Here is a 72089-nt window from a genome sequence, read left to right as displayed (position 1 = left end):
CTTTCTATCCAGTTCCCCACCACGCCACAGGAATGGCAGACTGTGGCAGCGGACTTCTCCCAGCGTTGGAACTTTCCGAACTGTGGAGGAGCCATTGATGGCAAGCACATCCGCATTGTGCCCCCACCCCATAGTGGATCCCATTTCTTCAATTATAAGGGATTCCACAGCGTTGTTTTGATGGCGGTGGTCTCAGCAAATTACGAGTTTTTGTACGTGGATGTTGGGAAAAATGGCCGGATGTCGGACGGCGGTGTCTTTGCGGAGACGGAGTTCGCACAACGGCTTCGGTTGGAGGACCTAGGATTGCCACCTGCGGAGGAGAACGAAGAGGGTCTGCCCTTCGTGTTTGTAGCAGATGAGGCTTTTGGTTTGGGTCCCCACCTCATGAGGCCATTTCCCGTACGCACCCTCACCCATGAGAGGAGGGTTTTTAATTATCGGCTGGCCAGGGCAAGACGTGTGGTAGAGAATGCCTTTGGAATCATGGCCAGCCGATTCAGATTGTTTTTAACAGCAATAAACATGGCGGAATACAAGTGGAATTATATTATACTATCTTGTTGCATTTTGCACAATTTTTTGAAAAGAAATTCTCAAACGTACCTGACGGTATTGCCTGATGAGGCTGATCTTGTGGCTCCGGAGCCGGGACATCAGGCTAGCCATAGAGGCTTGGCCCCCCAAACCGCACGTGCAGTGCGTCAATCCTATGTGGACTATTTTATGGGGAGGGGGGCCATTGCAATGCCTGATCTTGTTTAAAAAAATAAATTTACTTTTTGTTTGATGAAACAGTGTTTATTTGTTTGATTTTAGTTATTTGTAAGTTTTGGGGGGTAATGTTTCTTTTTCGTAGGTTCTCATCCAGCCATGTGTTTGGGATGTAATAAATTCCCATGAGTGTTAAATCTTAATAACTCTACAAATATGCCTGAGTAATTGAATGAGTCTGCATTGATACCAATAACTACACACAAATTGTTTGGAGTCCAAAATGTTATTTATTTGTTACTTTTTTAGTTTTGATTAGTACAACAAATCATTTTATTTTTTTTTTGGTCTTTTTTGATGATTTCAAAATATAAATTTTTTTTTTTTTTTTTGGTCTTTTTTGATTATTACAAAATATAATATATTTTCTTTATTTTTTTGGTCTTTTTTGATTATTACAAAATATAATTTTTTTTTTATTTTTTTTGGTCTTTTTTGATTATTACAAAATATAATTTTTTTTTTATTTTTTTTGGTCTTTTTTGATTATTAGAAAATATAATTTTTTTTTTATTTTTATTTTTTAAAAAAATTCAAGGAAAAAAGAAAATACACCAAAAATTAAACCCTCCCCAAAACATTAATAAAATTTTTTAGCTGCCGTTCCAGCGTCTTGGCTTTGTGGCGTATTTCACGGCAGGCCAGACGTATGTCCTCAACTTGGGCCCTGCAGGTGAGAACCTCGCCGATGAGGAGCTGGGCACTATACGTGTCCAGTCCCTGACCAGCCCGATTTCCTCCTGAAATGTGGAACCAAAACATGTGTTAAAAGATTGTATGCCTATATCTATATTCACAGAAAATGTGGTAGATGTTACTTTACCGGATGTTGAGGCAGGTTCCTCTTCCTCTACATCCCTCGGGGGTGTGGCTTGATTGGCTTGTGCCTCCTGCCTTTGTGCTTCATTGTGCCCTACAAGATTGAAGAAAGGGAAAACATGAGGTTCAACCATTACGAGCGGCCTGAAATGACACCCAAAAATTAAAAAATGCTAAACAAAAGGTCACTATTGTTGATTTTTAAAAAATTATCAATAAAATAGACCAATATTTAATCCATTCACAAAGTAATCTCAAATCAGTTAACACAATTTTTACGTTTAGATATGTAAGCTAAACAAGTCTCCCCTGGATCTGCTCACCCCTGTGTGTGACCCAACATAGGTTGTGATTGTGACAAACAATTGTGCTACTGAGTACACATGTTCAATAAAAAAAGGAGTAGCAAACGCTCCTTTTTGTGAATCTCAAGGTATTTACGTTTCTTCTAAAATAAGCTGAAACACATTTCCATATATTCCAGAATTGAATACACCTTTTTTTTAAGCCCCAAAAATGTCACAACTTTCATATTTGTGTCGACTAATTGGTCATAGGAGTCGTCGTTCATTCGCCCACAATTCCTCAATTTACGATTTTTGATCAGATACAGTGCTTCAACTCCCCTTTGCACATGCCAACTAGGCATGATGCCATTTCTCGTTAATATGGTCTTGGATTATTGAAAGTCACCGAATGAACGACGACTACGACGACTGCATCATGCGTCCACATTCATAATATTCATTTTATGGTCAACCTGGCACAAAAAAAAAAAGGGCACAAAGAACACACAAAAATAATTAAATACACATGGAAAAAACTTACTTCTTCTTCGAATCACCTTATTAATTCGGTAAAGTTGGTGGGGTTCCCTTTTTTTCAAATCCGACCACCTTTTGCGCAGGTGCTCTCTGCTCCTGGTTTTACCAAACTTCCGCTGGAGCCTACGGATGACCTTCTCCATAATTTGTGCTTTTACTTTATTGGGATGCATGTAGGGGCCATGCTTGGCATCATAGTCCTCCCTCCTCAATATGGTGACCATCTCCACCATTTCATTAAATGACATGTTGGAGGCTCTGCAGCGGAATCTGCGGCGTGGTTGGGCCTGGCCTGCCTCCTGGCTTGAGCTGGAATACACCTCCATGTTGTCCATCTTTTCTCCCTCACCAAACGACAGAGAAGGGGCGTGGAAAGGACGATACCGAACGTCAGGGGCGGGGTGTCGTGCGGAGCGTCACGCGTGCGTAGTGTAAAAGGGATGGGACGTGTTTGGAAACGGCCTGCATAGTCTGTGGAAGAAGTCGTAATTCCCGATCTTTCCTAATAACGACGAGACGTAAGTTTTTAATTCCGACTTTATTATAGTGAATAGGGAATGAGTTTGTGGGCTAGTTAGGGGAAGTAAGCTAGTGCCTTTAATTACATTATGTTTTGGCTTCTGTTTCATGTGCAGAAAGAATGGATGCCTTCAAGGATGCGGACTTCCTCACAGACTTCATCCAAAAATGGAAAGAACATCCAGTTCTGTGGCAAACCAAAAGCACACTAAATAAAAACAAAGATGCCAGGGAGAAAGCTAGACAGAGCATGCTTGTTTTTGTGAAAACAAGGGTCCCCAACGCCACAACAGCCACTGTGAAAAATAAAATCAATTCCATCAGGGGCACCTACAGGGCCCAACGGGTCCAAGTCCTGGCCTCAATGAGGTCTGGGGCTGCAGCTGACTCCATCTACAAACCAACCCTGTGGTACTACAGTCAGCTGCAGTTCCTGGACGACCACATAGAGACCAGGCCATCCCTGTCTACCCTTCCCCCAAGAGGTAGCTCCCAGCTTCCCAGCAGCCAATCCTCCAGTCTTCCCTGCAGACAAGAGCAGACAAGCTCGGAGGAAGAGGAAGAGTTCCTGGAGGACCCCAATTGTGAGCCGTGGAGAATGGTATGTGTTTTTTGTTTGAATTTAGTTAGTATATGACAAGTATAGTAATAATGGTAAATGTATGTTACTATTGTTCTAAATTCTATGTGAATCTCGTAAAGTTTAGGGATAGGATCAATAGTCAGTAGTGGGAAAACATGATGGGGTCAAAATGGGCAAATTAATAATGTTGATGAAGGAGTGGGTGGCATTTTCAGATAGGCCAGTAGGGGGGGAGTAACGCAATACACCTGCAAGGGGTCCCAGATGGAAGACACCCTTTTTGAGTACTATCTAGTTGACACTAAATTGATTAACCTAATTTTTGGGGAAAAGGCCACTTATTTACTAAATTAGGCATGCAACAACCCACATAATTCCAGGGGGACCATGTCTGAAGGTGTTTAAGGGGCCACATAATTAAGGATGGCGACCCTGTGTGTAATATATATTGACATTCAATTTGCATCACTCATGATTGTAAAAATGTGTGTGATTAATGACAAACACAAATAACATATGTTCCTTTTTTTCATACACAGGCAGACCCAAGCCAGGAACAGCCAGGGCACACAGGGAGCCAGGAACAGCCAGGGCCCACAGTGAGCCAGGAAGAGACAGGGCCCACAGGGAGCCAGGAGGAGCCAGGGCCAACTGCAAGGCAGGAGGTGGCAGAGCCCACTGGGAGCCAGGAGGTGGCAGGCCCCAGTGGGACCCAGGAGGCACGCCGGCGGGATACCATCTCCCGGATCCCTCCATTCCGCAATCCCAATAAACGGCTCAGGAGTATGCGACAGATGGAGGAGGAGACCCAGGGCCTGCTTCGCCAAGCTACTGCAGCCATCCGAGAGCCACCCAGTGAAGTTGAGGGGTTCGCAGCGCTCATTGCAGCCAAGCTGTACAATCTGGAGCAGAGCCAGCGTGTGCGCTGCGAACTCCTCATGTTCGAAGCCATAACCATGGCATCCCTGGGGCAGCTCGATGACGACACCCACATTGTGCGGATTGCTCCTCCTGTCCTTGCTGCTCCTCCTGCTCCTGCTCCTGCTCCTGCTCCTCCACCTGCTCCTGCTTCTCCACCTCATGAGGCTGCTATGGCTCCTGCCACCTCATCTCCTCCAGGAACCCAGCCCCCAAGGACTCGGGCTTCCGGGAAGGCTGCAGGGAAGACTGCAGGGAAGGCTGCTGGGAAGAAAAGGGCGAAGAAATAATACGGTGCCCCTGATGGAATTTTTATGTGGACTCACAGGCTGTATTTGTGGCTTCGGGGACCCTTGTTTTCAGAAAAAAACAAGCATGCTCTAAAGTGCTGCCTACCCTGGCATCTTTGTTTTTATTATGTTGTGTTTTTGGTTTGCCACTTTTTTTTTTTCTAAATTTTTATGAAGACTAAAATAAAAATTTAATTTTCAGCCAAATTTAAACATGTTTCTTTATTGTAGATTTGAGAGATCAGTATTGAGTGGGCAGACCCATGACAAAAAAAATAATGAAAACATTAACAAGGTAAAAAAACATGCTTGTGGGTGAGTAAACTAAAAAATTAGGTTGTTGCAGACACTTCACACACTCCTAAATAAAAAAATAATAGAGATTACTAATCAAATTGGTGAGAAAAATTTTAAAAATAAATAAAAGGTGGACCAATATATATATTTAAAATGTTTAAGATGGAAGATACAACTAAATAACAGAACACAAACATAAACATTATCAAACAAGAAAGAAACTAATTAAAAGCTTGTCATAACTATGCAACAAGATCAGCCGCAACAAACGTCCATTTCTGGGTAGCAGTTAAAAGCAGGGGTTAAAGATGCGGTTTATTTTCTTGTCTATAAGCTGAAAAACACCTTAACGAATGTGCTGATTCCATTCTGAACAGTCGTTTTACATGAATGAGCGCTGCCGTCTCCTAACTTGCTTCTGAGCATGCGCGGGCTTAAATCGACGTTTTTACGTACACACGGTCAATGTTTAGAACACAGAAAACGACGTCGGCCAAAAACGACACATAAAATTGAAGCATGCTTCAATTTTTTTCTGTCGTTTTTTAGAAGACATAAAACGACGTTTTTGCCCACACACGGTCAATTAAATTGACGTTTTTGAAAATGACGTTTTTTTCCATCGCAGAAAACGATGGTGTGTACGCGGCATTAGACTGGGGGGAATATTGGCATTGATGAACACATGACAGAAATGGGAATACTTCAAAAAGACTGTATGCAAACTCACCGCAAATATATTCCCATGGGAAATAAGTTTAAAAGGCTTAAAATAAAACCTTTGTGGATAACAGCCAAAGTTAAAAAAGTTATAAATAATTAGAAAAGAGCTTTTAACAATATATAAAAATTAAGGAACACTATCATCGTTTAAATGTTACAAAGAATATAACAGAATAGGTAAAAAGGAAATCAGGGATGCAAAAATTCTAAACGAAGGACAGATTGCAAAACATAGTAGGACAAACCCCCAAAAAGTCTTCAAACATATTAATAGTAAAAAGGTCAGGTCTGAGCATGTAGGCCCTTAACAAAAAAAATCTAGAGTGGGTGACTGAGGACAAGGAGAAGGCAAGTGTATGAAAGACTTTCTTTAGATCTGTGTATACAAAGGAGTATGGGGAGACCTTGGAAGTGGCAGGGTTTTGCTTCCTTATGTCAAGGAGATTTCCTTCATGACTGGTGATTTGATGACTTGTAGAGTAAGGAAAATGATCCAGCAGGAGTAGTGGAGGAAGCACAGATCCACAGAGTGAATGAAGCGAAAGCAGGGAGATCCTTGTATTGCAAGTCCTCAGGTACAGCTTCCTCTCCAGCAAGAACAGTAGGCACCACAGTAGTAGCCTCACCAAATCTCACTCCATATGTAAGCCTTAGGCCCCGTACACACGACCAAACATGTCTGCTGGAACTGGTCTGCGGGTCAGTTTCAGCAGACATGTTCGGTCGTGTGTAGGCCCGAGCGTGCAGGATTCCAGCAAACATTTGCCCGCCGGGCCTTTTCCCAGCGGACAAATATTCCTGGACTTGTTTTAAAATCCTGCCCGCTCGGACATGTTCGGTCGTCTGTACAGACCTACCGTACATGTCCGAGCGCCCGCCATCCCTCGCATGCGTCGAATGACTTCGACGCATGCGTGGAAGCATTTAACTGGCAGGCCCGCCCACGTTGCCGCGTCATTGTCGCAGCGACACCGGTCATCGTCGCGGCGACACCGCGGACACGCCCCGCGTATTGTTTACGCGCGGATTTCTGTACGATGGTTAGTACAGCCATCGTACAGAAATCCCCGGGCAGACATGTACGGTGAAAACGGTCCGGCGGACCGGTTTCATCGTACATGTTTGCCCGTGTGTACACGTCCTTAGTTGATCCAACACAGTTATGCAGATATCTGGCTGGAGTGCTTAGGTACTGAAAGTGCACCATTTTTCAAGAGGAACTCAAAACAACACTTTTCAGGGTGTTGCTTAGACACAGTTTTCATCTATAGATGTTCCCAATAAGGTAGCATTTTTCCCCCTTTTGAGTTCAGGTCCATTTTATTTGCCTCAAGGGTGAATAATGTACATCCTTCTGGCTGCACACATACCTCCCTCCCCCACCTACCCCTAACTAATCTCTGGCATTAAAAAATAAATAAAAATGTTTTTCTTAAAATCTAAATCAATGTTCCTGTGACACTCCAGTCTCAGTCCTTCCCTCTTCTTCTGCCTGCGTATGGGGGCATGGCCCTTCTTCATGTGTCCACATAGCTCCCTGCATGTTGTAGACACTTCCTATCACTTGCCATGTGGCAGAATCTCAGCAGTGACAGCAGCATAAAGGGGACCAGCCATTGTGGGCACATCTGAAGTACTGGATTACCAGTCACCCCGCACCTGAACATGGCGCCCACGCGGGAAGATGTTGAACTTAGGTTAGCAAAACGTTTCTTTTAGAGGTATTTGGTGGTGGGGGTGTCACATTTTGCCCAGAGATGGGCTTTAAATACAGTTCCCAGAAATCCTGAGTCCTGCAGGACCTATACACTGTGTGTGTGTGTGTGTGTGTATATATATATATATATATATATATATATATTCAAACACACATGATGGATTGCACCTGCCATTGTTATAATGGAAAAAAAGAATGATTGCCATTGTATAACAAACTTTGAATCTCTGCCATCTAGTTGACAAGATGTCAATGTCTGTGCAACCCTAAGATACAATTAGACTGATATAGTGACACATCCACTTCAGCTATATGATGAATGCATCTTGCAAAATAAATTGTGTGGCTCTGAGCTTTGCTTACCCCATTTTATCACAGTGGAATGGTTATTGCTGAGAAACAGGAACTACTATTACTCATACAGCTGGTGAATATCATTATTGATGATGGCATAATAATTTTATTCATCATGAGGGACTGAGAAGGTCCTGGATTACAGACTATATAGCATTACATTACAGCAGGGTCCCATCAGTAAACTCTATTTTTTTTCACTCTAATAATTTTATTATTTAAAATACTATTAAAGTAAACACGTGCACTACTTTTAATGAATTGGTTTTGCCATACTTGGCATTTTTTATACAGAACCTCATAAATAATCATCTACATTGTTGACCTACCTAAAGTGAGTTTTTCTGTTAGGAATATTAGCAATTAAAGCGGGACTAAACCCTCCTTCCCATTACCACCAAGGAAGCTGCCATCTTGGTCTCTGTTTGATCTGCATTTGCCATAGTTGCATGTGATCAGTTATGACACCTGCCATTTGTTGGCTTGAAAGTAGGGTTGTTCCGATACCACTTTTTTAGGACCGAGTACAAGTACCGATACTTTTTTTCATGTACTCGCCAATACCAATTACCGATACTTTTTTTTAAATGTGTCAAGCCCTCCCCCCGCCGCCTAGTTGATCAGCGCGGGGAACATTACAGCTTTCATTTGAATATCTGTGTGTTCCCCGCCGCGCCACATCATATATAGCCCCTCCCCTTGTCCGGGCACTTTGATAGACAGATCACCCATCCAATCCTGGGATGGGTGATCTGTCTATCAAACTGCCCGGACAAGGGGGAGGGGCTATATATGACGTGGTGCGGCGGGGAACACACAGCTATTCAAATGAAAGCTGTAATGTTCCCTGCGCTGATCAACTAGGTGGAGGCGGCGGGGGGGGGGAGGGCTTGGCTTTCTCTTTGAGGACTGATCGGCTCCGCTCTCCGCCCTTCCCACCCCCTCACTGCCCGCTCTCCAGAAAAAAAAAAGTATCTGGTCTGGCATCGGGAGCGTTTGCGTGAGTACAAGTACTCGCGCAAATGCTCAGTATCGGTACCGATACTAGTATCGGGACAACCCTACTTTAAAGTTTTGCTAAGACCTAACATAAGCCACTGTGACAGTTATCATTCAAGGCATTCTTCGAATGTAACTGTGTTTATTCAGTAGGTTTAGTTCCACTTTAAAAAAGTCATATTAGGGAAAATTTTAAATCAAGAACAAGAAGCCCGCAAAATCCTTTAATGTTCACCTTGTCTACATCGGTAACATTTCAAAGCTTCCCTTTTTTTCAAAGGTGCTTTGACAGTGGAAATGTTTGTCAGATATGGCTTTTGTATAGGAGGACCTTCTAACACTGCAACCCTTCCTCTAAAATACTTCTGTGCTTTTACCATCGGTTTTGCTCTTTTTATACAGTTCACAACCTCTTCCTTTGTACTGGATGAATTTACAGTTCCGTCTGTTATTCTGCAGATCTTGGAGATGAAGATGGATAGTTTCATGAGTGTCTCTTAAAATAATTTTCTTTTCTATCTACTTCTGTTTTTTGTAATGTACAAGAAGAAAGAGCACAGTGGTGACATGAAAATGGCCCCCTTGTATATCGGTGTGCAAAGTAGATTGCGCATAAAGTTTTAAAGAATTGAACTAGAGCAAAACACAAATTTTCATTTGCAATATATCAATTAATCTAACAAAAAATGATATAATGCCCCTTGTTGCACCAAAACACCACTATACCTTCTACTAACACGCAGCAATCCAAGCTAATCAAGATGGCACACTTTCATGAGAAGCTAAAACCTACAATTGAGCCCATCATTGAGGGCCTTGCTAGCGAGTCAGCTTAAATGGTGCAGACTTCCGAGACCCACGTAGGCTTACCATAAGAACTCACAGACTCCTGTATCTCCAAAATAACTTCACTCTTATGCTACAGAGGACCCTCCAGCTACTGTAGAAAGCACTGTTCTGATTGCTACTGTAGCGATACCCCCGAAGGAGCTGCTGATTAGTTTTGGGCCTACTCTCTGACCTATCCACCCCTCTAATAGGCTCGAACCCTCCCTTGGCACACCAGGCAGATGCAAATGTATTGCGAGTCCCCTGCTTGGCTGAGACCACAATAACACATGTGAAATATACAATAACATGCAATAATGTCGTTACCTTCTTCTGAATGCAGTCCTCAGGAGCAAACACACTCCACACAATCAACATAGTAAACCAAGAGTAACTTTACTTGGCATGTAATAAGAAAGACAAAAGATCAAACAATAGATTAACTATATATATAGCTGACTCTGCAAGAGCCCTTGCAAGAGTCAATAAGAACAAAACTAAAATGTTAATGTTATCAAGTCTGCAAGTCGCTATGGATAGTCTATGCTCGCGAGCTCCCCCTAGTGGGCAATTCTTTTAAATGTTGTTGCTGGAAATCTTGGTTGGGCCTGGCCCAGATAACTCCAGAATGTTCCTCAGTGGTAAAGTCTATTGTAAATACGTTGGTGCACTTTAACTTATTTGTAATCCAAAGGTATTCAGGCTCAGTCAAAGGGGTATGATCAATACAGTGGCTTGTGGACCGATCCTCAAGTCAGCATCAGTCAACTGGGCCAGCGTGACTTTCAGATGTTAGGTCTCTGGGTTAGATCAGTAGATAGCACGCTGCTCTGATATGTGGAGCACTACGAGTCACAAAGTTGAGGTAGTATTGAAAGCTTGGGCAAGTGCCCTCTCACCCGAGCAGGCCTAGTCCGCCTGAGTTCCTCACGAAAAATACGCTGATCAGTGGCCACACTGCAACGCACAGTCTCCGGTATTTTGCTTTCTGCTGTTACAATCATCAGCTGGTGAGTCTCTCCGGTCTCTTGGAAGCACTTGATCTTGTCCCTCTCCGGATGGCTGGTCTTCCGGTGGATCCCGGCTCAGGCTTCAGGTACCGTAGTCTATTTCTACTAATGTCAATGGAGTCCTTTTCTCCTAATACTGCAAATCCCACAATGCATTGCTTTAGGAAAAATAAACACATATATACAACGTGACCGGAACTCCCGGGGGATTTAGGTATGCATAACTATCAAATAGTCCATGATAGTATGACCCCGCTACACTACAAGAGTACTGCGCTTGAAGTGGGGTGGCCCTGCTTGTCTAGCTGCCCATTTGTGGTACCATCTCTGGGACTTCTCCAGCTGATCACTTGTGCTGCCAGCCCTAAGATCCCTCCAGCTGTTTGCCTTGACTCTGGATTTTACAGTGAGAAATACTGTTGCAGAGGTTAAGAGGAAGTAGTTATTTGTGTGCTATACTGTTAATTGTCTAGAGAGACTGATAGAAACTGTACTGTATTACCACCTAGAATCCCTATTGACTTGCAGAGACATTGGGCCAGATTCACAGAACAGATACGACGGCGTATCTCCTGATACACCGTCGTATCTCTTGTCCTATCTATGCGGCTGATTCATAGAATCAGTTCCGCATAGATAGCCCTAAGATCCGACAGGTGTAATTGACTTACACCGTCGGATCTTAGGATGCAATACTTTGGCCGCCGCTGGGGGTAGTTTGCGTCGTATTCCAGCGTCGATTACGCAAATGAGGATTTACGGCGATCCACAAAGGTTTTTCCCGTCGTTACGTCGGCGCAAGTCTTTTTTTCCCGTCGCAAAGTAAGGTGTGCTATTAACATGGTGTAAAATTACTCCACCATGTTAAAGTATGGCCGTCCTTCCCGCGTCGCTTTTGATTTTTTTTTTCTGTCGTAAGTACGGTACGCACGACGCGATTCCCAAACACGTCGGGCCACCGTAAGTTCGCGCAAAGCACGTCTGGAAAATTGCGAGCGGAGCATGCGCAGAACGTCCGGCGCGGGAGCGCGCCTAATTTAAATGGTGCCCGCCCCATTTGAATTGGGCGGGCTTGCGCCGGACGACTTTACGTTACACCGCCGCAAGTTTCCAGGTAAGTGCTTTGAGGATCAGGCACTTACACTGAAAACTTGCGGCGGTGTAACGTAAACGGGTTACGTTACACGACTGCAATTATTCGTGAATCTGGCCCAATATACTGACTTTTTGCCCACCTCAACCTACCTACATTGTCGGATTCTTGAAGAGAACTATTTAGGAAGCCAAAGCCCTAAAAATACAACTGACCATTAAGACACATAAGCCAAACAAAAAAGCGGGACCGAATGATTTCAGTTTCAATCATTTTTATTGAGGTTTTATAACAGAAAATGTAGTTATACAATGAACAAAGAGGCAGAACAATTCACAAGCATTACAATGCAGAAAGTGTACAAATTTTTGCATCAGACGTCAGTAAAGGGACCAGGTGATTTCTTAGCCTCTTACTATACACACGGTCATTTTTCGGCATGAAATAAAATTACATTTTTTAAAAACGTAATTTAAAATGATCGTGTGTGGGCTTCACATCGTTTTCCGTCTTCTGAAAAACGACAAAAAAAAAACTTTCGAACATGCTTAAATTTTTTGTCATTTTTGAAAATGTCATTTTCTTTCATGACAAAAAGTGATTGTGTGTACGGAGCATAAGAAGTCTTTAATGGTATTGGGCAAGGTCATTCAGTTGGTGGCCCTTAACTGTATCAATATGTGTGATAGCCAAGCCCAAAGTGGACACCTTCCAGTGGTTTAACTTAAAGGAACACTAAAGGAAAAAAAAATGTTTTTGTAAAATAACAAACATGTTATACTTACCTCCACTGTGCAGCTCGTTTTGCACAGAGTGTCCCCGAACCCTGTCTTCTGGGGTCCCTCGGCGGCTGGCTCGGCTCCTCCTCGCAAGAGTTTTCCACCTTATTGCGAGCGAGCTCGCATGGTGGAAAGGTTTTGTGGGTGCGCTCCCGTGATACAGCGACGGGCATAGCCGCCGACTGTATCACTCGGCCCGCCCCCCAGCATCATCGGATGTGATTGACAGCAGCGCCAGCCAATTGCTGCGCTGCTATTAATCCGTCCAACCTAGCCAGTCAACGGCCAGGCTGGGAACCGAGGAGGATGATGGGGACGAGCGCGGGACTTTCGAGGGGTGAGGTAAGTAAAATGAGGGGGGGGGGGGGGGCGGTACCATCGGATGTTTTTTCACCTTAATGCAAGGTGAAAAAACATTTACGTTTACAACCCCTATAACAGGGATATGCAATTAGCGGACCTCCAGCTGTTGCAAAACTACAAGTCCCATCATGCTTTTGCCTCTGGGTTTCATGCTTGTGGCTATCAGAGTCTTGCTATGCCTCATGGGAATTGTAGTTCTGCAACAGCTGGAGGTCCGCTAATTGCATATCCCTGCCCTATAATAAGATTGTAAGCTCTAACGAGCTTGTAATTGTTATTGTCTGCCCTAGTGTTGTATAATGCTGCGCAAACTGTTGGCGCTATATAAATCCTGTAAAAATAATAACATAAATATGAAAATCTTAGCAAAGATTCTCGTTACCAGACTAACCTCGTACACACGACCGAGTTTCTCGGCAAAAACCAGCAAGAAACTTGCTGTTTTTTTTTTTTTGCCGAGGAAAAAAATCCCTCATAGCACATGGATAATGCAGGAGTGAAGGGACTCCTAGAAGAGGAGGTAAGGAGCCTCTCTGTGCAATATCCTTACACAGAGCAGGTAAGTGTAAACTTTTTTTTTATTTTAGGGAAAAATAGAAGCCTTTAGTATCACTTGTTTACACACACAGCTCCCGGTCCCCAGTTGTTGCCGACCAGCTGCCGTCGTTTTACGGTGGCAGGTCAGCTCCCCTGCGCAAGAGCGCGTAGCATACGTCAGCTCTCGCGCAGGCCACTAGGGGCGCGATCGCCGCCGGGCACACGCGATCGCTCGTTACAGAGCAGGGACCGGGAGCTGTGTGTTTAAACACACAGCTCCCGGTCCTGTCAGGGAGTGAAATGCTGACGTATATACATACAGAAGATCAGTCATTTCCCCTAGTGAGGCCACTCCCCCCACAGTTATAACACACCCAGGAAACATACTTAACCCCTTCCCTGCCCCCTAGTGTTAACCCCTTCACTGCCGGTGGCATTTTTATAGTAATCCAATGCATTTTTATAGCACTGATCGCTATAAAAATGCCAATGGTCCCAAAAATGTGTCAAAAGTGTCCGCCATAATGTCGCAGTACCGAAAAAAAATTGCTGATCGCCGTCATTACTAGTAAAGAAAAATATTATTAAAAATGCCATAAAAATACCCCCTATATTGTAAACGCTATAACTTTTGCGCAAACCAATCAATAAACGCTTATTGCGATTTAAAAAAAAAAAAATAGGTAGAAGAATACGTATCGGCCTAAACTGAGGGAAAAAAAAAGTTTTTTTTTATATATTTTTGGGGGATATTTATTATGGCAAAAAGTAAAAAATATTAATTTTTCCCAAAATTGGCGCTCTATTTTTCTTTATAGCGCAAAAACTAAAAACCGCAGAGGTGATCAAATACCACCAAAAGAAAGCTCTATTTGTGGGGAAAAAAGGACGCCAATTTTGTTTGGCAGCCACGTCGCACGACCGCGCAATTGGCAGTTAAAGCGACGCAGTGCCGAATCGCAAAAAGTGCTCTGGTCTTTGACCAGCAATATGGTCCGGGGGTTAAGTGGTTAAAATAAATCTTTAAGGACACATATAATGTGGGCAGATTGTTTTATCCCCAGAGTCAAAGGACACCTAAAGCCACATTTTATGTATTTCAAAAACTATCTATTTTCCACCAAAGACTAATTCTTGTATCTTTAAAACAAACAACAAACTTGTCCCATAGCTGCGCAAACTGTTGGCGCTATATACAGTAAATCTGGGCAGGAAGCCACAGACAGGACCTGCTGCTCTCTTGGCTATGATCCAACATGCCCCCTGGTGACTCACAGATAAAGCTTGGCATTTAGCAAAGCTCAGACTCGCTGCTGATTGCCTGGCACTAGCTGTCAGTCACCCGGGGGGGGGGGGGGGTATATCGGACCGCAGCACAGAGATTGCTGCTGTCACACAGAGAACAGCGGGTTCCAGCGATGGACTTTATAAAAGCTGCTGGGAATTATTTGGCAGCCATTACAAAAAAGTAAGATTGGCCCCCTCCAAGCTGAGCTATTAAAATTTATGAGGAAGGTACCCGGGGCTTTTCGGGAATATATCATTTTTAGGCAGAGAGATTTTTTAAATGGCCAGGAAATAAACATATTATGGAAACAATCTATGGTGTGCGAGATTAAACAAACTTTACTCTGAAATTTGCACGTTAAAAAGACACCATTTTATAATCCTTGGGGCCTGTTTATTAATGTTTTTCACTCAAGATTCATGCATTTTCTAATTGAATTTTATGTAAAATAATTGTGTAAACCTGGGGTGAAAATTGTGTGAATCTGGGGTGAAAATTGTGTGAATCTGGGGTGAAAATTGTGTGAATCTGGGGTGAAAATTGTGTGAACCTGGGGCGAAAATTGTGTGAACCTGGGGCGAAAATTGTGTGAACCTGGGGTGAAAATTGTGTGAACCTGGGGTGAAAATTGTGTGAACCTGGGGTGAAAATTGTGTAAACCTGGGGTGAAAATTGTGTAAACCTGGGGTGAAAATTGTGTCAATCTGGGGTGAAAATTATGTGAATCTGGGGTGAAAATTATGTGAATCTGGGGTGAAAATTGTGTGAACCTGGGGTGAAAATTGTGTGAACCTGGGGCGAAAATTGTGTGAATCTGGGGTCAAAATTGTGTGAACCTGGGGTGAAAAACATTGATAGATAAAACTCCTAGAGTATTTACTACATGACATTTTACCATGTTTTACCTATTTCTCCTAAATTTTAAATTAAAGTCCCTCAGCAAAGGAAACTCAATATAAAACGTGGATAATGTATGTCCAGCTTTACTGGGGGGATAAGTGTCACTCCTCTGGAAAGATATCACTGCTTCCACACTGAGATCGGGGGCGCAGGGTTTGCTACCGCCAGAAAATTTACGGACAGTTTGTAAAAATCTGTGATTTTTTTTACAAGTGCCAGTAAATATGAGCTATGACTAAGCACTGAACCCCAGTGCGAAACGCGTCAGTATATACCCCACTGCTTGCTGTGCTTTGTAGTGCCTTTTTTCCTTTTATCATTAAAGGCCACCTTTTTAAGGTTTCTTTGGTGTGCGGCTGTCCACATCTTCTCCTCAAGTCTTGCCAGTGAATATCAGGGGCTGATCATTTCATGCTGTGTTGACTTTTTAAGTGTAAATCGAGCAAATTACTTTGTTATAGGTATTGTCAGTGTTTCTGTAATTTCTCAGGTCACCAGTGAAAAAAAAAGTGCTTCGTCAGTAAATTTTCAATGTTTTGTTAGTAGAAAATGCTGCGGGAGGTTGTCAACCCTGCAAGGGTGCCACTCTGCAGCACGCTGGCAGGACATAGACTTTTCCTCCTAAAGCCCCCGTACACACGGGCAGAATGTTGGGAGACATTTGCTGATTGAAAAAAATAAGTCTCTTACGCCGTCGTATCTTAGGGTGCATTCTGCCGCTGGCCGCTAGGTGGCGCTTCCGTAGTTGTCAGCGTACAGTATGCAAATTACATACTTACGCCGATTCACGAACGTACGTGTGTCCCCGGCGGTAGTTTTTTACGTCGTTTTCGTCATAAGGCTGCTCCTGCTATTAGGAGGCGCAGCCAATGTTAAGTATGGACGTCGTTCCCGCGTCGCGATTTGAAAATTTTACGTCGTTTGCGTAAGTCGTCCGTGAATGGCGCTGGACGCCATTTACGTTCACGTCGATACCAATGACGTCCTTGCAACGTCAATTACCGCAATGCACGTCGGGAAATTTTAGGGACGGAGCATGCGCAGTACGTTCGGCGCGGGAACGCGCCTAATTTAAATGATCCACGCCCCCTACGGGATCATTTGAATTACGCGCGCTTACGCCGGCCCCTTTTACGCTACGCCGCCGCAACTTTACAGGCAAGTGCTTTGTAAATCAGGCACTTGCCCGTAAAACTTGCGGAGGCGTAACGTAAATGTCATTCGTTACGCCGCCGCAGTTTTGCGCGCCCCTACCTGAATCCACCCCAATGTATTTAACTACATTTAACTAAATGTTCAATTGTGGTGTACCAATGAAAAATCTATATACAGTATAAAATGAAATTTGATCTTTCTACTGATCAGTGTGAATACAGTTATCGTACTTAGAAATCAAACAAGCCGCACTGCATTGGTGTATAACAGAATTCCTCATTGCCTTATTTCTGATTCAGCACTTGCTGTAAAATGTCATCAAAGGCATCAACATCACAGTTTCCAAAGTTCTGATCTGGAATCAGTATGGTCAGTAAGCGGGCCACATTCATTCTGAGGTTCCAGAGCTTTGTGCTGGAAAGACAACAATTATGCAAGTAAGAATAAAAAATAAACCTAAGCCTTGCTTAGAACATTAATGAAAGTTAAACTTTACAGTGATGCTATAAACCTCCAATATTATAGTATTGTCTACCTGAAAGTACGTGTTCTTGTGTCTAGCACATTTATACTGTTTCATATTTACAGAAAAGTAAATTATTGTTTTCAAGCCGATATATATAAGCCGATATATAGGGTGGTCCAGCAGTTTCAAGCATTATTGCCTTCGAGCGTGAAACAATCAAGCCTCATGGGAGTTAAAGCGGTGGTTCCCCCTAAAACAAATTTCTAACAATACATTCGTAAGACTGCTTACACTGCGGGTAGGCTGGCTTTTGTTTTGTTTTTTTAGTACATACCTCGATCTCGGCGTTTCGTCCCTTGGCGGTGGGCGTTCCTAGTTGATTGACGTTCCTCCGACGGGCACATACTGCGCGTCATGACTTTCCGACAGAAGCCGAACGTCATTGCGCAGGCGCCGTATAGAGTCGGCTCTATACGGCGCCTGCGCAGCGACGTTCGGCTTCTTTCGGAAAGTCGTGACGTCACGTATGTGCCCGTCCGAGGAACGTCAATCAACTAGGAACGCCCACCGCCAAGGGACGAAACGCCAAGATCGAGGTATGTACTAAAAAAACAAAACAAAAGCCAGCCTACCCGCAGTGTAACGGGTCTTACGAATGTATTGTTAGAAATTTGTTTTAGGGTGAACCACCCCTTTAAAGTGAAGCTCCTTCAGAGAAAAAATAAAATTAAAGTCAGCAACTACAAATACTGTAGCTGCTGACATTCAATATAAGGACACTTACCTGTCCAGGAATTCAGCGTCCTTACCTGAGAAGATTTTTCAATTGGCTATTGGGTGCTGCCACCACCACCATCTTGACTAAGGCTCCTTTCACACTGGAGCGGTTTGCAGGCGCTATTGCGCTAAAAATAGCGCCTGCAAACCGACCCTAAACAGTGGATGCTGTTTCTCCAGTGTGAATGCCAAAGGGCTTTCACACTGGAGCCGTGCGCTAGCAGGACCGCTCCAAAATTCCTGCTAGCCGCATCTTTGTAGCAGTGAGAGGAGCGGTGTGTTTACTGCTCCTCCCCATTAAAATCAATGGGAAACCATGGCTAGACCGCCAGCAATGCGCCTCTGCAGAGGCACATTGCCGGCGGTATTAATCCTTTTTGTGGGCGGTATTGACCTTTTTTCGGCCGATAGCAGGGGTTAAAACCGCACCGCTAGCGGCCGAATACGCCACAATTCCAACGGTATTGGGCTGCTAGCGGTGCGGTTTTAACCCCCGCTAGTGGCCGAAAAAGGGTTAATACCGCCGGCAATGTGCCTCTGCAGAGGCGCATTGCCGGCCGTATAGCCGCAGTTTCCCGTTGATTTCAATGGGAATCAGCGGGGGAGGAGGGGTAAACACACCGCTCCTCTCACCGCTCCAAAGATGCTGCTGGCAGGACTTTTGGAGCGGTCCTGCTAGCGCACTGCTCCAGTGTGAATGCCTTAGGGCTTTCACACTGGAGAAACAGCATCCGCTGTTTCGGGTCTGTTTGCAGGTGCTACCGCCCCAGTGTGAAAGGGGTCTTAGTCGAGATGGTGGTGGCAGCACCCACTAGCCAATTGAAAAATCTTCTTAGGTAAGAATGCTGAATTCCTGGACAGGTAAGTGTCCTTATATTAAAAGTCAGCAGCTACATTATATGTAGTTGCTGACTTTAATACTGCCAAGGCGCACCTCTCGCCCCAGTGTGAAAGGGGCCTAAGGGAAACCAGCAGTGAAGACCTGCGGCTTCACAGCCGGTTCCCTACTGCACATGCTCTAAAGCACGCTGTGAATGGGACGGCTACGGGGGAGGAAGGATGAATTTACGGCTCAGTTCACCATGGTGAACTGAGCCGGAAGAGAGAGCGAGTACCTGTCAAAACCAGGTACCCACTCCCCCCCCAAAAGGATCCAAATGTGGCAGAAGGGGCAGCAGACAAAAAACATTTAGCATTTTCCTTCCACTTCACAATTATGTGCCACTTTGTGTTGGCCTATCACATAAAATCCCAATAAAATACATTTATATTTTTGGTTGTAACGTGACAAAATGTCAAGGGGTACGAATACTTTTTCAAGGCACTGTACATTGTAGGGGATCTCCAAGTAAAAGCCCATAGAAACAAAACCTGGTGGGGGTGGCTTTGTTGACCCATACAAAAGCTGAGTGGAGCTGGCGATAGAAATTCTATCCTCTGTGCTGGCTGGAGGGGGAATCTTGCCATGATATACACAGCATAACATCACATTATGGAGGACCTACCTCCTAATCTGCTGTCCTCCTGTGCTGACAGATCCACGTTTGCTGTCACCAGCGTCTCCTCAAGCACATCTTCTGAACGGGAGACCTCTTACTTTGGCTGCCACTGATGATGTGATTAGATTTACATTATCCTGGCTCCATTCTTGGCATTTTACAGATGTCGGGATTTGGTCGAATGTTTACACTGCATTGTGCAGTGCACACAGAAAATAAGCGACATACCAAAAAAAATCAAACAAAATCTACCTCCTAAGAATTTTTTGGGACTTTAGCTGGACTTAAAGGGTTTGTAAAGGAATTTTATTTTTCCCTAAATAGCTTCCTTTACCTTAGCTAATCCTGACATGGAAAAGACTCATTGAAAATACCTTCCAGTTTTTTACCTTCATCAGTGCCGATCCTGACCTCCCTGGGGCCCTAAGCAAAATGACATGTCACATTAAAGTTGAGAAGCTGGGGGGGCTGCCTACAGTGACATGTCACATTAAAGTTGTAAAGTTGAGAAGCGCGGAGGGAGGGGGTGTTCTTCTGTCGGAAATGACATCTTACATTAAAGTGAGAAGCGGGGGGTACTGACTTCTTACCTCTTTTTCCATGTAGGTAGCGAGTTGAGAAGTGGGTCGAGCGGCATAAAATTACTTCTCACCAGGCGGGGGCTTCTAGTAATTTGGGGGGCCCACCGCAGCTTTGCGGGGCCCTAAGTGGCTTGCATAGTGAGCCTCTAGGGCGGATCGGCCCTGACCTTCATTCCAAAGAAAAGGCTCGGTTCACACTGGTGCAATGCGGGAAACCCTGCAAATCTATTTTCAGCATCAAACTGGAATCGCTGGTGGTACACAGCCCTTTGTGAACCGATGCGGGTTCACAGATTGCAGTGCGAACTGTGCATTCGGACAGATGTGAACGCCCATGTGATCCGATTCTGGTGCGGACAAAAAAAAGGGCCCTGCACAAGTTTGGTCCGAATGCGATGCAAATTCAGCCTATATAGTTTTTATGGCTGAATTTGCATCGCACAGATATTTGAATGGGATCTGCACAACAATGCGGTGCGAATTACATGCGATCTTTGGCATCGCACCAGTGTGAACCGGCCCTAAACCTGCTTTGTGCATGTCTTGGACGTTATATTAGAGTGTAAGTTCTACAGATGCATTCTTATATCAACAGTTACATAGTTAGTCTGGTTGAAAAAAAGACACAAGTCTATCAAGTTCAACCAATAAAAGGGGGGAAACAATTACTATATGCAATCCTATACACACAATCCTATACAGTTGATCCAGAGGAAGGCAAAAAAAAAACAATAAAGAATGATCCAATTTGCTTCAACTGGGGGAATAAAATCCTTCCTGATCCCCCAAGAGGCAATTGAATATTCCCTGGCTCAACTTTACTCATAAATGTTAGTATCCAGTTATATTATGTACATTTAGGAAAGTATCCTGGCCTTTTTTAAAGCAATTTACTGAGCTGGCCAGAACCACCTCTGGAGGGAGTCTATTCCACATTTTCACAGCTCTTATGCCCCGTACACACCATCACTTTACGTGATGAAAAAAAACGACACTTTCTGTGAAGTAAAAAATGACGTTTTTGAAACTTCAATTTTCAAAGACGAAGTTGCCTACACACCATCGTTTTCTCACAATGATCTTGCAAAGTGAGGTTACGTTCACCACGTTTTACCATTGAAGCTCGCTTCATAAGTAGCTTCTGGGCATGCGTGGATGAAAAAACGTCTTAGAAAACGACGTTTTTTGCTACACACGGTCAATTTCTGTGAAGTAAAAAGTGCACTTTTGAAAAACGACACATAAAATTGAAGCATGCTTCAATTTTTTTTGATCGTTTTTTACAAGACATAAAACGACGTTTTCCCCCACACACAGTCAATTAAAGTGACGTTTTTAAAAACGTCATTTTTTTTCATCACATAAAGTGATGGTGTGTACGCGGCATTACTGTGAAGAAACCTTTCTGTATTTGGAGATTTCCTCCAGATATAAAGAGTGCCCCCTTGTCCTCTGTGATGACCTTAAAGTGAATAACTCAACACCAAGTTCACTATATGGACCACTGATCATATCTTCCCTTAAGCCTGGTCCACACTAACAGTTCAACCTGCTGGCTTGAATGAAAACAAACTGACAGCTCTGGTTGGAGCAGCTGTACTAATGATCTGATGTTAGTACAACAATCTCCTTTGCTGAGCTGTTGTGTTCTAACAGGATCCGCTCTCTGACTGTCCCCTGGCTGAGAGTGCAGATCAGGAGTCCATAGGCTGCTGGTTTTCCAACATGCTTGTCCGACAGAAGCCGACCACACTGGACAGCTTCTGTTGGTCCAACTGACAAACACACAGGCCAAATGTCAGCCGGTCTTTATTGAGCTGGCCGATGTATACTAGGCACATAGTACATTCAGCCCGTGTGTACTAGGCATTAATCTCCTCTTCTCAAGAGAGAATAAATTCAGTTCCTCTAATCTTTCCTCATAGCTGAGCTCCTCCATGTCTCTTATCAGTTTGGTTGCCCTTCTCTGCACTTTCTCGAGTTCCCCGATATCCTTTTTGATAACTGGGGCCCAAAACTGAACTGCATATTCCAGATGAGGTCTTACTAATGATTTGTACAGGGGCAAAATGATCTCTCTCTCTCTCTCTCCATACCTCTCTTATACAAGGAAGGACTTTGCCATTGATGAGCTTATGATATACCAGAACACCCACATCCTTCTCCACCATTCATTCCCCCAGTTGTACCCCCCCCCCCCCCCCTAGTATGTATGATGCATGCATATTCTTAGCCCACAAGTTCATAACTTTAAATTTATCAACATTAAACCTCATTTGCCACATAGTCACCCCCTTTAAACAGAGCATTGAGGTCGGCTTGTAAGTTGGAGACATCCTGACATTATTCCACTGCATAGCTAAGTGTCATCTGAAAAGTTGTACCATATGCAAAATATGTTGAAACTGAATAGTAATTTGATCATGAAAGCAAAAAAAGCAATAGGCAGATAATACCTTGTATCTCTTGAAGTAGTGGTTGAGGTTGTCACCCTTCTTAGCTTCACCACTTCAGTCCTAAGTTGGCTTTTTTCAGAATCCAACTGTGAATTCTGCTGGTTTAACTGCTCAACCTGCGGCAATCAAAGAAAGATCAAGAAATTGTCTGTATTCCTAAACATGCTTTACATCCTCCAGTCCTGATTCTATTCATTTGCTCTAGCGTGGGCGTGGGTTTACATTTTTCACATTACCAGTAAGATATTGTGGGGTTGGTTTACTTACTTAGGCTGCATTCACATAGTAACAATGCGTACGCGGCGTATTTTGCTGCGATTTGTTAACTTTTTTTTTTTTAACAAATAATTTCCATTGATGTCTATGCCCGAACGCCAATGCGGCCTGAAAAAAAGGGTCCGGGACTTGTTTTCAGGCGGCAGGCGTACGGCGTTCGGCGTGAGATGTGAACCATCTCATAGACATCAATGGAAATTCGCCCCTCCAGCGGCACGAGCGTCGCGCTTCAGGCATATATACGCCGAGGTGTGAATGCAGCCTAAGAGCGAATAGGCAGTCTACTTTGCAAGAGAATTTGCCATGGTGCTTAGAGAATGAGGTGAAGCTTTGCTGACTTCCATCATTCTATCACGTGCAAGCAAAAATGATGTTTTTTCAATTTTTATTTTCCTTGCACGTGAATAATCTTTGCAAAGTGAGACTTCAAGCACTTTAGCCGCCGAATGCAGGACTCGGCCCCGCTCCCGGTGGCCCCTCGTCATTGGATTTGATTGACAGCAGCGGGAGCCAATGGCTGCGCTGCTGTCAATCTATCCAATGACGAGCCGAGAACCCCGGGCAAAGATCCAGCGCGTTCTCGACACAGGACATTCCAGGGCTCAGGTAAGTAAAACGGGGGGTTGGGGGTCCAGTGATTGTCAAATGTTTTTTCACCTTAATGCATAGGATGCAACAAGCCCTTCAACTCCTTCCCAGCCCATGTCATTAATACAACAACAGTGCATATTTTTAGCTGGTTCCCAAAAGTGTCAAAAATGTCAGCTAGGTGTTGGATTTTTCCGCCGCAGTGTCAGAGTCCCACTAAAAATCATAGATTGCCACCATTACTAGTAAAAAAAAAAATAATCCCATAAATCTTTCCCCTATTTTGTAGACGTGATAACTTTTGCGCAAACCTATCAATATACGCTTATTGGGATTTTTTTTACTAAAAATATGTTTTCTTTTATTTATTTTCTTTAAATTGTTTATAGCACAAGGAGTAAAAAAACAGAGAGGTGATCAAATACCACCAAAAGAAAGCTCTATTTTTGGGAAAAAAAGGACGTCAATTTTGTTTGGGTACAACGTCGCTCGACCGCGCAATTGTCAGTTAAAGCAACGCAGTGCCGTATCGCAAAAAGTGGCTTGGGTAAATACTTCCGGGGCTGAAGTGGTTAAACAGCGTGTGTTTAGTATCACTTTAAATCTTTTTTTAGGACTAACACTAGAAACCTAGGGCCAAATCCTCAAAAGGGATACGCAGGCGGAACTGCTGTTCAGCCTGCGTATCCCTGTGCCTATCTTTGGAACTGATCCTCAGAAGCAGTTTTCCAAAGATAGGCAGAAGATCCGACATCTGTAAGAGACTAAGGCCCCGTACACACGATAGAATCCATCCGCTGAAAAATCCCAGCGAATGGGTTTCAGCGGATAGATCCTATGGTGTGTACACTCCAGCGGATCTGTTTCCGCGGATATTTATCCCCTGGGATGGATTTCCAGCGGATAAATATTTGATGACATGCTATCAAATCTATCCGCTGGAATCCATCCCAACGGATGGATCCGCTGGTCTGTACAGACTCACCGGATCCATCCGTCCGAAGGGATCCCCCGCATGCGTCGTAATGATTCGACGCATGCGTGGAATTCCTTATATGACAGCGTCACGCACGTCGCCGCGTCATAATCACGGCGATGGCGCGACACCTCATTGCCAGAGGATTTCGATTCGATGGTGAGTACACTCCATCGCATCAAAATCCGCGCAAATCCTCGAGAGGATTTATCCGCGGATACGGTCCGCTGGACCGTATCCGCGGATAAATCCTCTCGTGTGTATGGGGCCTTACACTGTCGGATCTTAGGATGCAGTACCGCATCCGCCGCTGGGGGCATTTCGTGTCGAAATGCCGCCTAGCGTATGCAAATGAGGACTTACGGAGATCCACAAAGCTTTTCAGCTTTGTGTTTTCTGCGTAAGTTTACGTTTGCATACGTAAAATTAGTTCTGCTTTTACAAAGTGTAAACTAGTTACACCTTGTAAAAACAGACCTTTTTTCGATCGCCGCGATTTTTTTTAAATTTTGAATTTTATTTTTCGGCGCGTAACTTTTTTTTTACCCGACGCAACTTTATTGTCCCGTCGCAATCCACAAAGCCCGGCGTAACGTAATTTCGCGTGCTGCCCGTCGGGAAAATGACGTCACGAGCATGCGCAGTACGGCCGGCGCGGGAGCGCGCCTCATTTAAATTGTCATCGCCCCCTGCAGAAGAGGACCGCCTTGCGCCGGAGACATTTAAGTTACACGGCCGAAAATTTCTAGGTAAGTGCTTTGTGGATCGGGCACTTAGGTAGAAATTTTCCGCCAGTGTAACTTAAATGGTAAAAGTTAAGTTAGGCTAGGTTTTTGTGGATTTGCCCCCTAATATTTTACTCAGATCAAACAGCTGGACTGGCTATCTTGATCAAAGGATAAGTGTACTTTAAACCCATTCTATCCAGGCAAGTCAAGTATGTATGCAAACGTAACCTTTTACATGCTCTGCTAGTTCATAGCTACAGGCTTCTTTATGTTCAGATTTATGTCAAAGAAGGCATCTCTGGAAGCCCAAGTATACTGAAGCTAGCTCATGCCCGGCTGGCAGGAATCCACTGATCCCCCTGCTCCTGGCTATGACTTGCTTAAAACTGCTTTGGCCACGCTATGTCCTCTTTCTATGTGCATCACTGAAAGCATGAGCTGCATAGAAATTATTGTTGTTTGGCCTTTTAATATATGGTGGAAGATTACATTTAGTTTTTTTTATAAAAAGGCACACCTCCAATTAAATCTCAACTCTGGATATGAAGACTTTAATTTAACTATAATACATAATAGCCCCGATGGACTTAAAGCGGTGGTTCACCCTGCAGAACAACTTTTTAGCATAAAATTAGGCATAGTAGCGCGAGCTACAGTATGCCTGTCTTAATTTTTTTATCCCCGTACTCACTGTGTACTCGTACATAGAAGATTCCGACTGCCCGCGGGGAATGGGCGTTCCTTTCAAGAGGGAGGGTGATTGACGTCCGGCTCTGGCACGTCACGCTCCCCGAAGACAGCCGGAGTAGGTCTCGGCTCTTCACGGCGCCTGCGCACAGACTATGCGCAGGCGCCGTGAAGAGCCAAGCCTATTTCGGCTATTTCCGGAGAAGCGTGATGCGCCAGAGCCGGCCGTCAATCACCTTCCGTCTGGATAGGAACGCCCATTCTCCGTGGGCAGTCGGAATCTTCTATGTACGATTACACAGTGAGTACGGGGATAAAAAAATTAAGACCGGCATACTGTAGCTCGCGCTACTATGCCTAATTTTATGCTAGAAGAAAAAAATATATATATATTTTTTTTTTATAGGGTGAACCCCCGCTTTAAATCCACTTTGTGTACATCAAATGACTTTGCAGACCCAGATATTCCATGGTAAATAGTGGTGACTTTATTACTGTTTTATACACAGTGGGCCAGATCCACAGAGCAAGTACGCCGGCGTATCTACTCATACACCGGCGTACTTTCAAAATTCCCGCGTCGTATCGTTGTTTTGAATCCTCAAAACAAGATACGACGGCTTCTGGGTTAGATCCGACAGGTGTACGTCTTTGTACGCCTTTGGATCTAAGATGCAATACTTCGGCGTCCGCTGGGTGGCATTTTCTGCGTCGGGTATGCAAATTAGCGATTTACGACGGTCCACAAACGTACGCGCGGCCGTCGCATTTTCTAACGTCGTCTGTAGTCGGCTTGTTCCGGCGTATAGTTAAAGCTGGTATTTTTCGGCGTATACATAGAATTGCCATGTTAAGTATGGCCGTCGTTCCCGCGTCGAAATTAGATTTTTTTTTTTTGCGTAAGTCGTCCGTGAATAGGGATGGACGTAACTCACGTCTAAGTTAAAAAAATGACGTTGTTGCGACGTCATTTCGCGCAAAGCACGGCGGGAAATTTCTGGACGACGCATGCACAGTTCATTCGGCGTGGGGACGCGCTTCATTTAAATGAAATCCGCCAATTTCAAATCCGCCGCCAGAAATACACTACGCCGCCGTAACTTAAGGCGCGAACTCGCTGAGGATTCGAATATACGCCAGGTAAGGTACGGCGGCGTAGTGTATCTCTGATACGCTGCGCCGATGCAAATGTATGTGGATCTGGCCCAGTGTATCCTGTGCAGACATGTTGGAGGAACCCAACAGGGTTACCCACTACAGGCTCCATGCAAATACTAGAACAGGGTCAGAGAGAAGACCAGTCATCTTGCACAAGGCGTGAGAGAGCAGCAGTGACTGGTCCAAATCCACTTTCGGGCCAGTGACGTGCCCGTACATTACTGGGCGGTCAGCTTTCTTGTAAAAGCAATCCTATCGGCTAACTAACCACTGGAATACTTTTACCCCTCCAGCTGCATTTCGTGGGACGTGACATCACTTCCGGTTTACCTGGATGTCAACTGCACCATTTTTAAGAAAATTTTAAGTATTCAAAAACACAGATCTTGGTGTTTTGAATGCTTTTTAAGTTGTAAAGGTAAAAAAAAAAATTCCCTAAATAGCTTCCTTTACCTTAGTGCAGTCCTCCTTCACTTACCTCATCCTTCCATTTTGCTTTTAAATGTCCTTATTTCTTCTGAGAAATCCTCACTTCCTGTTCTTCTGTCTGTAACTACACACAGTAATGTGAGGCTTTCTCCCTGGTGTGGAGTGTCGTGCTCGCCCCCTCCCTTGAGGGGGCGAGCAGGAGTGTCAGGATGCCCACTAACACACAGCTCTTTTCTCTATCTGCAAAGTAGAGAGTGTCCTGACTTGCCTGCTCGCCCCCTCAAGAGGCTTTCTCCACACCAGGGATTGTTTTGTGTAATTACAGACAGAAGAACAGGAAGTGAGGATTTCTCAGAAGAAATAAGAACATTTAAAAGCAAAATGGAAGGACGAGGTAAGTGAAGGAGGACTGCACTAAGGTAAAGGAAGCTATTTAGGGAAAAATGTTTTACCTTTACAACCCCTTTAAGGGTAGAGGAGTGAGTTTGGGTCTTATAGACCCCAGATCTCTCCATAAAGAGTACCTGCCACATTTCTGTCACAAGGATGTTTCCATTCCTTGTGACAGCAATATAAGTGCTAAAAAAAAAGAATATATTTTTTTAAAGCAACCGTGCAAAAATAAAAAATAATTATAAAAAAAAATTCAAAAATAAATAAAGTGCCCATGTCCCCCTGCGCAAAGGTGAATGCACACGTCAGTCCCACACACACTCAAACAGCGATCGTCCGACACATGCAAGGTATGACCACAAACGTCAGACCATGGGCAGTAATTCCAATACCAGATTGTTTTTTGTAAATCTAAAATCTATGGTAACCTGTAAACTATGAAAAACTGATTAAAATTTTTTTCCAAATTTTCTGTGTTTTTTCAATTGTTGAGAAAAAAAAGCCAGAGGTGATTAAATACCACCAAAAGAAATCGCTATTTGTGTGAAAAAAGAATGATAACATTTTTATTTGGGTACAGTGTAGCATCACCACGCAATTGTCATTCAAAGTGTGACAGCGCTGAAAGCTGAAAATTGGCATGGGCTGGAAGGGGGTAAAAGTGCTCAGTATCGAAGTGGTTTATATTGTGGTGGAAAGTTTGAATTTCATATTTATACCAGGGGAACCAGTGTAAAGATAATGTATATGTTTTACTGGACTGGTTCAATTTTGTGATATGACAAAACTAAGCACTCAGCTGAGCTTTAAAAAATGACTTCTCCCTGATAATTACATTAGCCAAATTGTCCTTTTGTTATGAAGGGAAGCTGGATAGGAAGTGGCCACCTGTATATTAGAAGAGGTTCCTTTCATCTCTTGTCTGATTAAAGACCACAATAGGACTTCCTGTGTTAATTGAACATGTCCAATTATAAGTGTGGGAACTATGTGAGTGGGTGGATCACAAGGGAAGTTGGTAGGTGTCACACTCCAAGACATCCCTTGGCACAGAGATGTGACAACAGGAGGTTACCGGTTGGGGGTCATTACTGAAAAGACTCATACCGCGGGAAATTTTAGTTTTGGAGGGAGAAAAATGCAGGCTCAGGGGTATAAAAACCAGTCAAGTCAGTTCTGACAAGAGATCAGTGTATGATGTCCTGATGTAGACCAGTCTGGTAAAGTAATCTCTCTCTCCTTCCCCCTTTCCCCCTCTCTGTCTCTCTCTCCCTCCCTCTCTCTCTTGGTGATGTGATGTAATCTCTCTCCTCCTCTCTCTCTACAACTTATCATTACTTATTATTGAATCCTCTATAGCCATATTGTCATTAATATCATGTATGTTGTATCAGTATTCAATAATGTCCTCTCTGTTTTAACAAGTGATATCATTTATGTTATGGTTGTAAATATTGGATTAATACAAGTGTCTTCTCGGTATCAATAAATGTAATCCTTTTTCTCTTTTTCGCAGCGCTATTCTTTGCTTTAATTTCTATATAGACAAAAAGGTTTTTTATAGCTTATTTTAATTATTTACATGCAATATTAATATTTCTATGACAATATGCGTTGCTTCATTTGTTAAAGTGTGTTGTATTAGGACAGCCTCTTCATTGGGCTGCCTAATGCACCACAACAGATGGAAAAACCTGTGTATGCAGCATTTTTCAGCAGCACAATGCAAAGCACAGCAGTGCGATTTTGTGTGCTGCGCTGAGACGCAGGTGTACTGGGCTGTCATTCAGAATAAATGGCACCACACCAATCCGCAAAACCATAGATTGCACTATTCTATTAGTTCAGTGCACTGGTGTGAATGGGCCCTTACACTTGTACAAGCAGCATTCTACTTTAGTGTAATATCTTACATACTCCATCATATTTCCCTGGCAGAAACATACCTCAGACTTGTAAAGATCCCGCTCAGTGCAGCAGGCGTCAAGCTGGCGGACCACTCGGTCGACCTGGATTGCCATTTTGTCCACCTCACTCATGCTTTGGACTTTAGCTTTTTTTGCTGGGGTGGACCCCAGTTTAGATTCTTGTTTCTGTAATGTGTTGTACAGATGCGTCAAGATTTGGACCTCTTTAATGGCTTCTTCATACTGTGACAGCAACTGCATCCTGGAACTGTCTTGCATGGGATCGGTCTGGATGGCCTGGGAAGTCTTTGTCTTCACTTTCTGGACTAGAGTTGCAGCTAACAGATTTTCTAGATGCTTCACCTTGACACTAAGTTCTTCAAAATGTTTATAGTAGTATTCTTTGCCCAGGTCTACTGCAGGTACGGAACTTTGGTGAAGAAGCTTCATTTCTGTGGCGGTCCCATCACAATGGTAATAATCACTTGTATCTGGAACTCGTTGGCTTGCATGGACGTTTATGTAGCCACCACATTCAGCTTTTATATTCATTGCTGATTGGGCAGTCTGGGTGCTGACTGTAGATGTGCTTCCTGTAGTCAACATTTCAAGACCAGTGATGGCCATGTTGGGGTTGGGTGTGCTGTCTTTTTCATGGATGGTAAAATTATCACTATTATAACTGCCATATGGAAGAACACCAGTCTCTGATACAGGCACATGAGGCTTTATAACAGGAGCTGGATTGAGTTCAGGAGAACGTGGACATTTATGCCTGTAGGGACAAGAGATGACAGTGTTGAAGATAATCAAATGAGAGAGATGATAAAAGTCTCCATCAATTTTATTGTCAGGTATGTGTAGGGGGAACTTCACTCTCTCAATCTTATTCCTTATGCTGCTACCATATTATATTTACTTTACTTCAGTTTCTTCCTGGTTTCTGGCCTAGACCAGTGAAGTCAAATAGGTAGATTCAGAAAGAGTTAGGCCGACTTATCAGTAGATAAGCCGACCTAACTCAGAATCTACGCCGACTTATGTTTAAGTGTATGCTCAAACAGAGATACGCTTAAACATATCTAAGATAAGACGGCTTGCGCCGTCCTATCTTAGATTGCAATATTTTGGATGGCCGCTAGGTGGCGCTTCCATTGCGGTCGGCGTAGATTATGCAAATTAGTAGATACGCCGATTCCCGAACGTACGTCCGGCCGACGCAGTACTTTTACGCCGTTTACGTAAGAGATAGGCCGCGTAAAGTTAGAGCTAGGCCCTAGTGGAATAGTAATGTTAAGTATGGCCGCCGTTGCCGCCGGGAGATTCAAATTTTTTACGTTGTTTGCGTAAGTCGTCCGCGAATCGGGATGTACGTCGTTTACATCCACGTCAAAATCAATAGGCCTATGCGGCGTACTTAGCCGCAATGCACACTGGGAAATGTAGGCGCCCGGCGCATGCGCAGTTTAGAAAAAACATAAAAAACGTGAGGTCAAGCCTCATTAACATAAAACACGCCCCCCTCCAACAAATTTGAATTAGGCGCCCTTACGCCCGCCGATTTAGGCTATGCCGTCGTAACTTATCAGGCAAGTACATTGAGAATCATGTACTTGCCTAGCTAACTTACGGCGGCGTAGCCTAAACACGCTAAGCCGCCGCAAGTTTAGGCTCTTCTACGTGTATCTACCTAATAGATCCCAGGAGTCTTCATGAGGGAAGGAGGGGTTTTCACTGCTGAGCACACCCTCCTGCCTGCCTGAGCTAAGAACAGATGGACTCCAGGAAGTAAATACTACATGAGTCATCTGCCCTTACTCAAGATGGCCACAGCTAGAAATGCTGGGGGTTGTTTTTCAAAGTGATTTCTCAACAAAATAAAGCATGGAGACATGGATGGATGGGGGAGTTTACTTTGAATAATAAATATGAAATAAAGTGGGAGTAAATTCCCATGCATGAATGTTACCTATTCAGTAAGTAAGCCAATAATAAGGCTTACCTATAGGGACAATAAATATCTCCTAAACATGCACAGTTTAGGAGATATTTACTTTAGATGCAGGCGGTGACATTAACGGCACAAGCACTCTAAAGGAACGGCATACCACTCCATTTCTTGAGAGTCCTTAGCCGTAAACAGTGGCCTCCATGCGCATTCGCGGGAGTGATGTCATTACGGCTCCGGCCACTCACACAGCCAGAGTTAGAAATCCCGGAAGGAAGACCGGGTGAAGATGGAATCACCTTCAGCGGTGACAGTGCACAGCTGTTGGACTTTGTTCTAAGGTAAGTTTCACATAATATGATAGTATGCGTTGCATACTAGCACATTACAACATTAATTTTCAGTAAACAGATTTATTTTTCTTTTTTTGTGGTTCACTACCACTTTTTTTTTTAACAGAAAAAGATTCACTACCACTTTAAGTAAAAAAAAATATTTGTGGTGCTCAGAAGCAGTGTAGTTCTCTTTTTACATGTCATAATACCTGAAGACATTTATTTTATATTTTCATAAAGATTTTAATATCATTAAAGTGGAGTTCCACCCATAAATATATTACATCAGTAGTTTTAAAAAAAATGTCATTAGTCCTTTAAAAGTGTTGTTGCTAGGCAGAATAGTTAATCTTCCCTCTTCCTGCACCTAGGTGCTTAAAGTGGAGGTTCACCCTATAAAACATTTCTAGCACTACATCCAGCACCGTACTGCATATAAAATGACACTGACCTTTATTTATTTTTTGCCGTAGATATCGTTTACCCGTGGAATTCACCGTGGGCGTTCCTATTGACATTCCAATCAATTGGCATGCTAAACGACGGCGCACACAGCGCGTCACGACTTCCCGAAAGAAGCTCAGGTTGGCTCGGCTCTATTCGGCGCCGACCCGAGCTTCCTTCGGGAAGTCGTGACGCGCTGTGTGCGCCGTCGTTTAGCATGCCAATTGATTGGCATGTCAATAGGAACGCCCACTCCCGCGGGATTCCCTACCCGGAAGCCGCGGTGAATTCCACAGGTAAACGATATCTACGGCAAAAAATAAATAAAAGTCAGTGTCATTTTATATGCAGCACGGTGCTGGATGTAGTGTTAGAAATTTTTTATAGGGTGAACCTCCACTTTAAGCTTCCTAACCTACACCGCACAGACTCCTGGGAATGTAGTGGGTGTAACTTTCCAGGAGTCTGTGCACTCCCCAGTCTCGAAGAGTCATGTGACTTGGACAGTACAGGTGCTGAAACCTATTACACTGCTTGTGCAGCACTGAGCATGTGCGAGATCTGCAAGGCTGAAATCCAGGAAGTCATACAGTCTGGCTTCATGATGCCCACACTTAAGATGGCCCCAGTCAATTTCTATTTTATAAAGTGTCGAAATGCTGTAACAACCTAACAAAACGGACCTTAGTTTACAGACTAACTTTACTAGAATACATTAAGCTTGTGTATTAATATTTAAAAAGTGAAATTGTGGCCGGAACTCTGCTTTAAATGATAAAATGTATCATTTTGAGGACACCATTTTGCCTTCCTCTGTACTGATAGCAGTCAGAAAGCAAATTTGCAGCTTGCATAGGACAGCCCTGGGTGGACAATATCCAATGAGCAGAGCATTTCTTTAAATGAAAAACACAGATACAGATGTATAAGGTATAAATACTACTATCAAATGTCTATCAATGGCTTTCCTTCAACCATGGGTTGGACATCGGACATTTTCTGTCGGAATTTCCGACAACAAAAAATTGAGAGCTCATTCTCAAATTTTCCGACAACAAAATCTGTTGTTGTCAATTCCGATCGTGTGTGGACAATTCCGATGCACAAAATTCCACGCATGCTCTGAATCAAGTACGAGACGGAAACGCTCGGTCTAGTAAAACTAGCGTTCGTAATGGAGATAGCATATTCGTCACGCTGTAACGGACTGAAAAGCACGAATCGTCTCTCACCAAACTTCTACTGACACGACTGGTATTGAACTTCCCTTTTCTAGTGCCGTTGTACATGTTGTACGTCACGCGTTCTTGACATTTGGAATTTGACATTTGTGTGACCGTGTGTATGCAAGACAAGTTTGAGCCAACATCCGTCGGAAATGTATCCACAATTTTGTCGGAATGTCCGATCGTCTGTTCACGGCATAAGTGTTGATGGGGGAATCCTTCCTGCTGAGCTGTTGTATTATGAGGTTTCCCAGCCATCAAAATACAATGATCACTGCTGGCGGCTATAGCCAAAAAATAAACCAGACAGGCTGGTTTTCTGATCGACTTCAGTACAACCAGCCTGTCCATGGCTGGCTTAAGAGAATTTGTAGGATATCAGCTGGAGGACCAAATCAAGCCAACCCAACTCTCAGGTGAGATAATACACTGAAAGCTAGCAAAGGCCCCAAGCCAGATTTGCTGAAGTGGTCATAAAGGTGGAGGTGTTTGCAGGTACCCACACTTGCCTTTTACGCATATTTTTGTAGATTGCATGCATGATTCCATCATCATCTTCCAGCTCCATTGGTACTCTGCATTCTCTGTTTTAAACAATAAAGTTAGGATACAATTATACAAATATTCATCAATGAACAAAAACTGCAGCTGTTTTTACTAAAGCCCGCTGTCAGCTGACATCACAGAGCAGCCCCAAGCACTGGAAGTATCCCCACAATAATGTAAGGATCCACCCAGATTCCTGATCAGCAGCTGGCTCAGCTTTTCCAGGGGCTGCTGAAAGCCTGAGCCAGCCACTCCACCCCATTCCTAGCAAGCGCTGAAAAGGTAGAGCAAAGTGGACCGAGAACTGAGTGATCAGCTGTCATGTGTACACTCAGCTCTCAAGCTTAGAGCCGGTTGGGGACAGCTGCAGTATCAGATTGATGCTGCAGCATGTAGGAAAGTAGGTTGGTTTAATTATTTTTTGTACTCCCGCACTTTTCATTTAACCCTAAGTGCATTTACATAACTGGTAATCCGTAGTGTATATAACTACCCCTATTAATAGTACTGTATAGAGTAATTGGATCTAAGGTCCCCGAACCAGAGAGCCAAGAAAAGAAGGGGGGGGCCCCCAATAGGACTATCGCGGTACAGGTACAATAATGAAAATGGAGATATGAATATAAAAACAAAAGATACATTTTATTCAAACATTTTATTCAAACATAATAAAGACAAATGGTGATAACCAAATACAACACCACTACTTTATTCCTGAGGCTCTTATTTCATACCCCTATTAATAGTCGCTAACATTGGTGTCACCAATCAACCCTCATTAAAACGAATGTAGTTGAACTGGTTTGGGTGGTCAGATTGATACTTTTGAAAATATTGATAGAAATTATTATTTTTTTTTATCCCATTGTCAGGGACAATGAACCAGACAGAGACAGAAAATGCAGTTAAAAATCACACCTTTAATGTAATAGTAAAATAACACAAATCAGGAATGTAGTCAAAAACAGAAGCCAGGGTTAGGAAGTCAAAATGGGTAATCAGACGAGCCGCAATCAGAGAGCCAAGAATCATCGTACTCAGAAGTCAAAGATCAGGATCCAGAACAAACGTCAGCCAGGCAAAGTCAAACAGGAACACAGCAGAGAGACACACTGAATATGTTGACCAAGGCAAAGGCACCAAAGGAATGAGCACAGCAGTTTATGGCTGTAGGCTGGACTAATAAGGTAGGTAATGATAACCAGGTGATTCAATGTGGAAACAATGAGTGGCTCGTAATTATCAGAGAGCTGAGCACTGAGAAGAGAGCTGCTAATAGCCCAGCCCTGATACACATCCTTGGACGATGACCACTGGAACAATATTGAATTGATTTAGTTCAAGGGGACTATTGGTACTTCGGACAAGCCTATCCAATTTAAATTCACACACAAATTTTATTGAACCCTGGAAAGTCTACAAAAAAAGCTTAATAGTTGATGCTGCATGTCAAAGATGTTCTGTATCGCCTGGGGACATGTTCAACATGATTTGGACATGTAATCATGTTTCTACATTCTGGACTCAATTCTTTTTTTTTTTTTTTTTTAGAGACAGGTTTATGTTACTGTATAGGGGTCCCAAAACCCCAGAAGTTGGTCTACTGGGTCTACAGACACCTTTGAATCTTTGGCCAAAGACCTTATTTTGTCTAGTTGTGAGGGCTTACCTTGAGTGGAGTCCATTTTGCAGGTTTGTATGCTCACCCTTACAAATACACACAGCCCACAGTAATAAGGTAAGACACTACCTGGGCTGTGAGTCTGTGCACGGGGGCTTGATAGGGATTTACCAAGGATAGCCGAAGTATAGCTGTGGTCCAGGATTCCAGAGAGAGTCAGGTAACTACTGACGGAAAGTTCAGGGTTGCAGACAGGAACCAAAGACAAGTCCGGGGCACAAGCCGTGGGTCAAGGGCTGGAGAAGGCACGGAAAATCCGAAAGTACAGGCCGGGGTCAAAGGGCAGGAGACAGCAGCATTCCAGGGTACATAAGCCAAAGGGTCAGAAGCCGGGGTCAGTCTTGTAACTGAGCAGACGGGGTACACTGATGACAACCAGAGGAACACAGGAACCATTGGCACAATCAGAGAACAATGAACTGACACCTCCCTCATAGTGAGGCAGGGCTTTATACCCTGGTTGATTAGGAAACCTGCCTCAGCTGGACCAGGATAGACAAGTGCAGATTGTAGGGAGATCCAGAGACAGGCAATCAGCACATAGTTCAGAACCAGGCTCCGACGGACAGCAAGCAGAATATCAACTTGAGAAGTGGCTCAGAGGCAAAGACCTGGAGCAGCAATGGAGAGGTCCTGGGTTCAATCCCACCCAGAGCCACTTGGGGCGTGACCACGCCTCGCTGTCTGTTTGGCACAGTAGCGATCGTGACACTAGTACTGTTTTACACTAGGAAAATTATCATTCTATACTGGGAATTCCTCTCAGGTCTACTCAGTTGATGAGTCTAGTTGATGGTCTTTTATCCATATTTAAGATATTAAATATAGATTATATAACAGCAGATCTTGTTCTCAATAATTTTACAAAAATTCGCCAACTTTGGATGGATGCATTTGGTGATCTGATTTGGCAGACGACAATGGGAACGGGCATCCTTCAATTAGTAACCTCCTATAGGTCGAAATGTGCATTTCTTTGGTTTGTAGTAACTTTTGTCTCAGTAGTGTACAGCATTACGAGCTATATACTTTTCTTGAGTGACATGAGGGTGTGAAGGCTGGATTGTTAAAACAAATAATCAAACGATGTAGCGAAACTCTATAAAATTGTACTATATCCTTTATATGAAATACCCAAATTCCATTAAAATAAAGTCCATACAAATATTTCAAACTATCAATGTGAAATGTTGTACAATATCTTCTCGGGTCAAGTATCTATTGTACGATGCGTGCATTGCGTGTTGTAAACGAAAACGCTTTCTGCTACCCTATGGGCAGTCTTTGAGATCAGATGTCAAACATACTGGTTATCTTCACAGCATGCACCATTCAGGTATATATGGCATGTGAATATTAAAGAATAAGAACAATAGTGCTCTCTGTGTAAAATATTTACAGTAAAAACAATCACTAGTTAAAAGGGCTATGAAAATTGCATATAAACATAGACCGTACATATTCGATTTCACTACTCAACTCTCCCTCAAACAATATGGCTGCGGGATGACATCATGAGCATGACTCCACCCCCCCCCCCCTAAACCCATTACGTCCCCTTCAAAGGACTTCCTCAGTAATCTTTTAAATGCTAATAAACAGTTCAGAGAGCACTATTGGTCCTATTCTTTTATTTTCACATGCCATATATACCTGAATGGTGAATGCGGTGAGGATAACCAGTGTATTTGACATCTGATCTCAAAGTTTGCCCAGAGGGTGGCAGAAAGCGTATATTCACCTCATTATATCTTTAGAGGTAAAAAATTAACGTGAGCATTTAATTTACAGCAAGGGGTGTATGCAAGCATGACACAACAGATACATGACCCAGAGAAGATATTGTGCATAATTTTCAGGCTAGTGGTTTGAATTATTTATATGGACTTTATTTTATTATGGAATTTGGGTATTTTATTTGAAGGATATAGTGCAGGGGTGTCAAACTCAATTTCATCATTGGCCGCATCAGCATTATGATTGCCTTCAAAAGGGCCGTTTGTATCTGTAATATTAGATGTCCAGAGCATCCCCTCCCCTTTACATTAGATGTCAAGAGCCACCCCACTATCAGTTGAGTCCCCCACTCTCCCTTACATCACAGTGCACCCCCTTTCCTTAGACTGCTGCTGGGAAGAAGCTGCATGTATTGCTTAAAAGCAAAAAGTCCAGGGTCTAAAGTAGGAATGCAGGAGAGGTGCGAGGGCCACATGAAATGGCCTGGAGGGCCGGATTCGGCCAGCGGGCCTTGTGTTTGCCACCCCTGATATAGTGCAATTATGTAAAGTTGCGCTACAGCATTTGATTGTATATGTTTAGTTTCTGAGGGTGTAGTGGAATCACTCTTATGCCTCGTACAGACAATCGGAATTTCCGATGGAAAAAGGCGAATTTTTTTTTTATCAGATATTCCGACCGTGTGTATGCCCCATCGGACTTTATCCGTCGGAAATTCCAGCGGAGTTAGAAAGAGAACATGTTTTCTATCAGAAATTCCAATTCGTATGTATGGAACTCCGACGGAGAAAAAAACACGCATGCTCGGAAACAATTCAATGCATGCTCGGAATCATTGAACTTAATTTTTCTAGGCTCGTCGTAGTGTTGTACGTCACCGCGTTTTTGACGGTCGGAATTTGGTGTGTCCGTGTGTATGCAAGACAGCTTGAACGGAATTCCGTCGGAAAAACCAGTCGGAGTTTATTCCGACAGAAACTCCGATCGTGTGTACAGGGCATAACGGTGTTTTAGCTTGCAACTTATTTTTCACTGATTATATATGATTTTGATAGTTTGTGGCTGCGCTGATTGCATTTTAGTTTTTGAAGTCTGGGTTGTTATCTTATTAGCATAAACAAACACCTTAAAACATTTTTTTTTTTTTTTTTTAAATTCCAAATCTAAGTTTTGTTTTTACCAACCCTTTCAGTTTCAATCTGGGCCACCTCATTCCCTCCAGACCTTATAACATCTGCATGGGCTGCTATGCTTATAGTTAATCCCCCTGTTTTGTATTGTGATATGAGGAGGAAATGCAAGGGGACGCTTACAAATAAGCAGGTTTAAAACATCAAGATTAAGAGTCGGTTCCCACAGCAGCGGCACGACTTCGGGGGCGACACTGCAAGTCGTCCTGAGGACGACTTCAGAGGCGATTTGCAAAACGACTTCTGTAAAGAAGTCAATACAGGTCGCCCCGAGCCGCCCCCGAAGTCGTACAGGAACCTTTTTTTAAGTTAGAGCGACTTGCGTCGCTCCTATTAGAACGGTTCCATTGCATTGAATGGGACGCGACACGTCAGGCGGCTGAGCCACCTGTCGTGTCGACCCAGTGTGAACCGGGTCTTAGGCTCCATGCACACTGGAAGCTAAAAAAAGCTATAAAAAATGCCAGTAGCTTTGCAGGGAGCCTTTCAATGTTTTTTAGCGTTTTTGCAATAGCGTTTTTTTTTCAATGGATAAAAAAACGCTTAAAACCGCTGGCGTTTTTGAGCGTTTATTAGCATTTTGCGGTTTTCCCCGCCAAAAAACTGCATTTTGAACGAGATTTTCGGGCGTTCAGAAAAAAGCCCACAATCTCCACTGCTCATTAACGCTAAAAAACTTTCATGTGTGCATGGACACATAGACTAACATAGAGTGCAGTTTATGGGCTTTTAAAAAAAAAAAAAACACCTGAACGCCAATAAACTGCAGTTTATGAGCTTCAGTGTGCATGGAGCCTGATGCCGCATACACACGACTGTTTTTCGGGTTGTAAAAAATGACAAATTACATTTTTTGTCATTAAAAACGATCGTGTGTAGGCTCCAGAGCATTTTTCACGATGTAAAAAATGGGCAATAAAAATTTAGAACCTGCTCTAATTTTTCATGTTAAAAATGGTCGTGTGTGGGCTTTAACGACGTGAAAAAAACGTGCATGCTCAGAAGCAAGTTATGAGATGGGAGCGTTCGTTCTGGTAAAACTAGCGTTTGTAATGGAGATAGCACATTCATCACTCTGTAACAGACTAAAAAGCACAGAGACTGAAAAGCGCGAACCGTCTCTCACCAAACTTTTACTAACACGAAATCAGCAAAAGCAGCCCCAAGGGTGGTGCCATCTGAATGGAACTTCCCCTTTGTAGTGCCGTCGTACGTGTTGTACGTCACCGCGCTTTTCACGATCGCGTGTAGGCAAGGTCGGTTTAACTATAATCGGGTTGAAAAAAACATTGTTTTTTTCTAGACCATTAAAAACGGTTGTGTGTACGCGGCATTACTGTGGCTTCCAGTATTGTTTTTGTAAGAAAATGGTGGTGACTGGCTGATTTCAGGGAAAATCTAAAATGGAACACCATTAATCATGAATCCTTTTTCTCCTGGGCTCTTTTTTATAGCCACTCCTATGCAGGGAGAAAGCAATGCATGGTTATTGTGCTGCACTCCTCGTCTCTTTCTGCTTAGCTAACCATATCGGTTCTCTAAAGAAAACAATCCTTGAAGTGCCAATGAACCTTCACAAGTAACCTACTGGATTAGGAGCTTTCCTCTGCTCCTGCTCTCCCTTCTCATAATAAAGCAAAGTTAAAGATGAATTCCAGGCGTGGGCATGTTATACATGGTTGCACTTGGAGCAATGTGACTATGTATAGGACATACCTGGTCGATGTCTATGGAAATCACTGAAATAGACCCCGCTACTCCAGTGATCTCCACTTGCTTCCAGGCCCCGTACCCACCGTCGGACCTGATGCCTTGTGAATACAGGAGGCCGGCCGCTCAGTATGGGTACCATTCAGAGAATACTTAGCATTTTCTGAATTAATGCAAAGAGTTCTCTGATTGGACGAGATGGAGGAGTGATGGGGGGTGGGTGACATCACGATTTCAGCCTCGTCCAATTTAGAGAACATTTTAAATTCATGCAGAAAAGTGTCTGAATGGCACCCGTGTAGCGGTGTCTATTTTAGTGATTTCTAGCAGAATCAGCCAGGTATGGCGTATACAGTACATGGTTACATTGATCCAAGCTGCACCATGTAATAATGTGTAACATTCTGATGTCTTTAAATATTCTTTAAACTGGATGTAAACCCTCACATATACCCAGTGAAGTGAATAGCCTCAGATGATACACAGGGATGAAACAAATCTCCCTACATAAGTCTTACATGTATATCTGCTGTCTTCAGTGTTATATACTGTTTAGAAAGTGCACGCAATGTTAGAATCTTCTCTTCCTAATTCACCTGTGGGTGTGGAGTCTTGCCATACACTGTGAGACAGCTGTTTGGAGGAAAAGCACACACCCCTCCCCACATATAGGCAGATACTTGCAGAGCTGTGCTGTGAATAGACCAGTTCTCTGCTAATATATTCATAACACCCACCCTGACAATAAAATTCAGGCTGGTTTTATCACAGTTGACGGAAAACTTGTCAGAAGTTATCATGCTGAAAACAGAAGAACGGAGCAGGAGAAAGACACCAGACATAGGGCACAAGAAAACACTGCAGATAATCAGTATGTGCTCAGCTTAAATGTAATGAATCGGGTTTACATCCACTTTAAGGCCGGGTTCACACCTATGTGTTTTTTAGTGCTTGTTGCACAAACGCACTACAGTCCATTTTACATTCATATGGTACATATTCACATGTAGGCTTGTAACCCCAGGAAAGGGACTTTTGTAAATGCAAAACTGAACATTTTTGTTCAATAAACTTCAATGGAGAAGCTGCAGAAAAGCATGTAGTGCATTTTTTCCTGTCTGCCAAACAACAAATTGGCAAAAAAAAGAAAAAGAAAAAAGCAGCATATAAATTGAAAAACGCGTCAAAAACGTGTGCAAAAATTCAAATCGCACTAGCGTGAACCAGTCCTACCAGTTCACTCATCTGATCACAGATCGGAGTAAGGGCCCTTTCACACGGGCGGATCAGTAATGATCCCCTATGGGGGATCGGATGAACACGGACCGTATGTCCGTGTTCACCCGATCCGATCCGGCAGACGGAAGAAAAATAGGATTTTCTTCCATCCGCAAATGCGGATCTGTGCGGAGGTGGATGATTACGGGTGTCAGCGGATGGTCATCCGCTGACACCCGTAATCACATAGGGACCCATGTATATCCCGTTTTCATCCACAACGGACGGATGAAAATGCGGACATACGGTCCGCACGTGTGAAAGGGCCCTAAAGGGGTGGATCCCGGCCCTTTACTACGTCATCAGCTGTCAGTCAATGACAGCTGATTACATGATGTAAACAGAAGATCGGTAATCACCAAGCCTCTGAACCTTTGAAATGCTCCCGCCCTACTTTGAACAGACAGGTGCTGGTTCTGCACAAGTCTATGAAGAAAGAGAACATCCTGGACTGCCGCACTCTGTAGAAGACGTCTTTATTGTAGAATAAAATCCAATCCAAAGCAATACAGTCAGATCAAATGAAAACAGGGACAGGAGGCTTATCGGCCCCTTAAACAGAGAGTCATGGGTGCCTCATCTGTGCCCACCAGTGCCACCTATCAGTACTCACCAGTGCCCACAGTTTCACCTGTCAGTGCCACCTACCTTTGCCCAACAGTGCCACCTATTAATGCTCATCTGTGCCACTGGTCAATGCTGCCTATCAGTTTCACCTACCAGTGCCACCCATCAGTGATCATCAGTGCTGCCTTATCAGTGCCCATCACTGAAGCCTATCAGTGCCCATCAGTGCAGCCTCATCAGCGCACATCAATGAAGGAAAAAAATTATCTATTTCCAAAATTTTATAACAAACAATTTTTTTTAATACATTTTCGGCCTTGTTTTTTAAAAACCCAGCAGTGATTGAATACCACCAATTTGTGTGATTTTTTTTTTTAATAAAAATTTCATATGGGCACAGTGTTGCATGACCACGCAATTGTCATTCAAAGTGTGACAGTGCTGAAAATTGGTCTGGGCAATAAGGAGGTTTAAGTGCCCAGTAAGCAAGAAAAATTAAAACAAGAATGGTTTTAGGTAAATTTTATTTCTTTTTTAAGATGATATTTAATTTTTTTTATTATTTATATAAAGCCTTCTTTTTTTTTTGTTATGAATCAACATACAACACAAGAGGCACTCATGATGCAGGGCTCACACAACATTTTGGGTTTCCTAAAGAGAGGGAGAGAGGAAGGAGAGAGAGGGAGGGAGGAAGGAGAGAGAGAGAGAGAGAGAGAGAGAGAGAGAGAGAGAGAGAGGGAAGATAAAGAAGAGAGGGAAGAGAGAGAAGAGAGGAGAGAGAGAAGAGAGAGAAGAAGAGAGAGAGAGAGAAGAAGAGGGGGAGAGAGAGAGAGAGAGAGAAGAGAGAGAGAGAGCGCGCAGCAGGCTGTTTCCTTTCACACTGTATCTCTCTGATCCAAACTGCTGATGAAAACTAGAGAGAGGAGTGGGGGAGGGGGAAGAAGAGGGGGTGGGGGAGGGGGATGAGGAGGGGGATGAGTCACCGCTCTGACTCATTCAGCTGTGTGTTTTATTTCAGCAACAGCTCAGTAAACAACAGGCTTATTCAGGAAGACCGATAAGGATAGCCTGGCAATCCTATCAGAGGGAGTCTAGAGTGCCACCTGATGGCTGAAAATGATAATACAAAATATTCTCAGGCAACAAGTTAATTTTCCAGAATTAAATAAGAACCATTTTTTTTAATATTATAAAAAAAAATGGTTCTTATTTAATTCTGGAAAATTAAATTGTATATAATATTAATATATTTATATAATTATATTACTATTATATAACATAATATTCCCCCCCCCCCCCCATAAATATTTGAAGTCATGGTATATAATTTCATGTTGTTGGCAGTCTCCCAACCATGTCCTTGGGGCTAATGTTGAGAATAGGAGTATAAACCCATATAGCCGGATTCAGAAAGAGTTAAGCTGGCGTATCAGTAGATATGCCGTCGTATCTTTAAGGCCCCGTACACACGAGAGGTAAAGTTGGACAAAAAGTTGGACTAGCCAATGTTAAGTATGGACGTCGTTCCCGCGTTGATTTTTGAAATGTTTACGTTGTTTGCGTAAGTCGTCCGTGAATGGGGCTGGACGTAATTTACGTTCACGTCGAAACCAATACGTCCTTGCGGCGTACTTTGGAGCAATGCACACTGGGATATGTCCACGGACGGCGCATGCGCCGTTCGTAAAAACGTCAATCACGTCGGGTCACGAGTCATTAACATAAAACACGCCCCCCTGTTCCTCATTTGAATTAAGCGCCCTTACGCCGGCCCATTTATGCTACGCCGACGTAACTTAGGAGGCAAGTGCTTTGTGAATACAACACTTGCCTCTCTAACTTACGGCGGCTTAGCGTATATGCCATACACGTAGGCGCTACGCCTGCCTAACATTGCGCCCGCCTACGTGAATCTGGCTAATAGTAGAGTAGAAGCAGCTCCTTATAGCCTCCAATACACAGGCCATATAATCTAGAGGTAAATCTGTGTCCCCCAACTAACTTACAAAAAAAAAAAATGTTGGCTTCCAAAAATATTTTCCAATTTTGTTTATTTCTCACAATGGAAGGCCGGCTACCAGATAAGCCAATGGGTATCTATTTCAATACCGGGCATTTTCACCCCCTTCCTGCCCAGGCCAATTTTCAGCTTTCAATGCTGTAACATTTTGAATGACAATTGCGCGGTCATGCAACACTGTAACCATATGAAATTTTAAACATTTTTTCCCCCACAAATAGAGCTTTCTTTTAGTGGTATTTGATCACCTCTGGGGTTTTTATTTTGAGTTGGCAACCCTAGTCGGGACCCCCTCGGGGGTCGAATGATGATTTGCCAGGGGTCACCAAATCCTGGGCTGTTCCTGAAGCCTGCACCGCTCTCCCAGCCTTTTTCCGGCCACCCAGCAGGGCTGTCCCTGGAGCATGTGACCGCCCACTCAGCCTCTTCCCAGCTGCCCACTCAGTTCATGGCATGGCTGGGGGGCAGAGACTAGAGGTCAGCTGACTGGTGAGGAATGTGAAGTGGGAGGGGCTGGAGAAGACCCTATCTCCTGATTTCGGCATAGGTGTCACTGCTACGAGACACCACAAAGTCGGAGACACACTGGGCTGGATTCAGATAGATTAGCGGATCTTTAGATCCGCGTAATCTATCTGATTTACCATCCTCCGGCGCAAATTTGAGAGGCTAGTGCAGTATTCAGAAAGCACTTACCTCGAAACTTGCGCCAGCGGATCGTAAATCCCCCGGCTAGGGGGAGTGTAGTATTTAAATCAGGCGCGTCCCCGCGCCGATTTAAATGCGCACACGCCATCCGCAAATTTTCCCGGCGTGCATTGCTCCCAATGACGTCGCTAGGACGTCATTGGTTTCGGCGTGAACGTAATTTACGTCCATCCGTATTCGCGACCGACTTACGCAAACGACGTAAAAATTCAAAACTTGGCGCGGGAAAGACGGCCATACGTAACATTGGATACGCCGCATATAGCAGGGGTAACTATCCGCCAGAAAAAGCAAACGACGTAAAAAAAAAAAGCGACGGGCGGGCGTTCGTTTCTGAATCGGCGGATCTCCTCATTTGCATATTCGTTGCGTATACAAATGGAAGCGCCACCTAGCGGCTGGAGATTGCAGCCTAAGATCCGACGGTGTAAGTCACTTACACTTATGAATCAGTCGCATAGATCCGACCGTCGGATCTCAGAGATACGACGGCGTATCAGGAGATACGCCGCCGTATCTCTATCTGAATGTCCTGCACTGAGTAACACTACCTGTGATTATAGTTGCCGTTAAAAGTCCCCACTACAGTTCTCAGATCAGCAAATCACCTTGATCAAGAGCACCTAAGTTGACTGATCAGGACAACCCCCCCCCCCCACTGCCACCCATCCCATTCCCTCCACCCCCCACCAGTACTGCCACTCATCCCAACTCCCTGCCAGCACTGCCACTTATCCCATCCCCCCCCCCCCACCAAGGAGTAAGAGAAAAGGAATAAAAAATGAGAATACATGGAAGGGAGAGGAAAAGAGGGCGGGAGGAACAAAGAAAAAGGGATAGAAAGTGGAAGGGACTCAGGGAGCGCTAAATGCCTTGGGCGCTGACAACCCACGCTACAAAAATAATATTACTGTTAGGGATCCCCACAACCTGGGAAATTTGATGAAGGGGTCACGGCACTAGAAGGTTGAGAACCACTGCTCTATACAAAGAGCTGGGAATACCTTTCATCTCTTGATGTGCTGGCTGAGGCCGTGTTCTGCGTTTCCTTTCTTAGCTGTTCCACTTCATTCCTAAATTGCCTCATTTCAGAATCCATTTGTGACATCTGTTGCTTTAGCTGCTCGACCTGTGACAATCACATAGAGTAAAACAGACATGAAACCCCCCCAGAAAGTGATCTAGATATACCCCCCCCCCCCCAAAAAAAATATGAAATGCATGTGATTTTTAGCTCAAAACTAAAAAAAAATCCCCCCCCTGCACTAACAAAAATTACATATGCATCAAATTCTTATAGCCTCCAATATTGCTGTTGTACACTGTTATGTGTTCCCATATTCACCTTAAATGTGAAGAGCCTTGTACACACGGTCGGATTTTCTGCGGACAAAGCATAGGACTTTTGTCCGAAAGGCGTTGGCCAGGAACTTGTATTGCCATACAAACGGCAAAGAATTGTCGGCCAACAAACACGACACTACGTGTTTTTTCAGCTCTTTAGCGCCACCCTTTGGGCAACTTCTGCTAATGTTGTGTTATGGTGAGCATTGCTTCTAAACATGCATGTTTGTACTTTGGAGTTTTGTCTGATGGACTTGTGAATTGTTAGCAGACAATTTAAAAGCATGGTAATCAACATTTGTTGGCGTAAAATCGGACAACAATTGTCCGATGGAGTGTACAAACGGTCGGATTTTCCGATAACAGCCTGTCATCACACAATTCCAGTCGGATAATCCGATCGTGTGTATGAGGCTTTACATTTAAAAGTACAGCACAATTATTATCAATCAAATGATATATACCGTATTTATTGGGGTATAGCGCGCTCCCGCGTATAGCGCGCACCCCTAAAGTTGCCCGAACTTCCTGTGGGAAAATTTTTTTTTGTACTTACAGTTTTGGTGTCTTGCGCGGCATCCATCGGCGGCCTCGTCGGGTCCGGCGTCCGTCTGCGGCTTCGGGTGTCCTCTTCGTCGGGTCCGGCGTCCTTCCCGCGCCGAGTTTGAATACTGCGCCGACATATACAGAGCGCAGTACACTCGTGTATGGTCGGGCAGGCTCGGCTATTCTCGCGCTGACGTCCTGTACGTCAGCGCGAGAGGAATCGAGACTGCCCGATTATACACGAGTGTACTGCGCTCGGTATATGTCGGCGCAGTATTCAAACTCGGTGCGGGAAAGCGGGTATCAGCGTATATCGCGCACCCACGATTTTGCCCTGATTTTCAGGGCAAGAAAGTGCGCGGTATACGCCGATAAATACGGTACTAGAAATTTATAGATTTCATTCATATTTATTCAAAATGTAAAGACTTAAAGGGGTTGTAAACCCTCAAGGTTTTTCACCTTAATGAATTCTATACATTAAGGTGAAAAACCTTCTGCAGTGCAGCAACCCCCCAGAGCCCCCCTTTTACTCCAGCGACGAGCAAAGCAGCTCCAGCCGCTGTCTCGTGTCCTCATTGTATAGATTGATAGCAGCAGGAGCCATTAGCTCCTGCTGCTGTCAATCAAATCCAGTGACACGGGAGTCAGTGGGCGGGACCGAGTCCTGCTGTCAAAAGACACAGCAGCAGGACTCTGGAGCGCGCCCGCACAGGAGCTCCCAGGGAAAGTGTCTCTCCTTGGGGGCACCCGAGAAGAGGAGGAGCCAGGAGCACTGTTGGGGGACCCCAGAAGAGCAGGATCGGGGCCACTCTCTGCAAAACTCTTGCACAGAGGAGGTTAGTATAACATGTTTGTTGTTTTAAAAAAAAAGGAACCTTTACAACCCCTTTAACTCCAGCTCTGCTACATACAGTACCCTCTGCAGGGCTACTGGCAGGGTAAACTGCACTGAAGGATGTGGAAGCCTTTCCAGAGCAAAATCTTGACGCCAGAATATACAGCGTCTTGGTTGGGAGGATCATGGCATGTCAGTCAAAGGATTTGGGTGCAGAGGAACCTGGAGAGCCATCCATTGTTCTTTCGGGGTGGGTTGGTTCCCAAGATCCTGATATTCACATGTATCAGACAGGTAAGCATGGTCTAATGTGTGTGAAGGTCAGCATCTTGCATGCAGAAACCAGGGGTGAGTAGGATATTCTACACGGCACATGATCTCTTTTTCTCATCACTGAAAGCTTCGGTCTGTTTACCTTTCCTTTAATTACTACTTGTAGGTTTTAGGCTGGGTTCACACTTATGCAAATTGGATGTGGGATTATCCGCATCCAATTCGCATGACAGGAGAGCGTGACCGGCTCTCAATGGAGCTGGTTTACACACCTCTGGGGCGGCCGCGATCCGCATTTGGAAATTGTCCTGTGCGTCTTTGGTTCTGATTCAGGTGCAAATTGAGGCAAAAATTTGGACCTGATTCGCACCTGAATCTGTGAACAGGGATGCACCGGACCCCCTGCTGTGAGCCGGGGCATGTGTGAACCCAGTTTTAGGGAATCCCTGCTAATAATTATAACATCTACTTCACACTATACATTAGTGTGAACAGTCATTTATAGATATAAGTGTTTATAAAAAGTTATGGAATGTAGGATACTTTGTGTGTTTGAAACTTAAGCGGGGGTTCACCCAAAAATACATTTTTAACATTACATTCAGCCGAGTTGTTCTAATGACAATCGGCTGTTTTTTTTCCCGTACATACCTTATTTTCACCGCCGCTTCCGGGTATGTCTTCTACGGGACTGGGCGTTCCTATCTGATTGACAGGCTTCCGACCGTCGCATACAGCGCATCACTAGTTGCCTGCGCATCGACGTTCAGCTTCTTTCGGCAACTCGTGACGCGTAGTATGCGATGGTCGGAATCCTGTCAATCCTTTAGTAAAAGTGATATTAAAATCTTTTTTTTTTTTAAATAACAAACATGTTAAACTTACCTGCTCTGTGCCGTGGTTTTGCACAGAACAGCCCCGATCCTCCCGTTCTTGGGTCTCTCGCCGGCGCTCCTGGCCTCGCCCTTCTGTCGAGTGCCCCCAGAGCAAGCAGCTTGCAATATTGGCACCCCAGCAGGCTTGCTCAAGAGCCACGGCTCTGCGTGTCAATTCACACAGGGCTGTGGTTCGGCCCTCTCTCTCTCCTTAATGGCTCCCGTTGCTGTCTCAGCCAATGAGGAGGAAGAGTACCCCAAGAGGCGGGGCTATTGTCTCATCAGGGGAGTATTAGGGAGGCCTGCTGCCTAGACAAATCTTTTTTACCTTCATGCATAGAATGCATGAAGGTAAAAAACCTTGAGACGTTAGAATCACTTTAAGGCCCTTTTCACACTACAAAATAAATCCGTTTTAATAATCCGTTTTAAAATCCGTCAGATAATGTTAAAAAACGGAAGTTATACGTCCTTTATAAAATATCATTAAAGTCTATGGGATTTTTTTATGTTCCGTAAAGATCCGTAATAGTCCGTTATAACATACGGACGTTAGTTATAACGGAATATGTGACGGGTCTTGCACTATTTTTTGTAAATTGTTTGTCCGTTGCAAGTAACGGATATATTAACGTCCGTTATATTTTAACATTGAAGTCTATGGCACATGGACGTTAGTAAATGTCTCCGTAAATGTCCGTTATGTTAACGGACGTTAATTTTACTGAGCATGGATATTCAGGGGAACCCCGCCGTCAATTTAAAACAAAAATGACGTGCGGTTCCCGGTAAATATCCATAACCAGACCCTTCAGGTCTGGTATGGATATTCAGGGGAACCCCGCCGTCAATTTAAAACAAAAATGACGTGCGGTTCCCCCTAAATATCCATAACCAGACCCATTATCCGAGCACGTTGACCTGGCCGGCCGCAGAAAAGAGGGGGGGACAGAGTGCGGCCCCCCCTCTCTCCTGAACCTCACCAGGCCACATGCCCTCAACATGGGGAGGATGTCCCCATGTTGATGGGGACAAGGGTCTCATCCCCACAACCCTTGCCCGGTGGTTGTGGGGGTATGCGGGCGGGAGGTTTATCAGAATCTGGAAGACCCCTTTAACAAAGGGGACCCCCAGATCCTGACCCCCCCCCCTGTGTGAAATGGTAATGGGGTACACTGTACCTCTACCATTTCACGAAGGAAGTAAAAAGTATTGTAAAAAAAACACACTGACACAAAAGAATAAAGTCCTTTATTTATTAAAAAAAATAAAATAAAAAACTCCAGCGCTGAAAAATCCACTCGTTCCCGGCTTCCTGCGTTGTCCTGATCCTGCGACGGGTGCGGGTGATCTCCCGCGATGTGAAGATCCATCCATCCGGCGCAGCAGCATCCCGGACCTCCTCTCACCGCTGGGCACAGCCCAGCGAATGAGCGGCTGAAGCAGTGACATTTCTTATATAGAGGAGGCAGAGCCACCCGTCACGTGACCCTGCCCCCTCTGACGTACCTCTGCTACGTCACTGGGGAAGACCAAGAAGAGGAAAGACCTTTCTCTTCTTGGTCTTCCCCAGTGATGTAGCAGAGGTACGTCAGAGGGGGCAGGGTCACGTGACGGGTGGCTCTGCCTCCTCTATATAAGAAATGTCACTGCTTCAGCCGCTCATTCGCTGGGCTGTGCCCAGCGGTGAGAGGAGGTCCGGGATGCTGCTGCGCTGGATGGATGGATCTTCACATCGCGGGAGATCACCCGCACCCGTCGCAGGATCAGGACAACGCAGGAAGCCGGGAACGAGTGGATTTTTCAGCGCTGGAGTTTTTTTTTTTTTTTTTAATAAAGGACTTTATTCTTTTGTGTCAGTGTGTTTTTTTTACAATACTTTTTACTTCCTTCGTGAAATGGTAGAGGTACAGTGTACCCCATTACCATTTCACACAGGGGGGGGGGGGTCAGGATCTGGGGGTCCCCTTTGTTAAAGGGGTCTTCCAGATTCTGATAAACCTCCCGCCCGCATACCCCCACAACCACCGGGCAAGGGTTGTGGGGATGAGACCCTTGTCCCCATCAACATGGGGACATCTTCCCCATGTTGAGGGCATGTGGCCTGGTGCGGTTCAGGAGAGAGGGGGGGCCGCACTCTGTCCCCCCCTCTTTTCTGCGGCCGGCCAGGTCAACGTGCTCGGATAATGGGTCTGGTTATGGATATTTAGGGGGAACCGCACGTCACTTTTGTTTTAAATTGACGGCGGGGTTCCCCTGAATATCCATACCAGACCTGAAGGGTCTGGTTATGGATATTTACCGGGAACCGCACGTCATTTTTGTTTTAAATTGACGGCGGGGTTCCCCTGAATATCCATACGACTTCTGGAGCTGGACTTCAAGAAAGGGTGAAATGTTTTTTATTAACGGACGTTAGAAAGGAATGATATAACGGATGTATACGGATATATACGGATAAACATTATCCGTTTTCAATAAAGGAAGAATGGTAAAATATTTATCCGTATGTATCCGTTATTAAATCCGTTAATAAACGTCCGTTAATAGGTGTAATACGGATATTATAAAACGGACATACAATCCATAGTGTGAAAGAAGCCTTAGACTCTGTGTCAGGTTACACCTTTGTGTCTGTAATCCTGGACACCAAGTGCAACAGACCATACACCAATTAATCTGATTGTATAATCTCCTTTAGATCTACGTTGTATAAGGGCTTGCATGGTTTGATACTAACTAAAAGGATTGTGTAGGTTTGCCTTCATATTACATTGTGCAATCAAATTGTATAGTATATGTCCAGCTGAAGACAGATTTATTATTGAAGAAGAGACAGATTTCCACTAAGTACAGACGCAAAATAAATAAGTGGTCAGGGTCTGGTTTCATTTAGCCACAGTCACAACAAACTGAGAAATGTATGACTCAGGCTGTAACCTTGTATCAAATCTGTGTCATCACACATCTTGCCGCTCCTTTTTAGCTTTGCATTATCATGCAACAGAATTGGTAAATGTTTCTCAGTGCTATTCATTGGCTCACATTGGCAGTTAGTGGAATATTGCGCCCACATGCATTGATGGTCAGGGAAAAAGTGCACCACAAAGCTCCTTTCACACGGGTGCCTTCTGATTTGTTCAGCAAGGAATCTTTCTGCTGATGCCCTGCTAGTCTAAGCAGAGCCACATCCGCAGTTTCTGTAGAGCGGATACAGACAGAGCCCGTTCAGCTGTTATGGGTGGCCAGGTGTAAATGGAAAGTAGAGTCCATCTACAACCGACAACCTCCGATCCAATCTGTCTACAGGAGGCAAACAAATCCCCTTCTGTTTGTTTTTAGAGGACCAGATCGGAGGTAGGCCATCAGTCCATAGGGCTGAATGGACCATTCGATCAGGTCCTCCTGAAAAACTGACAGTTGGACCTAAAAGGAACGGTCGGGTGAAAGGGGCCTCATATTAATGCAGGGATCTCCAAACTACAGCCCTCCAGCTGTTGCGGAACTACACATCCCACGAGGCATTGTAAAACTCTGACATTCACAGACATGATGGGAATTGTAGTTCCTGAACAACTGGAGGGCCATAGTTTGGAGACCTCTGCATGAGTAAAAAGCCTCCACTAGTGGTGAGTGAAGAAGGGCCTCTTAGATTGGTCCTCAGTCTGAAAAGGATCCTTTTACATTGGTGGTCAGTGGGAAAAATATCCCCTTATATTGTTGGTCAATGGGAAGAACCCCCATTTTACTGGAAAGAATGTTTCTAATAGATATCTAAAGGATTATAAATGTTAGGGGTTGCTTAACTAAGACTATGTGCATTTTTTAAGAAACCACTAGCCACCCTTGGAGGAACCCTAGGATTCTGTGCAACTCTGGTCGAGAAAGGATGATCTATCAGGGGTCTCCAAACTATGGCTCTCCAGCTGTTCAAGAACTGCAATTCCCACCATGCCTAGTCATATCTGTGAATGTCACAGTTTTTTCATGGGACGTGTAGTTCCGCAACAGCTGGAGGGCCGTAGTTTAAAGATCCCTGACTTACAGTATATAAGCATTTCCATCAACAACATCCAAACAGTAATATACCTCAGACTTATACTGATCCCTTTCAGTACAACAAGCTGCAAGCTGGCAGTATATTTTATCCACCTCTCTCCTGCTGTCGACGTCGGCCTCTTTTGTCTGTGTGGCACTTGGCTCAGATTTCAGTTTCTGAAGTGTTTTGCACTGAACTTTCCACTTGTGGATCTCTTTCAGGGCCTGTTCGTACTTGGACATCAACCGCTTGTTCAAATTTTGTGTAGTCACTGCAATGAGATCTGTCTGGATACAAGCTTGGGAAATCTCTTTCTTTTCTTGTTGGGCTAATAATACAGCCAATTTATCCTTTAGATGTTTTACCTTAATGCTCAGCATTTTACAGCAGTTACAGTCAAAATCTTTGCCAGTGTCCATAGCATGTTGAGTAATACGGCGGTCTAATTGGTGAAGGGGCTCGTTTTGTGTAAAGAGTGCAATGCAGTAGGTGTGATCAATATTGAAACCTTCTTGTTTCTCATTTGATACCATTCTGTACACTGGTGGGGTAGGAGCTTCAGCCATGGTGTCTGTGTTTAGCCGTTCAGAAAGATCAGGACTGTCTTAGGGTCTGAAATTATCAGTATTGGGTTTTGACATGCCGTCTTCTTCAATGACCAAAGTAAGCATCTGCACAACCAAAATCGCCATTGGCAATAGTTTCCGATAAAGTCACATGAGGCTCTTCAACACAGGTTGGAAGGAGTTCGCAAGTAGTTGGACATTTTTGCCTGTAGATACAAGAGGTGACAGCAAACTTTAGTTCATCAAAGGCAGAGGTCTCCAAACTTTAAAGTACAAGGGGCCACATTGTGTATTTTACAATTATTTGCAGGCCAAAAAAAATCTAACCAAATAAACTTGAGCCTACCGAAGTCCCCTCTTACATCAGAGACCTCATCAGTGGCCCCCATTACATCAGAGTCCCAGTCAAAGTCCCCCCTACCAGGGGAGTTATGTCCCCTAATGGACTCTAAGAAAAGGACTTTTTTAACAGATATATTTATTAGACTATCGAGGTTATTCCTAACTCCTATATGTGGGGCAGCTTCCGACACAAACTGTCGTGGCAGGTGCTGAAGAACCCCACTGATTTGGGGGGAGCGGCACTGCCCGACTTTAACTTATACTATTTGGCTGCACAGCTACCGTGTTTCCCCGAAAATACACCCTACCCCGAAAATAAGCCCTACCTGGATTATCGGGGTGGGCTGCAATATAAGCCCTACCCCGATAATAAGACCTAGTAAATCGCTGGAAAAAAAAAACTTTTTAAAATGCTGGCTAAAGGTCTCTGTTTGCTGCGGTATATGTAAAACAAAGTATGCACCCACCGCTGCCCCGCCGGAGGTCCTCTTCTCTCCCCCCGGCTGATGTCTGCTGCTGCTTCCTCTTGTGCGCGCATCAGCCGGGGATCGCGGCTATTCTCTTCCCTCCCCTCCTCCCTCCAGATGCCGTCTTCAGAGTATTGACGTCAGCGGCAATCTCGGCTCTTCTTTCTCCTCCTCTCCTCCCGCTGACGTCTGCGCCCCCCTCTCTTTTCACTGCACGGAGCGGGCTGACGTCACCAAAGCCGAACTCCTCATCACCTCAGATCTCAGTGCAGAAAAAAAACAGGTACCGTACCCCATACTTGTAACGGTATACCAGTATAAAACTGAACCTCAGACCACAATATGACACAGTACCAAAAATAATGATCTAAAAAACGGAGACTCCTGACTTCATATAGGGGGGGGGTACCTGAGGGGAAGACAGAGGACATTTTCAGATTTTAACAGAAAATAGAGAGGGATAAATGACACAGCACAAACACGGTGTTGTTTATCATGCTTTAAAGGAACAGGATTTTTATTAAAGCAACAACCAGCCAGACAGACTTGCTGTAAATGAGAGATTAGGACCAATGGTTCAAAAGGAAAATGAAGATGACTGTACCGGTATTTGAAAAATGTTTGTTTAAATGTTGTTCAATGTACATACCATAAATAAATAAGCCCTACCCTGAAAATAAGCCCTAGTGTGCTTTTTGTGACTAAAATGAATATAAGACCCGGTCTTATTTTCGGGAAAACACGGTATCCCATTTCTATCATATAGATAAGCATGACAGGGATCGTTATCTAACATTGGCGTGCTCCCCTCAGACGCGTTTATGTTCATGGCGGGTCGACTCTGAAGTCATTCCAACAACTTAGAGAGGACTTTGGTCTTCCGCACTCCATGTATTTTCCGTACCTCCAGCTCCGCCACGCCCTCCAGTCTCAATTTCGTGAAATTCCTCCTAATCTAGACCAAATGGATATTCTTGCCAGAGTAATGGGACAGGATCCACTTAAACTTATTTTGGTATTCTATAGCTCTTTGCTTCGTCCCACCGCAGCGGCCCTTGCCTATGCTTTGAAGGATCGCTGGGTTGGCGACGTGGGGGAGATGGAGGATGACGAATGGGAGGATGCGTTGGATACTTGTAAAAAGGTCTCTATCATGCTTTCTGACCACCTTGTACAGATGTATATTATGCATAGATCTTATCTGACTCCTCTTTGTCTGGCTAAGTACAGGCCCGACCATAACCCTTTATGCCCCAGGTGTGATAGCCCGTCTAGCACCTTTTTTCACCTTATATGGTAATGCCCGGTAATACAGCACTACTGGTCCCACATAGTGAAGTTTAGACACAATGAGATGGGGTCTCCACTGACACTTTGCCCGAAGCAGTGTCTTCTGGGTGTGTTCCCAGACCCGGACTCTGACAAATTTCATAATTTTTTTTGCAAGAGTCATTGTTTATTGCCAGGTTACTAATAGCGAGAAAATGGTTACGGGCCACACCACTCCAGGAATGGATTTCTGCGACTAATGCTGTCCTGCCTAATAAAAAGGAAATCTATGTGCATTGGGGCTGCCCGGCCAAATATAACAAGATTTGGGATTCCTGGCTGGGCACTGCAGCCACGTGTAGCGAAGGGACGGCTGACATATGAGGTACCCGCCACTGCTTCTTGAGCTCTAGAGCAGTGTTTTTCAACTCCAGTCCTCAAGGCACACCAACAGGTCATGTTTTCAGGATTTCCTTTAGATGAAACGGCTGTGGTGATTACTAAAGCAGTGAAACTGATCAAATCACCTGTGCAAAATAATGGAAAGCCTGAAAACATGACCTGTTGGTGTGCCTTGAGGACTGGAGTGGAAAAACACTGCTCTAGAGCACATGATTTGTGGAAACTCGTTGTACACCAGTCTCTTTATTTTTTGTTAATATTCTTTTTTATTATACTTATGTTGCCATTGTCATTCTCATGTTTGCCTTAATTCTTCAGAATAAACACCACGTTATCTGTTAAAAAAAAAAAAAAAGATATATTTATTAGGGCCGAAAAAACTAATCGATTAATCGACAACTAATCGATTATGAAATTAATCGATTACAATTTTCATAATCGATTAATCGGCCAGTAACATAATGGGGTTAAAAAAAACTAAAATTAGCCTTTTATAGTACAAAAAAGCAAATCACTGCTGTAAATATTACTTTCACTGTCCCACAGTAAAAAAAATTAACTCCTTACAATAGCGATTATTTGCTCTTTTTGTACTTATTTTTGTTTTTTTAACCCCATTATGTTACTAAACATCTCAGGCCTGGGTCACACCTCTGTTTTTTGGTGCTTTTTGCAGAAACACACTACAGTTCATTTACATGTTTTCATATGGGACACGCTCACATCCATGATTTTTTTCGGCTGCTGCGTATTTGAAAAGGGCAAGGACTTTTTTTACGCAAAACGGTGCTTTTTTTTTTGGTTCAATATACTTCAATGGGGAAGCTGCAGAAAAGCATGAAATGTGTTTTTGCTGCAATTTGTGTTTTGTAATCTGCCCAACAACAAATTGGCCCTAAAAGAAAATGTAAAAATGCCATTTTTTTTTTTAAGGCTATTATCCGATTAATCGAAACAATAATCGGCCAACTAATCGATTATGAAAATAATCGTTAGTTGCAGCCCTAATATTTATTGAGTGTTTATATATATACGTATTTATCGGCGTATACCGCGTACTTTTTTGCCCTGAAAATCAGGGCAAAATCATGGGTGCGCGATATACGCCGATACCCGCGCCGAGTTTGAATACTGCGCCGGCATATACCGAGTGCAGCACACTCGTGTATAGTCGGGCAGTCTCGGCTCCTCTCGCGCTCACGTCCTGGACGTACAGTACAGTATTCAAACTCGGCGCGGGAAACGAGCGGGGAGGACGCCGCAGTTGGACGCCGGACCCGACGAAGAGGACACCCGAAGCCGCAGACGGACCCGACGAGGCCGCCGATGGATGCCGCGCAAGACACCAAAACTGTAAGTACAAACATCTTTTTTCCACAGGAATTTCGGGGCAACTTTAGGGGTGCGCGCTATACGCGGAAGCGCGCTATACCCCAATAAATACGGTATATATATATAACTATTGCAGAGGAAAAACCCTGAGCTGTTTCTCAATGCTTAACAAGTCATACAAGAGTATTCACACAGGAGATACACCAAATACTGTGGGTCGTATGAAACAGTAAATACAATTAGTAGCTGTCTTGAGTAACATAGGGAAGAGTATATCAGACTACTGTCACCCTCCACATTTGAGGAAAGCTCTGCGCTGGTCTGTGGCAATCACTGAAGAGCTTTGTGATTCTGTTTCAGCAAGGAGGGTGCAACCGCTGTTAATGACAGGGCATATACCGTATTTATCGGGGTATAGCGCGCTCCCGCGTATAGCGCGCACCCCTAAAGTTGCCCGAATTCCTGTGGAAAAAATATGTTTTTTACTTACAGTTTTGGTGTCTTGCGTGGCGTCGGGTGTCCTCTTCGTCGGGTCCGGCGTCCTTCCCGCTCCGAGTCTGAATACTGCGCCGACATATACCGAGCGCAGTACACTCGTGTATCGTCGGGCAGGCTCGGCAACTCTCGCGCTGACGTCCTGTACGCTCAGGACGTCAGCGCCGAGACTGCCCGAAGATACACGAGTGTACTGCGCTCGGTATATGCCAGCGCAGTATTCAGACTCGTGGCGGGAAAGCGGGTATCGGCGTATACCGCGCACCCACGATTTTGCCCTGATTTTCAGGGCAAAATAGTGCGCGGTATACGCCGATAAATACGGTAATTCTGGGTATCTGCCAGGCTAGAACAGCCAGACATTTTTATTTATTTATTTCATTAAATTCTCTATTTCTTTTATTTTTAAACAAGGGAGGTATACAGAGATAAAGACAAAAGGACCATACAGAGTCCAATGACAATACAAACATTATATATATATATATATATATATATATATATATATATATATATATATATATATATATATATATATATATATATATACTTTACATCATCCTCTTCAACTCTATTGCCCTTCATATGTTAAATCAGAGGGAAATATAAATGTATCTTTATTTATTTATTTCAAAGGCTCCAGTTACTCTTTACTTTAAATAAATGTAAAAAATGATCACATTTCAGTTCCAGCTCATACAGAAGTCACACTGAGGTACTGGAAGCAGGCTCATCCTGCCAGCCGGTGTAATATTAGCACGCCGCCGAGCTCTGCTGGCTGAAAATGAACAGTGAGATCACAGATGTAAACAGAACAAAGACAAATCCCAACCCAATGAGAATCCCCAGCACAGGCCCGCCTTGATGACTCAAATAAATAAATAATAGATGGTTTTGCATTCCTCGCATCACAAAGCTGCAGGACATAAAAATGAAAATGAAAGCAAATCTGCCAGTCTGTATGTATGTGAGAGGTAATTTACACTGCGGAGGGGAGGGGGGAGTCCTCCAGCATTTGCTGATATTCCTTCCAGTAGGATTTCCTTGACACAGCAACACATTTCCTTTATGAGTCACGTGCCGTTTTTTTTCCATTCTACAAACACGAGCCTACATTTGCAACTCTTTTGCAATGCTTTGCTTTAAAAATCACCTAAACCCTATGGGCCAGATTCACAGTGAGAGTACGCCGGCGTATCTACTGATACTCTGGCGTACTTTCAAATTTGCTGCGTTGTATCTTTAGTTTGAATCCTCAAACCAAGATACGACGGCTTCTGGCTTCGATCCGACAGGAGTACGGCTTCGTACGCCTTCGGATCGTAGGTGTAATACTTCGGCGCCCGCTGGGTGGAGTTTGCGTCGTTTTCCGTGTCGGGTATGCTAATTAGCTTTTTTCGGCGATTCACGAAGGTACGAGCGGTCGTCGCATTCTCTTATGTCGTCGCTAGTCGGCTTTTCCCGGCGTATAGTTAAAGCTATTTCGTGGCGTATAGATAGACGTGCCATGTTAAAGTATGGCCGTCGTTCCCGCGTCGAATTTTGAATTTTTTTTTGCGTAAGTCGTCCGTGAATAGGAAAGGACGTAACTCACGTCGACGTTCAAAAAATGACGTCGGTGCGACGTCATTTTCGTGCAAAGCACGGCGGGAAATTTCAAAACGGAGCATGCGCAGTACGTTCGGCGCGGGAACGCGCCTAATTTAAATGATCCACACCCCCTATCATTTGAATTAGGCGGGCTTGCGCCGGAGGGATTTACGCTACGCCGCCGTAACTTTACAGGCAAGTGCTTTGTGAATCAAGCACTTGCCCGTAAAACTTGCGGCGGTGTAACGTAAATGCGATACGTTACGCCGCCGCAAATGTACATGAATCTGGCCCTTAGTCTACCATTTGAAAGAAAATTAACAAATGCACCAGCAAGGATAAAATAAAAAGATGCATTTATTACAATATTTTTATTATACACGATTTATATAGCGCCAACAGTTTACGCAGGGCTTTACAACGTATAGGGGGGGACAACACGATTACAGTACAGTTCAATACCGAAGGTACAGGATTGCCCGGCTCGAAGAGCTTACATTCCAAAGGTGAGGGAGGGGGGGGTGGTACAAAAAGTAATAGATGCAGAGAATAATTTGATGGGGGTGGCTCGGGACAGTTGTTAGGTGGGTGTGGGATAGGCTTCGCTGAATAAATGAGTTTTCAGGAATCTCCTGAAGGAGGACAGGGTAGGGGCTGATCAGACATACCAGGGAAGGGAGTTCCAGAGGATGGGAGAGGCTCTGGAGAAGTCCTGAAGGAGAGCATGGGAGGAGGTAACAAGGGAGCTAGAGAGCAGGAGGTCCTGGAAGGGGCGGAGAGGACGATTTGGGTTGAGGTTGGTGATGTAGATGGGGCAATGTTGTGGATGGCCTTGTATGTTATGGTTAGCATTTTGAATTTTATATGGTGTGGAAGGGGAAGCCAGTAAAGGGATTTGCAGAGAGGAGCAGCAGTCACCCATCGGTTAGTGAGATGTTTTAGTCTAGCAGCAGAATTCATATTAGACTGAAGGGGGATAGCCTGTGTAAGGGTCGGCCATTAATGTGAGAGTTGCAGTAGTCGAGGCGGGAAATAATCAGGAAATGAATAAGTTGCTTTCTGGTGTCATTAAAGTGGAGTTCCACCCATAAATATAACATTACATCAGTAGTTTTAAAAAAATGTCATTAGTCCTTTACGAATTTTTTTTTTTTTTTTAGATGCCTTCAAAGTGTTGTTGCTAGGCAGAATAGTTAATCTTCCCACTTCCTGCACCTAGGTGCTTAAGCTTCCTAACCTACACCGCACAGACTCCTGGGAATGTAGTGGGTGTAACTTTCCAGGAGTCTGTGCACTCCCCAGTCTCAAATAATCATGTGACTTGGACAGCACAGGTGCTGAAACCTGATCTGACACTGCTTGTGCAGCACTGAGCATGTGCGAGATCTGCAAGGCTGAAATCCAGGAAGTCATACAGTCTGGCTTCATGATGCCCACACTTAAGATGGCCCCAGTCAATTTCTATTTTATAAAGTGTCTAAATGCTGTAACAACCTAACAAAACGGACCTTAGTTTACAGACTATCTTTACTAGAATACATTAAGCTTGTGTATTACAGGGGTATTTATATTTAAAAAGTGAAATTGTGGCCGTAACTCCGCTTTAATCAAGAAGGGTCGAATTCTGGAGATGTTGCGAAGGTTAAGGCGGCAGGATTTAGCCAGTGATTGGATGTGGGGGACTGAAGGAGAGACCAGAGTCAAGGATTACACCCAGCACCCTGGCATGTGTGGAGAGACCAGTAATTGTGTTGTTGATAGTAATGTTGAAGTCAAAGGGAAGGGGGGGGGACCGTGAAGGAAAAAATGTAACAAGATTGAGTTTGAGGAAGTGGTGTGACATCCAAATTGATACGTCATTCAGTAAGTTTGAGATCCGTGAGACGATCGAGGGGGTGAGTTGAGGAGTGGAGAGATAGATTTGGATGTCTTCGGAATAGAGGTGGTATTGGAAGCCATGGGAGGTTATCAACTGGCCCAGGGAAGAGGTATAGGGAGAGAATAGACGGGGCCCAAGGACGGTGCCTTGGGGTACCCAACAGAAAGAGGAAGAGGAGGGGAGGAGATTGCATTCAGGCCTGCAGAGCTTTGTGACCGTGATTAGTGCATCCAGGGTGTAATACACAGGTAGATTACAGGCTCCGACCTCAATCATCTCTTGCTCTGTCTTACCAGTCTTCCCTCACTATTTCCCATTACTGCGAATGCTACCCTCCAAAAACAATAGTAAAGCGGGCCATTGACGGCTCGAATCTCAGCCAGTTCCTGCTGAGATTCAAACCATGTATGGGCAGGCTGAATATACCCAAGTTAATCAATCGAACAATATGGGTTCAACCAGCCTGCTGGATTTTACTGGCGATTATCGCTAGCAGTTGCTATAGCCACTAGCGATAATCACTACCTTCTCACGGTGGGGACGGCTTCCCCTGCCAGGAGAAGACAATGGGGTTGATTTACTAAAGGCAAAAAGACTGTTTACTTTGCAAAGTGCAGTTGCTCCAGAGCTTAAAGCGGTGGTTCCCCCTTAAAAACAAAATTTTCTTATTACACTGCCCCCCCACATTCCATCACGATTAAGGCTCTTAATATTTTTTTCCTGCTGTACATACCTTAGTACAGCATATTCACCAGTGCATCCGGGTTTGCGAGTCCCGCGGGAGTGGGCGTTCCTCACAGGCTGTTGACTGACGTTTTCCCCAAAAACGAGCTCTCCCCCCGTCGCGTAAGCCGCGTCACGATTGGCGAAAGGAGCTGAACGGCGATGCGCATGCGCAGTATAGCGCTGACTCGCCGTTCGGCTCCTTTCGCCAATCGTGACGCGGCTTACGCGACGGGGGGAGAGCTCGTTTTTGGCCAAAACGTCAATCAACAGCATGTGAGGAACGCCCACTCCCGCGGCACTCGCAACCCGGATGCACGGGTGAAGATGCTGTACTAAGGTATGTACAGCAGGAAAAAAATATTAAGAGCATTAATCGTGATGGAATGTGGGGGGCAGTGGAATAAAAAAATGTTGTTTTTAAGGGGGAACCACCGCTTTAAGCTCTGCTGACTTCCATCATCCAATCATGTGCAAGCAAAAAAGCAGTTTCTTTTTATTTTCCTTGCACGTGATTGGTTGCTCTTTGCAAAGTGAAGCTTTATCTCATTTACTTAGCTCTGGAGCAACTGCTCTTGCAGAGTTCAACTGCACTTTGCAAAGTGCACAATCTATTTGCCTGTAGAAAAGCAACCCCAGTGACTTGGCAGGAGGGATTTCCCTGTCAGCACTGTGGTGCAACCCGTGTTTGCAAGAAAGAAATTTGCACCGTCTATGGCCTGCTTTTGGCTCAGGAGATGGATGTGACAGGTATAGTGGGCAACCACAAAAAGTTTTCCTCATCGGAGATGGCGCGGGAGCACCCGAGAGCCAACTGAAAAATCGGCTCGGGTGAGGACACCGCTGGATTCCTGGACAGGTAAGTGTCAGCAGCTACAGCATTTAAAGCTGTTGACTTGTATTTTTTTCTAAAGGAGCCTGAAGCTTCTCTTTAACTACTTCAGCCCCGGACCATTATGCACTTATGCCACTTTTTGCGATGCGGCACTGCATCGATTTAACTGACAATTGCTCGGTCGTGCAAAGTGACTCCCAAACAAGATTTGCGTCCTTTTTTCCCCACAAATAGAGCTTTCTTTTGGTGGTATTTGATCACCTCTGCGATTTAAATTTTTTGCGCTATAAACAAAAATAGAGCGATGATTTTGAAAAAAATGCAATATTTTTAACTTTTTGCTATAATAAATATCCCCCAAAAATATATAAAAAAACATTTTTTTCCTCAGTTTAGGCCGAAACGTATTCTTCTACCTATTTTTGGTAAAAAAAAATGTATAGCGTTTACAAAATAGGGGATAGTTTTATTGCATTTTTATAATTTTTTTTTTTTTTACTACTAATGGTGGCGATCAGCGATTTTTTTCGTGACTGCGACATTATGGCGGACACTTCGGACAATTTTGACACATTTTTGGGACCATTGTCATTTTCACAGCAAAAAATGCATTTAAAATGCATTGTTTACTGTGGAAATGAGTTGCAGTTTGGGAGTTAACCACAAGGGGCGCTGAAGGGGTTATGTGTGACCTGAAGTGTGTTTACAACTGTAGGGGGGTGTGGCTGTAGGTGTGACGTCATCGATTGTGAATCCCTATAAAAGGGATCACACGATCGATGCCGCCGCCACAGTGAATAACGGGGAAGCCGTGTTTACATACAGCTCTCCCCGTTCTTCAGCTCCGGGGACCGATCGCGGGACTCCAGCGGCGATCGGGTTCGCGGGTCCCGCAGTCACGGTGCTTCGGACCGGGTCGCGGCCGGACAATAGCACAGCACGTACCTGTGTGTGCCCAGCCGTGCCATTCTGCCGACGTATATGTGCAGGAGCCGGTCCTTAAGTGGTTAAAATGATCGTGTGTGGGCTTCACATCATTATTCGGCTTCTGAAAAAACTACACTTTTTTTTTCTCGAACATGCTGCATTTTTTAACAACGTTTTAAACAATGTCTTTTTTCCGGGTTGTAAAAAATGATCGTGTGTGGGCTAAAATGACATGAAAAACCCGCGCATGCTCAGAAGCAAGTTATGAGACGGGAGCGCTCGTTCTGGTAAAACTACCGTTCATAATGGAGTAAGCACATTCATCACGCTGTAACAGACAGAAAAGCGCGAATCGTCTTTTACTAACACGGAATCAGCTAAGCAGCCCCAAGGGTGGCGTCATCCGCATTGGAACTTCCCCTTTATAGTGCCGGTTCACACTGGGGCGGCACGACTTCGGAGGCGACTTGCAAAACGACTTCTGTATAGAAGTCAATGCAAGTCGCCCAGAGCCGCCCCCAAAGTCGTACAAGAACCTTTTTCTAAGTCGGAGCGACTTGCGTCACTCCTATTAGAACGGTATTATTGAATAGAATGGGACGCGACTTGTCAGGCGGCTGAGTCGCCTGACGAGTCGCCCCAATGTGAACCGGCTCTTATAGTGTCGTCGTACGTGTTGTACGTCACCGCGCTTTGCTAGAGCATTTAAAAAAAATGATGGTGTGTGGGCAACGTCGTTTTAATGATGAAGTTGGAAAAACGTTGTTTTTTCTACATGCCGAAAAACGACCGTCTGTACGCGGCATTAGGCTGAATTCACACCTATGGCATTTGTTGTGCTTTTTGCATTTTGCAGATTCGCACTACAGAACGTGTTCCATAGGAAACCAGGTTACATGGACTGTAGTGCAAATCTGCAAAAAGCACTAAAAATGCCATAGGTGTAAAACCAGCCTAATGCCGCGTACAGACGGTCGTTTTTTGTGATGAAATAAAACAACGTTTTAAATCATGAAATAAAACAACGTTTTTGAAACTTCATTTTCTAAAACGACGTTACCTACACATCATCGTTTTTTCAAAATGTTCTAGCAAAGCGCGGTTACGTTCAGCACTCTTTTCCATTGAAGCTCGCTTCATAACTTGCTTCTGAGCATTAGAAACGTTGTTTTAAACATCGTTTTGCCCACACACTATCATTTTAATTGACACAAAAAACAAAGTTTTTTAAAAACGACACAAAAAATTCAAGCATGTTCGAATTTTTTTTTGTCGTTTTTCAGAAGACATAAAACAACGTTTTCCCCACACACGGTCATTTTAACCACTTGCTTACTGGGCACATAAACCCCCTTCGTGCCCAGGCGAAATTTCAGCTTCCAGCACTGCGTCGCTTTAACTGACATTTGCGCGGTCGTGCGACGTGGCTCCCAAACAAAATTGACGTCCTTTTTTTCCCACAAATAGAGCTTTTTTTTGGTGGTATTTGATCACCTCTGCAGGGTTTTTTTTTGCACTATAAACATAAAAAGAGCGACAATTTAAAAAAAAAATATATTTTTTTTGCTTGTTGCTATAATAAATATCCCATTTTTTTTTTAAAAAAAACTATTTTTTTTCTCAGTTAAGGCCGATACGTATTTTTCGACGTATTTTTGTAAAAAAAATCGCAATAAGCGACTGGCTTGCGCAAAAGTTATAGCGCCTACAAAATGGGGAACAGAATTATGATTTGTTTTTCATTCTTTTTTTTTTTACTAGTAATGGCAGCGATCTGCGTTTTTTATTGGGACTGCCATATTGCGGCGGACGTATTGGACACTTTTGACACAATTTTGGGACCATTCACATTTATACAGCGATCAGTGCTATAAAAATGCACTAATTACTGTATAAATGTGACTGGCAGGGAAGGGGTTAACACTAGGGGGTGAGGAAGGGGTTAACTGTGTAGCCTGGGTGTGTTCTAACTGTGTGGGGGGAGGGGGGTGACTGGGGGAGGTGACCGATGCTGTGTCCCTATGTACAAGGGACACAGATCGGTCTCCTCTCTCCCTGACAGGACGTGGAGCTCTGTGTTTACACACAGAGCTCCACGTCCCTGCTGTTACCGGCTGTGTCACCGACGATCGCGTGTACCCGGCGGACATCGCGTCAGGTTCCTCCACCCTAAACTCGCTCATCCATGTCTTTATGAACCTTGCTTTGTGCACTGGTGTGCAGTCATGTTGGAACCGGAAGGGGCCGTCCCCAAACTCTTCCCTCAAAGTTGGGAACATGAAATTGTCCAAAATGTCTTGGTATGCTGACGCCTTAAGAGTTCCCTTCACTGGAACTAAGGGGCCAAGCCCAACACCTGAAAAACAACCCCACACCATAATCCCCCCTCCACCAAATGATTTGCACAAAGCAAGGTCCATAGAGACATGGATGAGGGAGTTTGGGGTGGAGGAACTTGACTAGCCTGCACAGAGTCCTGATCTTAATTGAATAGAACATCTTTGGGATGAATTAGAGCGGAGGCCAGGCCTTCTCATCCTACATCAGTGCCTGACCTCACAAATGCTCTTCTGGAAGAATGGTCAAACATTCCCATAGACACTCCTAAACCTTGTGGAGCCTTCCCAGAAGAGGTGAAGCTGTTATAGCTGCAAAGGGAAGGGCGGGGGCAGGCCCACCCAATATTGAACCCTACGGACTAAGGCTCGGTTCACATATGAGCCACATCAGGGGTCCGGTGTGTGCTGCTGGTTCACCTTTTTTAGGTCCTATTTCAGCCCGGATCTGCTGCGGAGATATGTGAACCGACTCCATAGAGAGCCGGTCACAATCTCCTGTTATTGCAAATTGAATGCAGGAAATCACAATGGTGTGCCATTAACCACTTCCATACCGGGCACTTACGCACCTTCCTGCCCAAGCCAATTTTCAGCTTTCAGCGCTGTCGCATTTTGAATGACAATTGCGCGGCCGTGCTACACTGTACCCAAATGAAATTTTTATCATTTCGTTCCCACAAATAGAGCTTTCTTTTGGTGGTATTTGATCACCTCTGCGATTTTTATTTTTTGCGCATCAAGTAAAAAAAGACCGAAAATTTTGAAAAAAATTAAGTTTTTATTTTTTTCTGTTTCTGTTAATTTTTTTGGTAAATAAGTACGTTTTCTACTTCGATTACGGGCACCGATGAGGTGGCGCTGATGGGCACCGATCAGGTGGCACTGATGGGCACCGGTGAGGCGGCACTGTTGGACACTGATAGGCGGCACTGATAGGCAGCGCTGGTATGCGGCACTGTTGGGCACTCATAGGCGGCACTGATGGGTGGCACAGAAGAGCACTGATAGCTGGGCACTGAGGGGTCCATGTTGCCAGTCAGTGGGCACTGATTGGCATCTATTCTTTTTTACTGCCCTTTTTTTTTTATTATTGTTTTTACTGCCCCCCCTTTTTTTTTCTGCCCTTCCCTGGTGGTCCAGTGTGGCGATCCGAGGGGGGGCTGCGCTGATAAACAATCCCCTCCCTGTCAGGAGAGCCGCCGATCGGCTCTCCTCTACTCGTGTCTGTCAGACGCGAGAGAGGAAGAGCCATCAACGGCTCTTCCTGTTTACATCGTGATCAGCCGTGATTGGACACGGCTGATCACGTGGTACAGAACCTCCGCCGGAGGCTCTTTACCGAGATCGGAGATGCAGGGTGTCAGACCGACACCCAGCATCACCGATCGCCGCGCCCCCCCCACGGGCGCGTGCCAGCATGAAATCCTGCAGGACGTCAATAGACGTCCAGTCAGGATTTCACAATCACTTCCCGGACGTCAAGTGGTTAAAGTTCATGTGCGTGTAAAGGCAGGAGTCCCAATACTTTTGATAATATAGAGTATATCACATTTATTATAGAGGACTGAACATCTGTCCTAAAAGAGGGACAGCTGAGAAGGAAATTTGGACCATTGTCTTCCTCATGGGTGGGCTCTCTGGCTTCCTCATGGGTGGGCTTTCTGGCTTCCTCATGGGTGGGCTTTCTGGCTTCCTCATGGGTGGGATTTCTGATTCCCCCATAAATTTGCTTCCAGACATTGTGAGCTGAGAGAAAGTCCCACCTCACATTATACATTCCCGTGTCCTTCACCTATAGACACTGATCATCGCTCTATAATTCATACCGAACACACACAGAGAATAGAGGATGTGACCGGAGACTTCTCTGCAAAGAAGGAACAGCTCAGTCCGGTTATACAACAAACACACCCAGCCAGTCACCGGCATATTCCTCCTATCACTCCGCTCACCCCATAGAAGACCATTCACACCGGCCGACTCACCTCACTTCATCCCTTCCGCTCCTTCCGCCTCACCTCAGCTGAGCGGGAAAATTCAACGCCGAGGAACGGGGCGGGGCTTCAGGAAGTTCAAACGCGGGTCGCGGTCCCTGCGCTAAAACACGTGACGGCAGATGAAGCTGGTGTTGGGGGCGCGGACCGGGGGCTCGGGGCGACCCATGCGGAGCTGTATAGCGGAGATTGCCAGACCCGTGTCATCTCCTGGAAGAGATGATTTCTAATGCAGCAGAGAAAACAGTAAGTTTAGTTAGAAACATTCCTAACTTCTATCGTCAACCCTCAACGACCATTACCTACGTCCTGCGTCCTTCACCACCTACCCACATCCTGTGTCCTTCACCACCTACCCACATCCTGTGTCCTTCACCACCTACCCACATCCTGTGTCCTTCACCACCTACCCACATCCTGTGTCCTTCACCACCTACCCACATCCTGTGTCCTTTACCCACAATGTCTATTCCCTATATTCATTTCCATCTTCCACCCCTAGCTTTCATCTCCTGCCCCCAGTGCCCATCTCCTGCCCCACAGTGCCCATCTCCTCCCCCACAGTGCCCATCTCCTGCCCCACAGTGCCCATCTCCTGCCCCACAGTGCCCATCTCCTGCCCCACAGTGCCCATCTCCTGCCCCCAGTGTCCATCTCCTGCCCCCAGTATCAATCTCCTGCCCACAGTGCCCATCTCCTCCTCCCACAGTGCCCATCTCCTCCCCCCACAGTGTCCATCTCCTGCCCCCCAGTGCCCATCTCCTGCCCCCCCCAGTGTCCATCTCCTGCCCCCCAGTGCCCATCTCCTCCCCCCCCCCCAGTGTCCATCTCCTGCCCCCCCCCTGTGTCCATCTCCTGCCCCACAGTGTCCATCTCCTGCCCCACAGTGTCCATCTCCTGCCCCACAGTGTCCATCTCCTGCCCCACAGTGTCCATCTCCTGCCCCACAGTGCCCATCTCCTCCCCCACAGTGCCCATCTCCTGCCCCACAGTGCCCATCTCCTGCCCCACAGTGCCCATCTCCTGCCCCCAGTGTCCATCTCCTGCCCCCAGTATCAATCTCCTGCCCACAGTGCCCATCTCCTCCTCCCACAGTGCCCATCTCCTCCCCCCACAGTGTCCATCTCCTGCCCCCCAGTGCCCATCTCCTGCCCCACCCAGTGTCCATCTCCTGCCCCCCAGTGCCCATCTCCTGCCCCCCCCCAGTGTCCATCTCCTGCCCCCCCCTGTGTCCATCTCCTGCCCCACAGTGTCCATCTCCTGCCCCACAGTGTCCATCTCCTGCCCCACAGTGTCCATCTCCTGCCCCACAGTGTCCATCTCCTGCCCGGGCTGCCCCCAGTGCCCATCTCCTACTCCCAGTGTCCATTTCCCATCCCACAGAGTCCATCTCCTACCCCACAGTGTCCATATACTACCCCCAGTGTACATCTTCTACCCCTAATGTCCATTACCTACTCCCATGTGTTCTTCACCACCTACCCCCCCCCCCCCCACCCACTGTCAATTCCCTATTTTCTGTTTCCATCTTCTACCCCTAGCTTTCATGTCCCTGATCCCCCCTTAGTGTCCATATCCTACCCCCCAGTGTACATCTTATACCCCCCCAACGTCCATTAACTACTTCCCTGTGTCCTTCACCACCTACCCCCAATGTCTATTCCCTAGCTTCAGTTTCCATCTTCCACCCCTTGCTTTCACCTACCCCCAGTGTCCATACCATACTCCCAGTGTCCATACCATACTCCCAGTGTCCATATCCTACTCCCAGTGTCCATCACCTAACCCCAGTGTACATCTTCTACCCCCAAAGTCCACCTCCTGCCCTGCAGTGTCCATCTCGTGCCCCGCAGTGTCCATCTCATGCCCCCAGTGCCCATCTCCTGCCCCCAGTGCCCATCTCCTGCCCCCAGTGTCCATCTCCTGCCCCCAGTGTCCATCTCCTACCCCACAGTGTCCATCTCCTACCCGGGCTGCCCCCAGTGCCCATCTCCTACTCCCAGTTTCCATCTCCCATCCCACAGAGTCCATCTCCTACCCCACAGTGTCCATATACTACCCCCAGTGTACATCTTCTACCCCTAACGTTCTTCACCACCTACTCCTCCCCCCCCCCCACTGTCAATTCCCTATCTTCAGTTTCCATCTTCTACCCCTAGCTTTCATGTCCCTGATCCCCCCTTAGTGTGCATATCCTACCCCCAGTGTACATCTTCTACCCCCTCCCCCCAACGTCCATTAACTACTTCCCTGTGTCCTTCACCACCTACCCCCAATGTCTATTCCCTAGCTTCAGTTTCCATCTTTCACCCCTTGCTTTCACCTACCCCCAGTGTCCATATCCTACTCCCAGTGTACATCTCCTATACCTAATGTCCATCACCTAACCCCAGTGTACATCTTCTACCCCCAAAGTCCATCTCCTGCCCCGCCGTGTCCATCTCCTGCCCCGCAGGGTCCATCTCCTGCCCCACAGGGTCCATCTCCTGCCCCACAGGGTCCATCTCCTGCCCCGCAGGGTCCATCTCGTACCCCGCAGGGTCCATCTCCTGCCCCCGGTGCCCATCTCCTGCCCCCGGTGCCCATCTCCTGCCCCCGGTGTCCATCTCCTACCCACGGTGCCCATCTCCTGACCCCAGTGTCCATCTCCTGCCCTAAGTGTCCATCTCCTGCCCCAAGTATCCATCTCCTGCCCCGCAGTGTCCATCTCCTGCCCCGCAGTGTCCATCTTCTGCCCCGCAGAGTCCATCTTCTGCCCCGCAGTGTCCATCTCCTGCCCCGCAGGGTCCATCTCTTTCCCCGCAGGGTCCATCTCTTGCCCCGCAGGGTCCATCTCGTACCCCGCAGGGTCCATCTCGTACCCCGCAGGGTCCATCTCGTACCCCGCAGGGTCCATCTCGTACCCCGCAGGGTCCATCTCCTGCCCCCAGTGCCCATCTCCTACCCACAGTGCCCATCTCCTGCCCCCAGTGTCCGTCTCCTGCCCCAAGTATCCGTCTCCTGCCCCACAGTGTCCATCTCCTGCCCCGCAGTGTCCATCTTCTGCCCCGCAGAGTCCATCTCCTGCCCCGCAGTGTCCATCTCCTGCCCCGCAGTGTCCATCTCCTGCCCCGCAGTGTCCATCTCCTGCCCCGGTGTCCATCTCCTGCCCCCGGTGTCCATCTCCTACCCACACAGTGCCCATCTCCTGCCCCCAGTGTCCATCTCCTGCCCCAAGTGTCCATCTCCTGCCTCCAGTGCCCATCTTCTACCCCAAGTGTCCATCTCCTACCCACACAGTGCCCATCTCCTGCCCCCAGTGTCCATCTCCTGCCCCAAGTGTCCATCTCCTGCCTCCAGTGCCCATCTTCTACCCCAAGTGTCCATCTCCTGCCCCCAGTGCCCATCTTCTGCCTGGGCTGCCCCCAGTGCCCATCTCCTGCCCCCAGTGCCCATCTCCTACTCCCAGTGTCCATCTCCCATCCCACAGAGTCCATCTCCTACCCCACAGTGTCCATATACTACCCCCAGTGTACATCTTCAACCCCTAACGTCCATTACCTACTCCCATGTATTCTTCACCACCTACCCCCCCCCCCCCTGTCATTTCCCTATCTTCAGTTTCCATCTTCTACCCCTAGCTTTCATGTCCCTGATCCCCCCTTAGTGTCCATATCCTACCCCCAGTGAACATCTTCTACCCCCCCAACATCCATTAACTACTTCCCTGTGTCCTTCACCACCTACCCCCGATGTCTATTCCCTAGCTTCAGTTTCCATCTTCCACCCCTTGCTTTCACCTACCCCCAGTGTCCATACCATACTCCCAGTGTCCATATCCTACTCCCAGTGTACATCTCCTATACCTAATGTCCATCACCTAACCCCAGTGTACATCTTCTACCCCCAAAGTCTATCACTTACCCCCAGTGTACATCTCCAACCCCCAGT

The 72089-nt window shown here is 45.1% G+C and overlaps 1 protein-coding gene across 1 annotated transcript; it reads right to left on the bottom strand.

The window, feature by feature from the left end:
• Nucleotides 1-16970: 16970 nt before the first annotated feature.
• On the bottom strand, nt 16971-68211 carry LOC120927933 (MORC family CW-type zinc finger protein 3-like). The gene is made up of 6 exons (XM_040338950.1): nt 68151-68211; nt 53050-53771; nt 46089-46213; nt 29731-30466; nt 22550-22665; nt 16971-17184 (listed from the first exon to the last, which is right to left on the bottom strand). The coding sequence occupies exons 2-6, from the start codon at nt 53563-53565 to the stop codon at nt 17055-17057; spliced, it is 1623 nt and encodes a 540-aa protein (XP_040194884.1). The 5' UTR covers nt 53566-53771; nt 68151-68211; the 3' UTR covers nt 16971-17054.
• Between the last annotated feature and the right edge of the window lie 3878 nt (nt 68212-72089).

This window comes from Rana temporaria, chromosome 2 (genome assembly GCF_905171775.1).
Source record: "Rana temporaria chromosome 2, aRanTem1.1, whole genome shotgun sequence".
NCBI lineage: Eukaryota > Metazoa > Chordata > Amphibia > Anura > Ranidae > Rana > Rana temporaria.
This window is presented reverse-complemented; position numbering and strand designations above follow the sequence as displayed.

Bases quoted from the DNA above. Each gene is read 5' to 3' on its own strand.
- LOC120927933 (XM_040338950.1), bottom strand. From the start codon at position 53,565: ATGGCTGAAGCTCCTACCCCACCAGTGTACAGAATGGTATCAAATGAG. The intron at 22,666-29,730 runs GTATGTTTCTGC...TGATTGCCGCAG, and splicing joins GGGATCTTTACAAGTCTGAG to GTTGAGCAGTTAAACCAGCA. The intron at 17,185-22,549 runs GTATTATCTGCC...TTGTCTTTCCAG, and splicing joins ACTACTTCAAGAGATACAAG to CACAAAGCTCTGGAACCTCA.